We start from the raw sequence: 72089 nt of genomic DNA, 5'->3' as shown, positions 1-72089 counted from the left end.
TCCCTCTAGACACTGCTTTAAATGTTTCCTAGAGATTCTGGTACATTGTGTCTTCATTTTCACTGGTTTCAAAGAACATCTTTATTTCTGCCTTCATTTCATTATTTATCCAGTAGTCATTCAGGAGCAAGTTGTTCAGTTTACATGTAGTTGTGTGGTTTTGAGTGAGTTTCTTAACCCTGAGTTCCAATTTGATTGCACTGTGGTTTGAGAGACTGTTTGTTAGGATTTCCATTCTTTTGCATTTGCTGAAGAGTGTGTTGCTTCCAATAATGTGATCAATTTTAGAATAAGTAGGTTGTGCTGAGAAGAATGTATATTCTGTGGATATGGGGTAGAGAGTTCTGTAACTGTCTATTAGGTTTGCATGGTTCAGACCTGAGTATATTTAGATAATCATGCATCTATTTAGATAATCATGTATATCGTTGTTAATTTTCTGTCTCGTTGATCTAATATTGACGGTGGGGTGTTAACATCTCCCACCATTATTGTGTGGGAGCCTACATCTCTTTGTACGTCAGTAAGAGCTTGCTTTATGTATCTGGGTGCTCCTGTATTGGGTGCATGTGTATTTACAATAGTTAGCTCTTCTTGTTGCATTGATTCCTTTACCATTATGTACTGCCCTTCTTTGTCTCTTTTGATCTCTGTTGGTTATGTCTGTTTTATCAGAGACTAGGATTGCGACACTGCTTTTCTTTTTTTCTTTCCTTTTGCTTGGTAAATCTTCCTCCATCCCTTTATTTTGAGTCTATGTGTGTCTTTGCACATGAGATGGGTCTCCTGAATACAGCACACTGTTTATCCAGTTTGCCAGACTGTATCTTTTGATTGCGGCATTCAGCCCATTTACATTTAAGGTTAATATTGTTATGTGTGAATTTGATCCTGCCATTTTGATGCTAGCTGGATGTTTGGTTCATTGGTTGATCCATAGTGTCATAATGTAAATGATCTTCATAATGTCAATGTTTTTTATAAATTGATATGTTTTTATAGTGGCTGGTACTGGTTGTTCCTTTCCATGTTTAGTTCTTCCTTTAATATCTCTTGTAAGACAGGTCTGGTGCTGACAAAATCTCTCAGCATTTGCTTGTCCCTAAAGGATTTTATTTCTCCTTTGTTTATGAAGCTTAGTTTGGCTCAATATGAAATTCTGGGTTGAAACTTCTTTAAGGATGTTGAATATTGGCCCCCACTCTCTTCTGGCTTGTAGGGTTTCTGCTGAGAGATCTGCTGTGAGTCTGATGGGCTTCCCTTTGTGGGTAACTCAACCTTTGTCTCTGGATGCCCTTAGCATTTCTTCCTTCATTTCAACCCTGGCGAATCTGACGATTATGTGTCTTGGGGTGGCTCTTCTCAAGGAGTATCTTTGTGGTGTAGCCTGTATTTCCTGGATTTGAATGTTGGCCTGCCTTGCTAGGTTGGGGAAGTACTCCTGTATTATATCCTGAAGATTGTTTTTCAACTTAGTTTCATTCTCTCTGTCACCTTCAGGTACACCAATCAGACATAGAACTTTCCTGTATGAGGTGTCTCCCAGTCAAGATACACGGGGGTCATGGAGCCACTTCAGAGGGTAGTCTGTCCCTTATCAGAGCTCGATGACTGTGCTGGGAGAGCCGTTGCTCCCTTCAGAGCTGGCAGGCAGGGACATTTAAGTCGGCTGAACTGTATTCACAGCTGCCCCTTTTTCCAGGTGCTCTGTCGCAGGAAGGTGGGAGCTTTATTTATAAGTCCCTTATAAGCTGCTGCCCTTTTTCAGAGATGCTCTGCCCAGTGAGGAGGGAGTCTAGTGACACAGTCTGCCTGTAGTGGCCTTGCTGAGCAATGTGGGCTCCATGTAGTCACTGTGTAAACTTCCAGATGTAGTCGCTGTGTAAACTTCCAGGTGACATTTGAAATTTACCCTCTCAGCCATTTTGAAATGTGCAATATTCTATTATTAAGTATATTCTTGCCATGTTGTTTAATAAAACTAAAGTTTTTCTTCTGTCTGATTGATATTTTGTACTTTTTGACCATCATCTCCTTATTTCATCATTACATAACCACCATTCTACTCTCTGCTTCTATGAGTTTGATTGTTTTAGATTCCACCTACTGTGAAAACATGAGTATTTGTCTTACCTGGCTTATTTCACTTAGCATAATATTTTCTAATTGTAGCCATGTTGCCACAAGTTGCAGATTTTCTTCTTTTTAAGGCTGGATAGTATTCCATTGTATATGCATATACATTTTCTTTTTCTTTTTTTTCTTTTTTTTTTTTTTTTTGAGACCGAGTCTTGCTCTGTCCCCAGGCTGGAGTGCAGTGGCGCAATCTCGGCTCACTGCAACCTCCGCCTCATGGGTTCAAGCGATTCTTCCGCCTCAGCCTCCTGAGTAGCTGGGACTACAGGTGCGTGCCACCACACCTGGCTAATTTTTGTATTTTTAGTAGAGATGGGGTTTCATCATGGCGAGAATGGTCTTGATCTCTTGACCTCATGATCTGCCCGCCTCAGCCTCCCAAAGTGTTGGGATGATAGGCGTGAGCCACTGCTCCTAGCCCTACATTTTCTTTATACATTCACCTGTTGATGAACACATAGGTTGATTCCTTGGCTATTGGTTGGGTCACTTAGCTATTGTAAATACTGCTACAATGAACATGGGAGTGCAGGCATTTGAAAATCTGATTTCAAACATATTGTACAAAAAACCAGAGTGGAATTGTGAAATAATGCAGTCATTCTATTTTTAGATTTTTAAGGGAAACTTCATACAGTTTTCCATAAAGTCTGTACTAATTTACATTCCATGAACAGTGTGCAGGGGACCCCTTTCCTCCACATTCTCATCAACACTGTTGCCTTTTGTATTTTTGATAGTATTTGTTCTTACAGATGTCAGATGATAACTCATTCTGGTTTTAACTTGCATTCCCATAGTGATTAGTGAGGTTAAACATTTTTTTTTTCATCAGTCTTCTGGCCATTTGTATTTCTTCTTTTGAGAAATGTCTATGCAGGTCACTTGCTCATTTTTTATTTGGGTTTTTTATTTTCTTTCTATTGATTTTTTTGGAGCTACTTACTTATTTTGCATATTATCTTTTCATCAAATGTCTGGCTTGCAAAATATTTTTTCCCACACTCTATATGTTATCTTTATGCACTCTGAATTATTTTGGTGAAAGAATAATTAAAACTGAGCATAAGCTTTAGATTAATTGTTCCAGATGAATAGGTCTCTCTAAGCTTTCAGACTTATAAGATTACTATGGGGGCACACACAGTGTATTCGTCCGTTTTCACACTGATATAAAGAACTGTCAGAGACTGAGTCATTTCACCAAATTTACTCACAGTTCAGCATGGCTGGGGAGGGCTCAGAAAACTTAAAATCATGGCAGAAGGTAAAGAAGAAGCAAGGTACCTTCTTGACAAAAAGGCAGAAAGAAGACAATACAGGGGGACCTAGCACACACTTATAAAACCGTTATATCTCCTGAGAACTCACCATCATGAGAACAGCTTGGGGGACAGTGCCCCCATGATTGAATTACCTCCACTTAGTCTCCCTGTTGACCTGTGGGGATTATGGGGATTACAATTCAAGATGAGATTTTGGGTAGGGACACAGCCAAACCATATCAGTTAGTATCATATTACCTGGAAGTGTCTAAGATAGGAAACCCAGTTTGCCAGGATCAGAGTCAGATGTTTTCCTTCAACAAGAGTAACAACATGCAGATGGCTTTTCACTATCTGTATTTTTACCAATCCAGAGGCATCTCATCAATGAGTGCTATTTTTCAATGAGCAAATTGGCTTGAAAACACTGCTGATGTTTTACCTTTGTCAAGTTTCCAAAGAAGGAGAGCTATGCATTTTACTGAACCCAAGGTGCTCTTCTCCTGCAGAAGGGAATAGGTTTATTAAACTTTTACTCACACTGCTAAATTTTGGTAAATCCTGCCAGATTATACTCCAAAAAGTTTAAATCAGTTTACACTCAAGGAAGAGAAAATGAGAGTGTTACTTTTCTCACACTGTATATTTTAAATATACAATACAATGCATTATTATTTTTACTTGCATTATCTTTATGTGTAATTTTGAAAATATCTATGTTAATTTAAAATTTGTCAGTGAGTTAACTTGCTATATGACATCTTTTTCTCACTGATTTAGAGCAGTTTTATATATTAGGAAGATCATATTTTTGTTTGTTACATGTAATAGATACATTTCCTTATGCTTTGTCATTTCTCATGTCTTTTACCTTTTTAATAGTACGTTTGTTTAAGATGAAGGTGAAGATAGTTGTATTAGTCCCTCTTCACACTGCTGATAAAGACATACTTGAGACTGGGTAAATTATAAAGAAAAAGAGGTTTAGTAGACTGACAGATTACCTGGGGAGGCCTCACAAACATGGCAAAAGGTGAAAGACATGTCTGAAATGACAGCAGGCAAGAGAGAAAATGAAAACCAAGCTGAAGGGGTTTCTCTGTATAAAACCATCAGATGTCGTGAGACCCACTACCACCAGAATGGTGTGGCGGAAGCCTCCACCATGGCTCATTTTTCTCTCATCAGGTCCCTCCCACAACGCATGGGAATTATGGGAGCTACTATTCCAGATGAGATTTGGGTGGGGACACAGCCAAACCATATCAATAATTTTATGGTCAAATATGCCACTTTTTTCCTCATGACTTCTGAAACTTGCATTAAGATTGCAGTATGTTTGTCATCCAAGTTTCTAAATATATTTACCACATTTTCTATTGGAACGTTTATGTTTTATGTGGAGACTGTTCATTCTGTCTCAGTGATCCCTTTGAGGGTACTCATCGTACACTTTGTTATTGAAAGTTGATGAGGGCGCTGCCCTACTTCTCTTCCTGTCGCCAAGCTCACCTTGGGAGTCCCCTAAGGCAGGTCCTCCACTTAATTTAGAGCTTGCTAGCTTGTGCCTGAGAGATGAATCCCATCACAGCAGTTCCATAGCACTTTAATTAATTACTTTGTCAATTGCCGCAGGGACTGCTCTGGCTCCCGAGCTAGATTTCTTCTGATCCTGGGGAGTTTTCTGGTGTTCTATCTGGAAAAGTGTTTTCTTAGAAGTCCCTATAGAGTTGTCAGTTGCTCACCTCTGTGGGATTTCTTTTCTAATTAAATCCCATCTGTTTAATACAGTTAAAAAATATTTAATAATCCTTGCCCTCTGAAGTCATCTTCCCTGTTTTTCTGTGATTGCTTTCTCTGTCATTTCAATGGGCTTTAGATTGAAATGACAGATAAAGCAATCATAGAAAAACAGGAAAGATGATTCTTTGCTGTTTTCAATCAGGAAAGGGATAAATTAAAGCTTAGGTAGTCAACAAACATAAAAATGCATGATAGATTTTAAGTCTTATTACATGTGTTATAAAGCCTAAAATGACTGAATAATACATGATTTGATCAGTATTTAAAAAGTAATTTAATATATATAATTTTGATTAGATAAAAATATTTTGTTTTACTTTCAAAATTTACGTTTTAAAATAAACAATTGGCTGGGCATGGCGGCTCATACCTGCAATCCTAGTAATTTGGGAGGGGGAAGCAAGTGGATGACTTGAGCTTCTGGGCTTGGTGGCATGTGCCTGTGATCCCAATTACTGAGAAGGCTAAGAGGAAAGGATCACTTGAGCCTGGGATGTCGAGGCTGCAGTGAGACAAGATCATGTCACTACTCCTCAGCCTGGGTGACAGGGTGAGACCCTGTTCCCCACCAAATGTCATTAATTGGATCAAATATTTAATTTAGTTAATGCCAGTTTTGAGGGAAAAGGTGTAAACCTTAACATAATTAGCTAATCTAGGTGAAAAGAAGCTTACATTACTAATAATCTTTAAAAAGAATGCCAGTATATATTATTAAATAAAATTATTAAAATACTCTGCAGCTTGTGAATTAAAGCATAATTTATGGGGTTTGAAATAATAATTTGAAACTACTTTGAGATAAAACTCAGTTCTGAACTGTAAACTTAGGACTTATGACAGCAGTGACACTAGCTGACGTCATGGTGGCACAGGTAACTGGCAGGCCACGACAGAGGCACATTTTATAGAAGGTCCAGTAGGATCTCAGTGCCCTGGTTAACTTCATTGGGTATCAGCAACATAGCAGCCATGAGATGCTCATGAGTCGTTTGGGGAGAATTGGAAGATACTGCACTTTATCACAATATTAGTAGGTGCATCAACAGTGGCAATAGTGAAAGCGCCAGACAAGTGACAGGAATTATCAAAAGCCTCTTATTTGTTCACACGACTACATGAGCCATCTGCTGACTCACAAGAGTAGGTAAGATCTGAATTTAAGATCTGAATTTTTAGGCAACAGCTTAAATGCTCATTTGACTTCCTTGAGTCTATGTCACCTAGTATATATATTAGTCTGGAATTCTAGACCTATTAGGACTAGAGATATTCGTGGACATAGAAGATATTTAATTAATAGGACAGAATGAGCTCACCCAAAGTGAGCATGAATTTGGACAAAAAAAAAAAAAAAAAAAACCTAGTACACCACATTTAGAGTAATGCTTGTTAAATATGAAATTAAAACTGCAGATCACAAATGTTTATAAGGTGTCTACATAAATTTACTGAAATTACTATAATCTTATAATTTATTAAAACAAAATATAGTGTTCACTTTGAGTATGCAATTTTAAAAAATACTTTGCAGCACAGTTCAAATTGTGTGAAATCAGATATTCCCACATCAACTCTTGAGCTCTTCTGTTCCTGGGGGAAGGATGTTTACAGAGACTTGCACCAATATTGAATGGAATTAATGTAATCTAATAAATATGTATCATGTTCTCAGGAGGAATAAGATGTGCTTGTTTCTTTTTTGAGGAATATGACATTAGAAACGCAAGCTCAACATTGAAAGATTTACAGCCTAAATGGAGAGAATAATACATATATGATTAACCGTAAAAACAGAAGAAATGCAGCAAGAGCAAGTACAGATTACAAAAAAGCAAAGCTGAACCTTAGTCTCAGAACTTGTAAAAGCTTTACCAATGAGCTGGCGTTTTAGCTACTTCCTTAAAGAGGAATACGCTTTCAGCAAGTGGATAGAGATAATAGATAAGGGAAAATGAAGTCCAGGAGTTTGAGAGACATCCTCATGAGAGGGGGTGCCAGGAAGGGTTGGAGAGTGAGTGTTAAGTGTATGTGGTTGCGAGTTGTGGGCAAGGGGCTGGTTACAAGTGGCATTGGAGAGAGGGTGTGTTTTAGCCTCGCCTTGATTGCACTTTAAGGAATTTAAACGATTTCAGGTAGAGGAAACGCATGACAAATTGTTTATTGTATAGATCAGTGGTCCCCAATACCCAGGACACTATCAGGACCGGTTTGTTGCCTGTTAGGAACAGGGCCACATAGCAAGAGGTGAGCAGCAGGCGAGCAAGCAAAGTTTCAACTGTATTGACAGCCACTTTACTGCCTGAGCTCTACCTCCCATCAGATCAGCGGAGGTGTTAGATTCTCTTAGGAGCATGAATCCTATTGGGAACTGCTCACACAAGGGATCTAGCTTGCATGCCTCCTATGAGAATCTAATGCCTGATGATCTGTCACTGTCTTCCATCCCACCAGATGGGACCATCTAGTTGCAGGAAAACAAGCTCAGGCCTCCCACTGATTCTACTTTATGGTGAGTTGTATAATTATTTCATTATCTATTACAATGTAGTAATAATAGAAATAAAGTGTACAATAATGTAATGTGCTTGAATCATCCAAAAACCAACCCTCAACCCACTCTAGGTTTGTGGAAAAATTGTCTTCCACATAACGAGTCCATCGTGCCAAAAAAGTTGGGGTCCGCTGATACAGATAGCAAGCACCCTACTGCAAGTGAAAGTAAATGGAATATTTAAATATCCACATTACAAACAATGTTGGCACTCTGTAATGTTGCTGCATTTAACCTGAATTAGCATTTTAAAGGTGACCTTAGGGAAGTATTATTCATGATACCATTGTTTCCCTGTTTCTATTTTTAAGTGATTGTCAAAGTTTCTTTATGTATATATAAATAGCTTTTTATTAAAAAGTATTTTCTCATGTAACACTGAATATCTTAATGCAGTCAGTGTTTCTTCATTTAAATCATTGCTCATGAGATCTCTTTGGAGTTAGATAAATGAATCAAATTACACATATTTTTATGACTCTCCAAGTATATTTTTATATTTTTTCTAAGGACAGAGGACCAAGTCATTTTGCTAGTAATTTTTCACTATTTTTCTGCCAACATTTTCAACACAGGTTATTTTAAATGTATACATGTGTTTGCATTTGTGTAAAATATTTGCAAATATGGCAGGGATACAATGATATCTGACTATTTAAAACTTTTAAGTGATGAATTCAAGGATCTAGTTTATTGGGTATACTGAGGAACCTCTCTGCTAGGGCTTAGTTGCCTATTATACTGCACCTGCACAATAATATGTTAAATGAGTGAATGAATACAGTAACGATTCCCGTTTATTGTAAAACATTTAGAATATACAAATTGTTTCTTAAAACTAAAATCATTCATAGTTTTTCACCTATCGTGTCCTTCCAGTTATAGTCCTTACATACTTACAAAATGATTATTTCTTGTTTGTTTTTAAGCCTAGAAATCTAATGTGTACTTTTACAAGGTCATTAAATGCTATTCTACAACATGAATTTTTATGGCCTAATAAATATTCCACTGTAAGAATAATTTAAGTGCATTGATTTTATGATGGTAAAAGTTATTTATTGACACATTTTTTTACACATGGGTTCTCCGTCTGACACCCAGGCTGCAGTACAGTGGCATGGTCATAGCTTACTATTAGCCTTGAATTCCTGGACTCAAGCAAGCCTTTCAACACAACCTCCCCAATACCTGGGATTACACGTATGAGCCTCTGTGTCTGGCTTGATTTTTTTATTTTAAAAATTATTTCTTTAATAGAAATATGGCCTAAGAAGGGTAGATCATAGCTGTTTATTCTCCAGTGAGGAGCTTCAGTTAAGAAGATGCAAATATGTGAATGTTCATTCACGGTTTTATTCATTCATACATCTATTTATAAATATTGAAGTCTATGTGCCAGGCATTATGCTACCTGCCAAGGATTCCATAATGAATGCTTCAGCTGGAAGGCAGGAGTCCCAGATGACACTGATGTGTTTGAAATGAAGGGTTTTCCTTTTGTTGTCTTCTTATTTTTTCCATTAGGCACAAATCAAGGCAAAGGCGTGAGGGGCAAATAAAGTTCAAATATTTTCTTTGGAATTTATTATTTGCAAAGGAAACCATTTGTACTCACTGAGGAACTTGATATGCAATACTTCATTTTTCATGTCCTAGTGTGACAGCAAAACTATAATAACAGAACCATAAAGTACTTCCAAGAGAAGTATTTTTGTTCTGGCTTTATTATGGTCCTATTGCCTCCACAGCATAAAAAGAAAAGTGGGAAACTTTTATAAGAAACTTATTAAATTACCTGAGTAACTAAACAGAGTTAGGAAAGTGGATCATCTATAAAAGGTTTATTTCAAGAAAAACAGGGTTACTTCAATTAGGATAGAAAAAATATGTATTTAATCTAGAACACATTGTGTTCTCAGTGATTTGGGTGATTTAAACTATAATTTGAAAGGCTGTAAAGGGTAGCTGTACCATTTACAAGTTAAGAAACACAGCATAATCAAAACAGAATCAAATTTAACCATTGGACTCTATTTGAAGTTAAGGTCCAAGATTTCTTATAAGCAGTAATTTAATATGAAAATATATTTTTTGGCTCCGTCAGTTAAAATGGATACTAAAAGTACCACTTTTGCATCTGAAGTCAGCCTTCGTGTATTAGCTGTGTTCCGCATTTCATAGCAGGTCTTGTAAGTTAGTAAGTATAAAGTTCTTAGAACTGTGCTTCAGAAATTATTCTGTGTCCTATGAAAAGGTAGATGACTGTGTAACAGTGGTAAGTCAGTTACTTACTCCTCACATATTCCGTGTGAAGTACATACAGAAGGAAGAGCGGAAGCAGAGAGACTTACTCAAAGTCGCAAAGCTGGTAAGCAGCAGGTGCTAGAATGAGATCCCAGGCTCGTGTGATTTTAAAGCCTGGAATTCTTCCATCCAGAGAAGTTGTCTCTCAGTATACCATGATTGTCACCCTACTTGGTGACATTGAAGCTAGACTCTGACTGCCAGGTCATTTCAGCTGTGAAGAGGGGTCAGCATTATAGGCAGAAACAACAAAGTAAAGAGAGTCACAGAGGCGTGGTGTCTGTCATGGCTTGGAAGGTCATTTGTGCCTTTCAGCAAAGCAGCTGTCTCAGAGATTACCAATGGCTGGAAAATTTCCAAATTCCTCCCCGCTTTACATGGCTAGTGCCTTCTAGTTCTGTCAACTTTTTGACATTTTTGTCTTTTCCTGATAGGAACTGTAAAGTTATCTTTGATTTTTCCCCAGTACCTCCTATCTAGTCAGTTATAAAGCCTATTTAATAGTAGTTCAGAAAATATTTTCATTCTCCACACTCTTCATCATTACTTTTGCCAATTATAGCCTGAACAGTCATCAGGTCTTACACTGGCTCTGTTAAGTCTCCAAACTTCTCTGAGCTTACTGGCCACCTTGCTGACTGTTAGGTTTATAAATCAAACCTCTGATGACACCAGTCACCGTAAAAGCTACTATCTAAAAATGAAGATCAACTCTAAAGTGGCAGATGACACCCTTCCGGTATAGAGAGTGTACAATTCTTGCTTCTTTTACAGTGACTCATGCTAATTCTCCTCACAGCTATTCATTTCATGTTTTCGTTTTTCTTTAATTTTTCTGCACTCTCTTTTCTTTGAGTCACTTGAACTTGACCGATATGTAAATGTTTTCCATGGGCACAAAACTGGGAGGAGGCAAAGTTGGGGACAGTGATGCTTATACATGGCTCAGGTTCAAGCACAAATCCCTGTGTATCTTCACCTTGCCTTGATGGCCGTCAATAGCCAATTAAGATCATAGCTTTCTAATTTGTTGTTAAGTTACTCATTTATTTTTAAAACTGACATATACAATTGTATGTATTTATCATAGACACCAGGTACAGCAGGAGGTTTTGAAGTACATAGACATTATTGGATGATTACATCAAGATAATTTGTGTTAATATATTATCGAATGGCCATCAATCTTACAGCATCCTCCACACATCATATCATTGTATTTAGTTCTTACTTGACTAAGAATTTCTCATAAGCAGTGACTAAATCTAAATAATTTTATTAGTTTATCATTTCATTTCATAATATAATGGCTTGCACATCATAGGCAATAAATATTATTCAAATGAACAAGAAGAGGTGAATTACTTTTATTTTCTTTAAAGCAAAACATAAATTTATCTCAGGAATTAGCAGTAATTATTCCAATGCTTGGTCTTTAATATTATAAAATAAATCAAGCTAGACTTATTTTGTATTACCCTCAGTGTGATGTATTTTGCTTTTCAAAAATAACTTTCTTTAAAGAGTTTTGAATGAAAGGTTCTAAGTTCCAAAGTCCATTTCTGTCTTAACTATTCTCCAGAACCTCATACCTGTCACATCTGTGAGCCCAGAGTTGGCCTTACATGCTTTGCTTACTAAAGTCTTAGAATTTTTTAAAATTTGTGAATGTAACCTCCTATGCATTCTTATTTTACTCTATTTTTTACCAAAACTAGTTTAGGAAAATATTATTTAAAGTTAATCTGAGTAGATTCAATGATCTAATGAATGAAATAATAATTTAATTTAAGATAGAGAATATAGTTTTATTATCCAAACTGTTGTCATAACATAATATTACTTCATATTATATAGGGAGGAGGATGTTGATGATAACTGTAATTTTACAAGAAGTAAAGTCTATACCACATAGACTGACAACAGCAACAGGAAACAAAAACCATCAGTGAAAGAACAGTACAACCCATACTCCTAAACATATTTGGTATTAAGTTCCAAGGCCCTCTGGTAGGACAGTAACAATACACATCTAAAATTGTAAATACAACTTGCCTATGTAATATTTCTCACCTTTTTTTTTTTCCTTTTCAAGATTGATCCTTGCTATGTCACCCAGGCAGCAATTCAGTGGCCTTATCTCAGCTCACTGCAATCTCTGTCTCCTGGGTTCAAATGATTCTCTTGCCTCAACCTCCAGAGTAGCTGAGATTACAGGCATGCGCCACCACACCCAGCTAATTTTTGTATTTTTAGTAGAGATAAGTTTCACCATATTGGCCAGGCTGGTCTTGAACTCCTGACCTTGTGATTTACCCACCTCGGCTTCCCAAAGTGCTGGGATTATAGGCATGAATCACCGCACCGGCCCTTTCCTCACCCTTTTCAACAAATGGTAATAAATCATTACAACTTATCTTCTTTAAATCATATTTACACTTTAGAATTTAATTTCAGAAGAAACAGGAAGAATTTTAAATCCTTCTTAACTTTTCAGTCAGATCATTAACAAATGAAATACATATTAAAACCTTTATTGAATTGGACATGTATAACGTTCTAAGCATTGCACTAGGCGCTAGGCACAAAGTAAAGTGGACAACATAGCTTCTACCCATTGAGGAGAAATTAAAATAGAAAACTACAGTGCTACAAAATAAAAGATACAATAAAGATAGATACAATATGAGTGAGTCAGTATTATCAAATCATATGACTTCTGAAGGCAACAGAAACTGTAAAAGAATTTTATGCAATAAGCCATATCACCATATTGTTTGAACATATACTATGGGTTCATCATCAGTTTACCTCTTTTACTTAGAACTTAAAACATTTTGAAAGCATTTCTTTCTAAAATCTGGGCTTTCAGGTACTTATAATATCATTTACCTCAAAAAATCTTTAGAATACAGCTGCATTAATGATGTACAGCTAGTGTTCGACTTACGACCACGATTGGTTCCAACAGACCGGTCTTAACATGATTTGGTCGTAAGTTGAATAGGCTATATATACAGTACTGTGAAATGATGTTATAAAAATCTTTAAGTCATATTTTATGATAATTTTCATTATTGTTATATATTATAATTTTCTTTATGCCATTTGTATCATCTCTACACCATTTTGTTTCTTATTTTTACATTCGTCAGGTTTAAGTAAAACACTGCATTACCAGTACAACTGGTTTAATATTTGCAAAGAATACAAAATTACAAAATATAGGTGCATACAAAAATACAAAATACAGGTGTAAAAAATACCATAGGAAACATTTTCCCAATTGCAAAACATATCAAAATATATAAACGTGAGAAACATTTTATTGGCCGCAGGTGCTTGGCTGCAGATCATTGATGTCGTCATCTGAGGCAGCAGTTGGGGTTACCGGAGTTGGTTTTTTCATAAACATGGTGAGCTTTGTCTGAATTGTATGTTTCTTTTTTTCTTCATAAATTTCACGATACAGACGAAACACATCGTGCGCCATCCATTCAATCCTTGCAAATCGTTCGATGTTTGGGTCTACTGCTTCGAAATGTATAAGAACTTTATTCAGTAAAGATAAACAGTCTGATAATCCCTTAGCGGTGAACTTTCTGGCTCCTCCTCTTCTTTCTCTGCTTCTCTGCTTCTTCCACCACTCTTTCTTCTTCCAGTTTGATTAGCTCTTCATTTGTAAGTTCTCTGGATTCTTTCTCTAGCAACTCTTCGACATCTTCCATTTCACACTCCAAAGAAAGGTCTTTAGCGAGTTTTACTATTTTTTCCTAAATCGTTTCAAGTTCATGTTCACTGTCAAATCTGTCAAAGTCATTAACATAGCGCTTAACACAATTTTTCCAGATGCCATTCATGCACTTTGTCGTCACAGCCTCCCAGGCGGTAGCGATATTCTTGATACACATCAAAATGTTGTAGTGTCTCCAAAAATCTACAGCGGAGCAGTCGTGGCTAGGGATTGTGGTCGTAAAGTCAAATGGTTGTAAGTTGCATAGGTCGTAAGTCGATCAATACCTGTATGTGGAAGACAGGTGTGTGAGAATATTGTACCAAACGTGTGTGGGGGGGGGGCAGGGGGTGTGCGTATTTTTTTTTGAGATGGAGCCTCACTCTGTCGCCAGTGGCACAATCTTGGCTCACTACAACCTCCACCTCCCTGGTTCAAGCAATTCTCCTGCCTCAGCCTCGCGAGTAGCTGGGACTACAGGCACATGCCACCACGCCCAGCTAATTGTTGTATTTTTAGTAGAGATGGGGTTTCACCATGTTGACCAGGATGGTCTTGACCTCTTGATCTCGTGATCCACCCACCTCGGCCTCCCAAAGTGCTGGAATTACAGGCTTGAGCCACCACGCCCGACCTCACAATTAAGTATATTATAAGCAGCATTAAGATCCCCTCCAGAATGTGAATTCCCTTGAGACCCAACTTAAGAGATGCAAGAACCTTTCAGTCTTTGGGGTAAGATGAGTTCAAATGTTACTCTTGCAAAAGTGTTTTAGAGCAGGCTCATACTCGCTTGGAAGAGTTAATTCTGTGTATCACCTTTTGCTACCCCGTGTTCAATGACATCACATTGATAGCTCAGAACTGGCCATCATGGCGGTACTTACAAATCAGCAGATGCTTCAAGTAATATTTCTTTTTTCTTTTCCTTACCTCCAGAGATCCAGTTTACCTGCCTAGCACTGCTTAGGTGTGATGGCTGCCTAGAAATGTGGTAGTTGGATATGTTATCCCTCTAAATTTTTCTACTATTCTCTTATTAAACAGGTCCATTTTCTACTCAATTTCAGTGTCTTTTTCCCATTACTGTCATGACGCCCAATTCCTTGCACACAAGATTGATTTCATTAAATTTACTTTGATCCTTGAAATATATACAAGTTTAGATTCATCATCCCTATCCTATTTATCACTATTGTATTTATCCCCACACCTGAAATGTGACACTACTTGGGCGAATCAAATATTGAATACCTTAATAAAATTTCAGCAGTTACATCACAAGGAAAGCCAGCAATATAGCTGTATCATGTTATATTATTTTTACTTTTATTTCCTTTTAAAAAAGTCAAACTGGATTGTTCTGTGAATACTGGGTTAGTTTCAATAATCATTCTCCCTATTAGTGTTGAATTACCTAGAGCTAACGATTGCTATGCATATCTTTAATAACTCATGTGAAACATAGAATTAGTTGGTTTCTATTTGTGAATTGCATAATTTTAAGCAACTTAACTAGATATAAATGCTGGACGGCTACACTGGACACTATTTCACATCCAGTCACCAAATGATGAATGTCACAGTGTCTATATAATTTCCTCATAGCTTAGAATTCATAAATAACACTGTTCCAGGAAAAAATTAAGCTTTGTGCAGACACTTAGAATATTCTTGGCAAACATTTATGAAGAAGATGATTTGAGACCTTTCGAGAATTCCATGCTGGTCTTCGTTTCATTTTTATGCAAATTCAAAAATAAAATTATGCCAATATTCTTTTGAGTAACTACTGTGCTGTTGTCTAGAAACCGTACTTTTCATTTCTGGTTGGTGAAATGTCTCTTGCCAAAAGCAAAAGTAATTTGTGAAGTAGGATTCTGTTCCATACTCTGTGGACTCCTACAACGTCATCTCTACAAGGCTGAGCAGCTTTTAGGTTGTAAAGTGGCAGCAGCAGGAATGTGCGTGGTGGTGGTGGGCAGGTTGTATTTGCAACTGCCAACCACCACAACCACAAATTTCTGAAGTATCTGCCAGGCCCTGGGAATCCCATTTAAATATCCCTAGGTTGATACTTAAACAGTGTTATAAATTCTTTGAGGATTTTTCTCTAGTCTTCTGAAAATCTGATAATAATATAACAGAAAACTATACCTTACCCTAAGTTTAAGGAGTCCTTCATTACTTTTAGGCCACATGTCCCAAAATGAAGAATTATTACAATAGCTCTTCTCATATCTGTGCCAGAAATAATCACAAGTGCTTGAAATGATTTACTTTTTCTGATTTTTTTTTTTTTTTTTTTTTGAGACAGAGTTTCTCTCTTGTTGCTCAGGCTGGAGTGCAGTGGTGCGATCTCAGCTCACTGCATCCTCCACCGTTTGGGTTCAAGTGATTCTCATGCCTCAGGCTCCCAAGTAGCTGGAATTACAGGTGTCCACTCCCATGCCAAGCTAATTTACTGTGTTTTAAGTAGAGATGAGGTTTCATCATTTTGGCCAGCTGGCAGGCTGACCTCAGGTGATCCACCTGCCTTAGTATCCTAAAGTGCTGGGATATTTTTCTGAATCTTAAGCTGATTCAAGGTGAAATTTTCAAAGTATATTTTGTTCATGCCATCTCATTTTGAGAAATTTTCCAACATTATCATTTAACTCCAATACATTCTTTTACAAAGTAAACTGCAGCATTATCTAGGTCAATTATTCCCAAACACTTGCAGGTGACCAAAAACACATTGGGAACCTTTCAAAAAATTACAGACTGCCAAATCCCTCAGCTTTAAAAAAAGAGCAGAATACAGTTTTCATCTCTTTTTTTTTTTTCTTTCTAGATGGGATGACTGCTGGCATCCTACAAAATGAGAAATATTAAAATCTTAAATAATAAAAATAGCATTCTTGGCTTTTCCAGGGTTCCTTTAAAGAAGACTCAAGGAAGGAGGGGGAACCCTCTGGAACTGTATGTTACACAATATCCAGTAATTTATTCTTTGCAGAGATTTGTAGTTAAGGAAAGCTTTTACTTTACTTTTTCTGATTACAAAAGAAACACCCACCTTTAAGGAAAAGGAGGACATTTGCATAGATTTAAATTTTCTTCCTGCGAATGCACATTTATGTATCACTGAAGTGGTTTTAATAAATGTCCACACATTTTTTATACTCCTCCCTCAGGACATGGAGCTTAATTCACCTTGCCCTCAAGTGTGGGCTGGACTTAGTGATTCTCTTCTAATATGTAGAAGATGAAAAGAAAAAAACAGTAACCTTACAGTGAAGGAAACTGGTATACACTACTTATTCAAGTGGTCAAGGTTAATATCACCAGTAATAAGTCATGTTATCATGTAACCAGTGTTAGGATGCAATGAGGACTTTTCGCCTCTGTGGTGTTCTTACCCCACAAATTCATCAGCCTAGACTAACCATCAGGAAACGTCTCAAAGACTCAAGTTGAGAAACACTCAATAGAATATTTGACCAGTACTCTTAAAAATATGCCTAGGCCATTAAATACAGAAAAAGAGAGCAGGTGTGATGGCTCACACCTGTAATCTCAGCACTTTGGGAGACCGAAGTGAGCAGATCACTTGAACCCAGGAGGTCAAAACCTGCCTGGAAAACATGGTAAAAGCCATCTCTAAAATATCTCTAAAAATTTGTAAATTATCTGGGCATGGTGGCACTCACCTGTAGTCCCAGCTACTCAAGAGGTTGAGGAGGGAGGATCAATTGAGCCTGGGAAGTTGAGGCTGCAGTGAGCCATGTTTGTGCCACTGCACTTCAGCCTGGGTGACAGAGGAAGATCCTGCCTCAGAAAACAAACAAATAAAAAGGACAGAATGAAAAACTCGCTCATAGCTCTAGCTTAAAGGAGACTAATGAATCATGACAACTAAACGCAACCTTGGATCTTACAAGAAAAAAAAAAGGAAAAAACTGGAAAAGATACTTATATCTAAATAAAACCTGTTGTTTTTTTTAAAAAAATCTAAATAAATACTGTACCAACACCCAGTAAAAAAGAAAAACATATCACTTTGACAATATAGGAAAACATATTGAAAAATACATAAGTAGTACTTAGTGTATTCATATATAATTACTTTTAATAGGTAATTTTTTGTCATAAAAATGTATATTTTACATTGAGATTATAAAATAATTCTGTTTTGCAATTCATGTAAATCATAAATATTTTGTCTCATCTCAAACTATCAATAATATAATTTTAACCACTTATAAAAGTGGTTATTAATAAATTGGGACTTTACTATTTGTGTTTATGATATGGTTTGGCTGTGTCCCCACCCAAATCTAATCTTGAATTTCCACGTGTTGTGGGAAGGATCCTGTGGGAGGTAATTGAATTATGGCTTCAGGACTTTTCCATGCTGTGCTTGTGATAGTGAGCAAGTCTCATAAGATTTGATGGTTACCATAAGGGGCAGTTTTCCTGCACAAGCTCTTTGCTTGCTGCCATCCATGTAAAATGTGACTTACTCCTCCTTGCCTTCCACCATGATTGTGAGGCCTCCCCAGCCACATGCAACTGTAAATCCAGCTAAACCTGTTGATTTGTAAATCGCCCAGTCATGGGTGTGTCTTTATCAGCAGTGTGAAAATGGACTAACGCAGTCCATATATGTTTTTATTCCTGATTCATTACAGCTAGCATGTTTTGGAATTTTTTGTTAAAAGTTTTTACACATCCTGTATTATAAACTGTTTACAAATTATTTTATTGACATTTTCTTCATAATTTCAAGCTAATAGCTCCATCTCATATGCTTAAAAGACATCTGATGGAAACCATTGTGATTTTTCTGTTACTCATCTCTGAATGTAAGTATATAAGACAACAGGTTAAGTCAGGGGATTGCTCTGGGCCTCTCTCCCTGTTCACTTGCATACTAACAAAATTCTCTTTCTGGGATATACATTAGAAGAGAAATTCATGTAGAGATTAACCAATGTTCTACCATTGAGCAGGCCTGTACCAAATCAGATATGTTGAACTCAAAATCTCTTTTGTTTCCATTATTTCTCTGACTAAAGTTAAAATGTTCTTTTCTATACTCTGAATACACCTCTAATTTTGTGTGACACATGCTAAAAAAGCTAAACCAAAATGTGAGTGAGCTATAAGAAGCACTCATCTTCAGGGGCAAAGAAAAGTAGATATCTCAATTATATTGCAGTCCTCTCTCTTTTTAGATTTCCTTCAAATACTGTCTTAAAAAGATTAATTTGGCTCTCAGTCACATGCTCCCTCTAATTTTAGTATATTTAGCTTGTCATGTAATTGGGACATTGCTCGGAGCTATGGAATCTAGATGTTTTCTGGATAATTAGGGCAACAATAGCACTGAACATCAAGTATGCACAAGGACCCTGATTCATAGGGAATTTTCCTGAGACTAGAGGCAGGTAGATAACACAAGATGTTAAGAGTCCAGAAGAAAATACATCATGGATGAGATATCTGATGATAAACAGCTGTGAGTGGTTGGAGGAAGTAGGTGGGGAGGGGGTAAGGGCACATTTGTGAACGACCTTGGCCCTACTATAATATTTCTGATGCTTCAAGTGAAATGTCAGCATTTTCACACAAGGAGAGCTTTAGTATTGAGGTAATGTGGGGCTCCATATGGTAAGGTGTGACAGAAGATCTAAATGAATTTTTATCCAAGATGGCTACCTAATTGTTCCAACAACAATTGGTACATAATCATTATTTGTCCCCACTGAGTTGATATACGAAATTAATCAATTATCAAATTCTTTTTTTTTTCTTTTTGGGAGACCAGAGTTCTATTATTACTCAAGGAGTTTTACTGTTACTCAAATCAGTCTCCCTGAACAATTCAGGGAGCAGAATTTTTTTTTTTTATTTTACTTTAAGTTCTGGGGTACATGTGCAGGTCTTGCAGGATTGATGAATAGGTACACACATGCCATGGTGGTTTGCTGTCTCCATTCCCCCATCCCCTACATCAGGCATTTCTCCAAGTGTTATTTCTCCCCAACCTCCCCTACACCCACTGTCTCTCCCCTAACCCCCTACCCCCTGAACAGACCCCAGTGTGTGATGTTCCCCTCCCTGTGCTCATGTGTTCTCATTGTTCAACACTCACCTATGAGTGAAAATATTCGGTGTTTGGTTTTCTGTTCCTGTGTCAGTTTGCTGAGGATGATGGTTTCCAGATTCATCCATGTCCCTACAAAGGGCATGAACTCATCCTTTTTTATGGTTGCATAGCATTCCATGGCGTATATGTGCCACATTTTCGTTGTCCAGTCTATCATTGATGGGCATTTGGGTTGGTTCCAGATCTTTGCTATTGTAAACAGTGCCACAGTGAACATATCGTATGCATGTGTCTTTATAATAGAATGATTTATAAAACTGAGTATATACCCAGTAATGGGATCATTGGGTCAAATGGACTTTGTATTTCTGGATCCTTGAGGAATCACCACACTGCCTTCTGCAATGGTTGAACTAATTTACACTCCCACCAACAGCGTAAAAGTGTTTCTATTTCTCCACATACTCGCCAGCATCTGTTGTCTCTAGATTTTTTTAATGATCACCATTCTAACTGGCATGAAATGGTATCTCAATGTGGTTTTGATTTGCATTCCTCTAATGGCCAGCAATGATGAGAATTTTTTCATACATTTTTTGGCCTCATAAATGTGTTCTTTTGAAAAGTGTCTGTTCATATCCTTCACCCACATTTGAATGGATTTGTTTGTTTGTTTTCTTGTAATCTGTTTTAGTTCTTTATAGATAGTGGATATTAGCCCTTTGTCAGATGGGTAGATTGCAAATTTTTTTTTCCATTCTGTTGGTTGCTGGTTCACTCTAATGAATGTTTCTTTGCTGTGCAGAAGCTCTGGCATTTAATTAGTTCCTATTTGTCTATTTTGGCTTTTGTGTTCATTGCTTTTGGTGTTTTAATCATGAAGTCCTTGACTACCTATGTCCTGACTGGTATTGCCTAGGTTTTCTTCTAGGATTTTATGGTGTTTGGTCTTATGTTTAAATATTTAATCCATCTGGAGTTTTTAATTTTAGTGTAAGAGGTCAGGAAGGGGTCCAGTTTCTGCTTTCTGCACATGGCTAGCCAGTTTCCCCAACACCATTTATTAGACAAGGAATCCTTTCCTCACTGCTTGTTTTTGTCAGGTTTGTCAAAGATCAGATGGTTGTAGATGTGTGACATTGCCTCTGAGGCCTCTGTTCTGTTCCATTGGTCTATATCTCTGTTTTGGTACCAGTTCCATGCTGTTTTGATTACTGTAGCCTTGTAGTATAGTTTGAGGTTAGATAGCATTATGCCTCCAGCTTTGCTCTTTTTGCTTAGGAATGTCTTGGCCATCCTGGCTCTCTTTTGGTTCCATATGAAGTTTAAAGTGATGTTTTCCAGTTCTGCAAAGGTCAGTGGTAGCTTGATGGGGATAGTGTTGAATCTATAAATTTTGGGGGCAGTATAGCCAGTTTCACAATATTGATTCTTCCTAACCATGAGCATGGAATGTTTTTCCACCTGTTTGTGTCCTCTCATTTCATTGAGCAGTGGTTTGTAGTTCTCCTTGAGGAGGTCCTTTACATCCTTTGTTAGTTGTATTCCCAGGTATTTTATTCCCTTTGTAGCAATTGTGAGTGGGAGTTCGCTCATGATTTGGCTCTCTGTTTGTCTTTTATTGGTGTATGGAAATGCTTGTGATTTCTACACATTGATTTTGTATCCTGAGACTTTGCTGAAGTTGCTTATCATCTTGAGATTTTGGGCTGATACTATGGGCCTTCTAAATATACAATCATGTCGTCTGCAAATAGAGACAATTTGACGTCCTATTTTCCTAATCGAATACCATTTTTTTTTTTTTGGCCTGATTGCTCTGGTTGGAACTTCCAATACTATATTGAATAGGAGTGGTGAGAGAGGGCATCCTTGTTTAGTGCCAGTTTTCAAAGGGAATGCTACCAGTTTTTACCTGTTCAGTATGATATTGGCTGTGGGTTTCTCGTAATTATCTTTTATTACTTTGAGATACATTCCATGGATACCTAGTTTATTGAGAGTTTTTAGCATAAAGGGCCACTGAATTTTGTTGAAGGCCTTCTCTGCATCTACTGAAATAATCATGTGTTTTTTTTTCTCTGGTTCTGTTTATGTGATGGATTATATTTATAGATTTGCATGTGTTGAACCAGCCTTGCATCCCTGGGATGAGTCCTACTTGATCGTGATGGATAAGCTTTTTGATGTGCTGTTGCATTTGCTTTGCCAGTATTTTATTGAAGATTTTTGCGTCTATGTTCATCATGGATATTGGCCTGAATTTTTCTTTTTTTGTTGAGTCTCTGCTAGGTTTTGGTTCAGGTTTTTATGATGTTGGTCTCACAAAATGAGTTAGGAAGGATTCCCTCTTTTTGTATTGTTTGGAATAATTATCAAATTTTAATAGTATTTAGCTCTGTCTCTGGTTGCTGGACTGTCTGTGCACACTGCAGTAACTACTATACAGTTCTGTGTTTTGAATACCTTTCTTTTTCTAAAAGCTTTATGTTTTTGCATTTTAATACTTTTTCTCAAGGAATTTAAAATTCGTTAGCTTAGTTTCTCTCTAGATTAGATACATAGATACATAGAGATAGATCCTTGCTGTGATTGTATAAATTTGTACAATAATTCTGAGATAATTTATGTTTTATATCTAGAAACCTGGTTGGTGTTAGGTCTCTTTTATGACCTCACATAGCATTTTAATATGTTCATTATATAGATATTTTACATTGTTTAGTAGTTGTACTTGAGATCATTTGATTCTTTTAATTGCTGCTGTAAAATAAATATTTAATTTCATCCTCTAAGTATTATGGATATACAAATAACACATGGTGAGATTGGGAAGAATTTTTAAATGTAGCCAAACACTGTCTAGAAAATATGTATGAAAATGCAGAAATTGAAATTAAATAAGAATAATTACAAAATTCTAAAATTATTATATCAAAAAATAGTTATTAAAACAAAAACTCATTATTTATCACTGAGTGCTACATTTTATTCATACATGTTCATGGAGATATAACTTACCTGTCCAGGTTTCACTGACACATAATTAAAGTCATAATTTCTATACTCAGATTTTGAGGCACATACTTGAAATGCTTAATTTTTAGGAAGTTCAGGCTTATGTACTAGGATAATTTTTCCTCAGCATTCTGTTAGCATGGTAACTTATTCACACATTGTAAGAGCCTGGGTAGAGAGCTCTGGGATCACCTGCATTCTCATTCCCTTATTGTTCTGAGGTTCTTATACCAACTCAACGCTGCATTCCCTCATTCCCCTCCCACATCTGTCCTGCAAAGCCTTCCGCAGTCTGCTCTGTGCTCTGAAAGTGAGTTTGCTTCCTAAGTTGCCCACTTCCCCAGCATAAGCTAATCAGGCCTGGGAAGCGTAAGGTCCTATGGTTGTGACAACATTCGTGAGTTTGGATTTTGTCATCATTTACTAGGAGGAGAGCTCTGGCAGTGAAAGTTTTTAGCGATGCTTTTCAGTCCTCTTCTTATGTTGAGTCTCCGCCTGTATCCCTAATTGGTTTGTTATCAGCAGAACTAGCCTTTGTGCCTTGGTCATGATCATCCAGAGGTGCCTCATAGTTATGTTGCTGCCGCTACTAATTCTTAGGAGTCGGCTACTCAGTTCATCTTAATGTAGCCATTTTCCTCAAGGCCAGGATGTCCCTCAGGACAGATTGTGTCAATAGGAATATACTTGCACAAACTGAGACTCCCCTTTGAAGGACCAGATCCTGGTGCTGAGACTGAGCTTCCAGCTCAAACATTCCCTATTCATCATCTAAGGAGCTTCTCATTCCAGTTGTTCTTCAGTATAATCTGTTTTTGATTGTAGTCCCTTCTGTTAATCAGGAATGTGTTCATAGCTTTGAACGTCAAAGGGTCAATTTCTTAGACTGTTCCAAACACGTCATTACACCATTATGTGAATTCGAAAGTGCAAATAGATACGTTAGTTACTTCAGTGCCCTACAGAATCTTTCACTTGTACCTTGACAATCTATTATCTTTTACATTCTACCATATAAGAGAAGGTGAGGTCCTTTCTTACATTTGGAGAATTAAAAGATTTATTCAATTAATTCTAATTAAACAAAATGTAATCCACCTTACCTTCTGTTTTTTATCCTGAAAAACATGTTTATAACTTTTAATAATGGCAGTTTGTCTAGCCTCAAAATTGTATTATGTAGTTTTCGTTAGTGGCCTTGGATTATCCACTGATGAAAAATATTTTAGGATAAAAATAAAATATTTTATCGTACAAATCAAGCTAAAAATGATTTCTTTATCATTTGCAGTTTTCTTCAAAAGATATGTGTGCTGTAAGAATGGCATTAGAGTATTTATGGCTGAGGAACTTTTAACATCAAATCTCGATTTCTCAGAAATGGTTTAATGATTAAATATTTCTTCAAGGTGATGGGTAAAAGTTATCTGCCCATTTGGACTATTCAGGGTTAGGCCTTCCATTTAATTGGATTGTGTCCTTTATCACGTCACTTTATATAGGTTCCTTCCTCTTTACCTTTTCCCTCTCTCTATTCTTTCCTTCCAACTCTCGCCTTCTTTTTTACTCATCCCACCAAGCCTCCTCCTCTCTCCCTGTTTTCTCTGCTCTTCCGCTATTCCTTCTCTTTTCTGCATCTCTCCCTCCTCCCTATTTGGCTCATTTTTTCTTTTCTTCTGTTGATTTCATCTTTATTTACTTTCTTCTACTGCCTCTCTTCCTTCCTCTTCTCCGTCTATTCTCTTTTTCTTTTCCTTTCCTCTTTGACTCTTTCTTTGCTTTCTAAATTTCTGAATACTAGAAATTATCTTTTGTACAAGTCTGTTTTTCAAAGATAGAAGTAAATCAGTGCTTCTTAAATTAACTCAGTAAAAATTAACATAATTTTAACATACACTATGTTAAGTGAGCATGAATATTAAAAGTACATTTTAAGCATATATTTATTTTTAAAATTATCTGCGTATCCTTAGAAGCACATAGACTCATCCATTAATTACAGAGTTTCTTTCTACTTAGAGGGAGGATTTTCTCTTTTCAAGATGCTGCTCAAAGCACCATGGAAATACGCATTACAAAACAAAACAAAACAATAACCATGGTCCCTTAATAAAGCAATGTATCACCTAGTGAGGATGGAGTTGAATAAATGTGTCTCGATGCTTAAACATAGTATTACGTCCAGACTCTCAGTGTGTTTGATTGTGTATTTACATATTCTGCACGTGTTCCAGAAGAAAATTACGGAAATACGATTTATGTACAGCAGCATCATCAATCTGTTATAATCATTTTACACTCTGCAGAAAGGAAAGACAATTTGTTGCTTATCTGTGCAGCTCCTAGTGTTAGCCCACTATCTATACATACTAAATTATTTCATAACAGTGAATAATATCTTCGTATGTGAACCGTCAAGCTTGTATAAGATTTGCATTGTATAATTACAGCACAAGATCTTTCCATTATGAATTTTACATTATACAGAGAACGAAATTTAGGGCTACCTCTGACTAAAGGGTTGATACTTCGTTACTTTGTAATCAACAAAGGAATAGATTATATTCATACACACACACATCCACATGCTCACAAGTGAGTGTATATGTGCGAGACAAATATATATTTTTCTGTGAGCTCATTATGAGCACTTTTCATTGTTTTTTCCCTTTGATTCTCAGAATTTAAGTCTGTGAACAAAGACGGCCCCCTTTAAATTGGTCTCCGAGGCACGGTTGTCAGGTCTGCTAGTAAGCAGCTCCATTCTTCCTGCAGATGGAAGCACTTTCAGTGTCAAACAGGTCACCCTCCTTTGGAGACCAGCAGAAGCTGCAGCAGAGTCTACAGATGGTCTCACATCAAAGAGCTCAGCATTTAATTAGAGTGGTCTTCAAAACAGTACAGCCCTGATTTTCCAGTGTCTATACTGGTCACCAACTCACAATTTAGAATGTTTTATACATTTTAAACAAGGAAATGTGGTTAGTTTATGTCAAAGTCTGTTATATTTCTAAATTTCTTTTTAAAAATCAATAACTGAATGCATGAAATAAGTAAAAAGGAATAGTTACCTGAGAAAAATTTACCTTGCATTCTCTTTTTGGCTCTTTGACATAATTAAAGGTCACAATCAAGCATTTATCACCCAGACGTTGTTATCAACTGCTCATTAGTATGGGTGGTCATTTTTGAACTAAATGGGAGACAAGGAAAAGTCCACTCAGAAGGCATTAATTCTTCTGATTTGTACTTAAATGGCTATCCATCCTCTAAGGAATCTTAGTATGTGTATTATATCTGGGAAGAGTGAGGCATATTTATTCCAGTGTCAAAAAATGCCATCAAAATCAGTAAATACAGAGTTGGGTGTTTCTCTTTTTTTATTCATAAAATACTAGCATGCCTGTGATCAGGGTAATTATGCTTGGTTGACCTTAGGAGAAATTTGTGACTAAATCATCATGTTTCTTCTATTTAAATTATTTTGTTCTGCTGTCATGTTTGTATTTATGCTTCAAGACTTTGATTCACCACAGTTCAAACATTATTTTATAATATTTATTATCTTTTTTTCCATATTAACGCTTCCTACTACCATGACTCCCAGTTTTCCCCAAACCAAAATTTTTATTATGTAAAATTCAGCAGCCTTTATTCCCTGCTGGTAGAGTTTTTTATGTGATCTGGGAAGTGAACTATACTGAAAATATATCTAAGGATGGTGAATGAGAAGGAAAAAGCCACGTGGTTCATCTTAATCATCTAATTTCCTTTAGAAACTGGAGAGGCAGAGTGGAAGAACCCTAGAAAATAAAATTGTTAGGGCTAAATGAAATGAATTGGGAAGCATTATTTAATTTATTTGCATCATTTTTCTGGTATCTAAAATGATGAAAATAATGCTTAATTTGCAGTTATTGAGATTAGGTGATACACCACATGTAAAGTAGCAGTCATGGTATTCAAACTTTCCTAAGTCATCTAAGTTGTATTTCTTGCCTTCCTTCACTAGCCTTGGAGGACTTTTCCTAGTTCAAATGATATCTCATCAAAAACTGAAATGTGAATCTTGTCACATGTGTTGTACAAGGTTTCTCTAAATGTGGAAGCACCTTGTGGGTAGAAACAGTATACAGTACGATATATTGTGTCTGGTAGCTGTAAAGTAAATGTTTTTTGAGCTGAGTTAGTTATGTTGTTTATACATTCAAGAACATGAAAAGTGTGCAGTATATATGTAGTGGAAACCAGTAAGTCTTTCTTAGTACTTACTTTAACAAACTATTCATTGTTTTGCACTTAATGAGTATACTAAAGAATTATCAAGCTAGGACGGTTGTTTGGTTTAACTGTCAACCAGTTACCTTGTATAATAGAACTGAGCAACGTAACTGTACTTTACATACGTATTATATATGTAATCAGTGAATGTGTCGTTATTTACTGACGGTCTCTTTTGTTTGTTTCATTACACACTCCTAAAGTGCTGTGCTTCCTGTAACAGACCCTGTGCTCTGGACTCTCAACACCCTGAGGCAGAGGCTGTGCCTACATGTTTTTTTAAATTGAATTCCAAGTGTACTATCACTAGAACTTTGATGAATATGCCAACTAGAATAATCTACAAAAGCTGAAATCACTTTTTGCTAAGCCTTGACTTTAAGTTACCACGTAATACTTGAATGTACAATGCTTTAATACTACTAAATTAAATATATTTTTTTTTCTTAAAAGTAAATATGGACATTTCCTTAAATTTTCTATAGTCCTTAAGTCAGCAGTTTTTCAATTGGGCTGATGAAAAATACTTTATTAAAAAATAATGATTATAAATTTAAAAGAAAAATGAAGCTCTTTTTTATATTTAAGCAAATATTTTCTTTACTTGGTCCAATAAGATTACTGTTTTTTACTTTTTTAAGTTAATGTTTAATGGGCTTTATCTGAGTAAAGTCATGGTCTTATTGTTGACATCATTTTAAATTTTAAAAAAATGTACTTTTTTTTTTTCTTTGAGACAGTCTTGCACTGTCACCCAGGCTGGAGTGCAATGGCATGATCTCAGGGCACTGCAACCTCTGCCTCCCTGGTTCACGGGATTCTCCTGCCTCAGCCTCCCAAGTAGCTGAGATTACAGGCATCCACCACCATGCCTGCTTTGTATTTTTTTAAGTAGAGACGGGATTTCACTCTGTTAGATGGGTCTCGAACTCCCAATGTTGGGGTTCAGGGTAGACCTCAGCTTCCCTGAGAGGACGTTTCACCAGGTTCTTGGTCTATCACTCTCTCAAGAATGAGAGAGGAGACCACCGCACAGTGCACTCGTGAAATAAATAGCAGACCCCCAAAGTGTTGCACAAACGTGATTTATTTAGGCAGAGAAAGAAAAAGGAGAAGGAGAGAAAAAGAAGCAGCTAGCGCTCACACTGAATGAGAGAAAGAAAAGCTGCTCTCACACTGAGCGGGAAGGGTTCCCAGAGGGAGAAACCAGAGAAGGAAAACTCCCCTCATACTGAGTGAGAGAATCCAGAAAGATGGAATCCAAGAGAAGAAAGAGCTTCCATGACGGTGGAAGGGGACCCCAGAGAGGAAATCCAGGAGGGGAAAGAGAGCTCCCACTATGTGAGAGGGGATTCTAGAGAGCTGGAAATCCGGCCTGGGCAAAGGAGCTGGGGAATTTATCCTGGGAGAAATTCCAACCTCCCCAAGGTCCTCTGGCCAATGAAAGGAGTTCCTTTAAACTTCCGCTGGGGTGATTCACTCTTAGTTTCTTCCCGCGCCCATGATATTTAAACATAAACTGTTAAATCTCCCGGATGGAGAGAGATGGAAGTGGGCATGGTGCTGGGATGTTCTTGCCATTAAAACTACGCCCCCTTGTGGACCCAGGAAAGAGAACACATTCCCTCACCTCATGATCCACCTGCGTTGGCCTTCCAAAGTGCTGGGATTACTGGCATGAGCCACTTCATGTGTATGTTTTATATGTATATTTAAAAAAAATCTTCCAGTGTCCAGCTACAGAGGAGACTGGCACTGTTAACATTTTTCTGAATTCTGTTCCTTGACAGACCCTAGGCATCTGACTCCATTGCCCATTTATCTTGCTGAGGGACATGAAATATAGTAACAGCAATTCTCCTATCCAAGCCACCATCAAACAGCTGCTCACCATTTTGTAGACACCCCTGCATTTTCTGAATCATTTTCTTGGATCTTCATTTCACCCTTTAACTTGGGCACCCATAGAAGCAATTTCTCAACGTAATACTACTCCACTACTTATAAGTTGGGGTCCTCTGACTTGTACCCTCATTCTTCTCCTTTCCTTCCTTGACCATCCTGCTCTGGGAATGGAGAGGCAGCTAAGTGATGGCTTGTGGTTGTGGGCTCAGTTTTGAATAGTTTGCTCCCAATTATTGATAGTTCAATTTGGTCTGTTGGATTCTAAGTATCTCCTTGCCTTATATTTTGAGACATAGTAAAAATAAGCACCAAGGAAAAGTTTTCCCAACATTTTATGAAAATGTGATTACAAAATTTCTGGATGAAAGTGTGATATATTTTTCTTTCTCCTGTGAAATATGATTAGCAAGGACTTTTTCTCCCATGCCTCTTATTCATTTAAGAGGTCCATTTTATTATCCACGAATTATTTCCTCATTAATTTTAATTTTTAAAATAAATATAAATCTTTTCACATTTTAATCATATTCATATCGATGTTTGGACTAAATTTTGTTTTCAGGCTTTTTTTCACAAACGTTCCTGTTTTATTTTTGAAAGTCTCTCATGGGTATGCTCCCTTTCTTTATTTTTTGATTATTTCTTTTCTATATTTTAAATATTTGCCAGACACCTGAGAGTCACTTTCTCTCACAAGTACTTGTTATATGAAGAAGACTGCCTTCTAATTTTTTACTATTGCTTTCTGCCAAAGAATATGATAGCACAGTTGTTACTGCATCCCCGTTGTCCATAGAAATTGACTGAAAACCTATTTCAAGATCTGGTACACAAGAGAAAGAAAGTCCGTAAAAATCCTCATGGTTAATGTATTACTTAATTAACTCATTCATTCTTTTCAGTTCATTCAAAACATACTTCCTGAGTGTCCACTGTTTACCAAACAGATAAAAGTTCTCCTTGCTGACAGGGAACATGTATACAGTAGAAATAAAATGAATGAAAATTCAAAATCATTGTTATAATGTAGATTCCAGAACTCAGTCTTACTGAATGATATCCTATCCAGTGACATAATTAAGCAGCCATAAGATGTTACAGTGTAAACGTCCTTTAATAGAATAATGTAATCATTTGTCTATTTTCATTGCTCTTCCAAAAAAATGTTAGGCAGTGAGAAAAACTAAAATGTGGATTTTTGAAAGTTATATCATTATTTAATTTTTACATTTTTTTGGTATAAATACTTCTTAAATAACAGATCTTTTATGAGAAAATTTAAAAATAAATTGTGCAAAGAGGAAAAAAAAATTATCCACACAGGTGCTAGGCTGGCTTGAACTCAATTTTAATACCATCTGGGAAATGAGATCAGGGACCAAGGGGAAAAAAGAGAGCTTTTTCTTTTCCCTTTTTGAACAGCATGTGAGAGGATTTAGGTCAATATGTAAATGTTTGTGTACGTGAATAGGAAGCAGTATGAGCTGGTTCAGAACATCAAACTGCATCAGAGATGGAAGAATTATTATTATAAAGACTGTGGCATGGAAAAGAGAAATGTGATGATATCAGATGTTATTTTTCTACACAGTTTTGTAGCATCCTAGCAGTTACTTTATCAAGAACATACCATTTTTCTATCCTGATATTTGTCTCAGGATTTTTTCCCCTTATATCTAGTTACCTAATGCTAAATAGGACCACAAATTGATTCTGTCTCCAAATAATCTTTTAATCTGCTAGTATATTCAGTAATTGATTAAATATGATTAATTCTGAGCAAAAGAAATTTGAAGTATTCTAGTATTCAAAAGAGAGGACACTGCCTCTTACTCATAAATTTGAGCCTTAGTGTACTGAAGAGTAATTTATGCAGCAGAAGATAATGTTTGTAGTGTTTGGCACACAGTGCTAAAAAGTAAGTGCTTCTTCCCTTGGGTTATCCCTTGGGTATGGGTCTCAGGTATTTTTATAATGAATGGATGCATATATGTGGAAATTCTTGCTTACACCTGACACAGTCTTGAAGCAGACTCTTACATAAATAGTACAAAATGAATGACTACATGCAGAGCCCCTTTGAAGAACTGTGCTTGGTGCTCAATACTCAGTGAAATGTACTGGAAGGAGTCATCAATCTTTCCTGGTAGATAAAGTAATTGCACTGGTGTTCCACAGTTTCTAGAAGCTGCTGCTATGCCTATGACTTCTGTTCTCAGTTGGGCATAGGCATACACTAAAATTGTATTTTAGGTGGTTCCTAAAATAAAGACTAACTCAAAAGTGTCTAGTCTCCATTACTCCTTGATTTCTCTGGGCTTATTTAAGTGATTCCTTCTTCTCTGTTACTTTGTCCCTACATTAAAATCCTGCTCTTCATAGCATACAAATATCTAAGTTTTTCTCCTCTCCAAACTAAAATTTTCTTTGTTAAAGAAAATGTAGTACATATCAATGTTTGTAACATCAGGTCTAGAACATTGTAGGCACTGAGTAGATACATGATAAAAAAAAAAAAGTAAATGTTGCCTTGATATCTATCTTCAAATGAAATATATTGCTTTCATGGAAAGCAAGTATCTGTTGACCAGTGAAAGGCATCTCTACAGAGCAAAACTAAAGAGCCTTTGACAAGTGACTGAACTAAGGTTGAAAATTTAACTACAATCTTATTTGTTAGGATGTATCTGTTTAAAACATTTTACCTCCTGAATCTAGCATGGCAATAAATATTTTTGAATTAAAATTATATATAATATCAGAAAACAACTTGGTTTATAGAATGTGTTCACCACTATTAGTGTCTTCCTTTAACCCTTTAAAAAGAGGTAAAAGCTACTTGAGACAATACTTCTAAAAATGTCCTTTAATTGGTTAAATAAACCCTTTAAAATGTACCCTATTCTGCCCTTAATTATATTCGCATTTTTCTTTTGTTTTTGCAGTATCAATTTTTTAAATGACTGATTACCACATTACATTTACTCCTTGGGCTTTATTTGGGCACTTGAGACAAAATGCAGTTTTTCATAATATCAGAGAAATGTACCAGGAGATTAACCATATTGTTCCCATGTTGAAGTCACCATATTCTGTTTTCTCTGGTGAAAGATAGTGCTCCTCTTTTATTCTAATGGGCGTTTGTTTGTTATTTTCCATAAATATAATGCTGTCTAAACAAGGTATTTATTAGCAACTATTTTTTTCCGTAAATCACATGGGATTCAAAATTTTGGTTTGCATTTGTATCCTCAATTGAATATATTAGAGACACTACATTCTTTTAACTATGTTATATTCTGCATATGGAAAGTTTGATATCCAAGAGGTAAATTATTTAAATCAAATTCTACAGTAAGTCGCAATAATGGAGTGAGGCCTAAGAAAGTTCCTCGTTTGAGGCTGGGGGAGTGGCTTACGACTGTAATCCCAGCACTTTGGGAGGCTGAGGCCAGCCTGACCAACAGTGAGAAACCTCATCTCTAGTAAAATTAGCCAGGTGTGATGGCACACACCTGTGATCCCAGCTACCTGGGAGACTGAAGCAGGAGAAAGGCTTGAACCCAGGAGGCAGAGATGTTAGTGAGCCAAGATCATACCACTGCACTGCAGCCTGGGCAACAAGTGCAAAACTCCATCTAAAAAAAAAAAAAAGTTATTCATTTGAGACCTGTAATTATTACATTGACAATTTCTCTTAAAATTTTAAAAGGATTATTAGCAGAATAAAAATTGCTTATTTTTCTGCTTACCATATTCAAGAATGTTTGTAAATGCTATATTCTTAGGAATTTAATCAACTCTCCTCACATCCTTTTGATATTACTAATCATATTTTAAAACAAAACAGAAGCAGCAAGGAATTAGTCTCCTAGTCCAAGTTCACAAAAACTAGAAAGTATCATAGCTAGAATTTGGACCCACTCGTTCTTCTCTAGAGCCAGAGGTCTCAGGGCCACGCTGGCACAATTCTTGAAAGTTGAGCAGTATACAACCTGCACAGCTGTACACGAACCACCTTTTTGTTTTGAACTACTGCACTATAATGCCTCTTGGGTGCAATTGGCACTCATTTATTTTTCCAGAAGAAAATTAAGACATCTGTGTATTTGTAACTATACAAATATATCAGTTAAGGCTAATTTTAGTAGAGATGGGGTTTTTCCACTTTGGTCAGGCTGGTTTCCAACTCCCGACCGCAGTTTAAAATGTACGGAGCATTTAAAAATATCTTCACACGAACTCAAAATCATTTAGCTCAATAACACTTTTTGAAACTGAGTACAGCTTGTAATGATGTCTAAAATAGAATCACCTTTTGACATGGTTATCTCTAAACACTTTAAAATAGAATATGCACACAGACCCATACCTTCTGGATAATGACTTTCAGGCTTTGTTACCAGGTGCATGGCCAGGTGGTGGTGTGGTCCTGACTACAAGCAGGATACATTAGCCAACACAAATGTGCTGAGTAATGCATTGCAGTCTACAGATGAACATGGACTGCCCTGATACCCAATGTATCTTGCGAAATTGACTTCAAAGAAATATTAAATAAAATACGCATGTGAGTGATAAAATACTCTTCTCAAGCCATATGCTTTAGAGTAATTTGAAGTAATGCTCTATTAGAGAAAAATTGTTTCTAATAAAATAGTATAAAATCTTGTTTCTTCTTACTAAACCTGTAAAGCTTTTCACTTTCCACCTATATAAAATTATGTGGAAGAGAACATTGTTATACCTGGGTTAATTCTGCTGAACCAAGAAAATCCAAAATTAATTTTATATTTTAAAAGGTCTTTAAAAATTTATGACAGCTTTTTAGTGTTCAACATCCTTAATAGGAAATCTTTTAATTTTTTATCTAGACATTAGTTTCACAGAAACAAGGCATGTTTGTATAGTTTACTCTTAAGTTCTCAGCAACTAGAATAGGTATAGTGACACATTGTAGGTTCTCAATAGAAATCTGTTGAATAAGTTGACATCTTTTTAAATAAAACTTAGTACTGGCGAGACACTGTGGCTCATGCTTGTAATTCCAGCATTTGGGGAGGCTAAGGTGGGTAGATCATTTTAAGGTCAGGAGTTTGAGACCAGCCTGGCCAACATGGTGAAACCCTGTCTCTACTTAATATAGGAGAATTAGCCAGGTGTCGTGACACATGCCTGTTATTCCAGCTACTCGGGAGGCTGAGGCAGAATTGCTTGTACCTGGGAGGTAGAGGTTGCAATGAGCCAAGATCGTGCCAATGCATTCTAGCCTGGGTGACAGAGGGAAACTATGCCTCAAAAACAAAACAAAACAAAAACTTAGTACTATATTGTAAATTTTCCAAAATCCTTAAAAACCCTTACAAGTTATAGTTTTTAATATATTTATATGCATCTGTAGTCAGATACATAATTATTTTACAATGTTTCACATTTTTGGACATTTAGTTTTGTGTTTTCTCTTAGGATAAATTATACAACATAGAACATTCTTGTTCAATTACATGTGTTGTATTGATTTTTTTTGAAAACAAATTTGACAGGTGACATTGCTGGTTCAAAGCACATAGCAGTTTTAATATAATGCCTGTTGAATCAGAAGTATTTTATCAGTTTAAACACTTGTCAGGGACATAAAGCTGCCTCATTTCCCAACATTCCCTGTAACACTTGGTATTAAGATTTTTTAAATGTTTTTTAATGTGATAGATAAAAGCACATTTCATTGACATTCGAGCAAGTACCTCAGCATTATTATTTAATTTTAAAATGCCAGTGGGGATTGTTGATGAAGGCAGATTAAGTTCCTGGGTCACATTCTTATCTCACTCAGAGTTTCCGAATTTTTATTTATGGTTATTCTAATAGGCCTGATTATACTAAACGTAAGGCAAGTATTATATACATTTGGCCATCAGTTTGCCCCCTCCAAAATCTCTAGCTGGTAAAGAATATCTTGTCTGTTGAAAGGTGACATTTAGAGACACAAATAATTATTTCTGTTATATTTTCTATTTACAAAGGGAAGGCTATGAGATGTAATATTTTAGATCATTAAGTTGATAATCAAGTACTTTATATGCCCAGAAGTGTTACTAAGTTTTTAAAAGAAACAAAAGAGCAACAAAAAATGAGGACTTGGATGCCCAGGTATTTTTAGCAAACAGTCATTGCTCTATAACTAAATATTTTGAAAAATCTTTCACCTAATAAGACTCCCATGATTTAAAAGAAGTGAAACATAATAATGTAAATTTTATTTTTCGTCAACATTGCAATTTGGCTGATGACCTTGCCTTGCATTTCATTGCCTTTTGACTGACCTTCCCTATGTTGGAGCGGTCCCTCTCTCTATGAGTCTTGCCAAGCGACAGGGCTCTGCCTCCATTATGGAAGCAGAAGCATCCATATGCTTTATTTTTTCTCATCTACTTCCATGAGAGCAGGAAACGGGCATATGGAAGGAGTCCAGTCTTGACCTTCCTACCCAAGATCAGAATCTCTCACAGGTGGGTAATGAGTCATAGTAAAGAATTCCTCCTGGTTGCATTGATGGTGTCAGCAGGAGTTATCTCCCAGGGATGGCAGTGGCAGTAACCTCAGACCTTACCGTACTGTTACTGAGGCATGTTTATGGCTTGGTTCTGATGGCCTAGCTCTGTAAGTCACAGGTCAGAAAACCAAACCTGTTTATCCTGAAAAATTTTTGGGCTGCTCTATGAGATACCTTATCGTATACCTTCAAGTAATTTCCTTTTCACCTTTAGCCTGAATCGTTTTTTGTTGCTGCTGCTAATAATCCTGACTGAAACAGAATTTCTAATCTAAAATTAAAATAATTAATCACTACAAATATAATAGTTGATGGAAGGTGTATGTCTCTGATGAGCACTTTCATCAAATACAAGGTTAATTGCCCAAAAAGAACTCTAGTAAGTAGGGTAGTGAAAATAGGGTAGCATGCTAAAAAGATTAATTACAATGATAGTTGGAGGTCATAACTAAAATGACTCAGGATTTGTAGTTTGAATAATAAAAATCATTTTGAAGCCTTGATAGCCATTATACTCACTTGTATGTGTTTATTCGTAGGAGGCTGGAGATGGAAGTTATCAACATCACTTTATTTCTATAAAATATATTTTTACTTTTATATTTCAGTGAGTTTACCGCTAGGTTAGTTGTCAGAATCTCTTAAACTGATATTTGTACTGACAGTACATAGCTATATGGTGTATCAGAACTCATTCTGGACTGTTTAATGTTTCTTCCTTTGTCTAAAATATGAACTGTGGCATTTTATCTGTTTGATTTTGCCTGCATTTTACACAGGTATGTTTTGCTGCAGTTTGAGCCCCAGATTTGTACCACCCCACTACTGCAGAGAAGTTAGTACTTTTCATGTCAGTTATTTTGATGAGATGACATTGGTTTCCAAATATTCCTCCTCTCTGGTGAATAAATTAACATGGAATAACCAACAGAGATCCCTATATCAGGGATTCTGTGCAATAATTCTACAAAATCAAAGATTTTCTTAGAGATTATTTTGCATCCTATAAAAATAACCTGTGTTGCAAGTGATAAGTTATTTATAGCAGCCTTTCAGAAGATAAGAAAGATAAGTTCCCTCATGTTTGTTGACAAAGTTTTCAATTTGTCAAAGTATTCATTCGAGACTGCAGGAGAGGAATTCTTACTGATACGCAATAAGCTCTCAGAACAGATCTTAATTTCTGTAACAAACCAGATTTACGTGGTTACTATTTTTAATTGAAGTTTCTTATAGATTACATCCTAAATCTATTTTTTATTTAAAATGTAATAATAAGTTAATATTCTTTACTTACATATGCTCTATCAGGAGCTGTACCAAGTATTTAATATATATATTAGTTTATTTTTAAAAATCGGTGATACAAAAATTAAGGTCATATAGAAAGAAGACCGTTGAAATAAAGGAAATTGTACAAGTTTTAAAAATCAGTGCCCTAGCATTATATTCTGTGGCTTTCCTCAAAGTAAACTGAAAATTTTAAGAGGTTATGGGAAAAGTTATGGTTGTACATTGTCAAAGGTCAGACATTGCAATTGACATATATGTAACATGAGACACATATCTTACGAATGAACCGCCAGCATTTATGGCTACAATCAACAACCATCCTGGACACCACTACCAAATGCTTCTTAAATATAACTTTATTTTCCTCTCATGTTCAAAAGTGTCCATTATCTGCTCAAGTTGTCTCTTTAGCCTTATACCTAAAGCTATTCATGTTCGATTTCAACCTGCTTTTCATTATCCATCTACCATTGTCTCAACATGTACCCTATATTCCAGCCAAAATACTTTGTCCTTTCTTAAAATGGCCTGTGTCACTTGAATTGGGTGAATTTGCTATCCTTCATTTTCCCCTTAATGATGATCTATTCTAAAATGTAAAATAAAATCTTTTTATCTTTCCAAATGAAATGGACCTCTTCTTCCCTGAAACTTCATATTATAGGTTTTTGTTTTTTTTTTTGGTAGAGGGGAGGCTGTCATAGTACTAAGCTTAGTTATTTATGTGGTTAATCATACTAAGTTTTAAACTCATCTTTAATCTCATCTTTAATTCTAGGCCATAGCTTGAATAGCTTATGAGGCTATTTTCAACCTGGTGACCAATAATTCAAGTTAGTATTTGAACACCAACAATAAAATGCAACTCTGTTAAAGCCAAGGCCACAAGAACTTTCACAGCGTTCTCTCTATATAATCATGTGTCGAATTTGTTACTGTGTCAAATATTAATTTTCAAGGTTTTTTAACATGTTTTTCTCATGTATCAGGAAAGGAAGATATAATCAACCAACATATATCTTAGGAAAAAACAACAATGATTTTTCTTTGCTTTGTTACTCTCCACAACACACATAGTCTTTCCCGTTCTAAACTTCTGGAAATCTTTTTCTCAAGCTCTGGGTCACATGCTTCTTACTTTCTTCCTCGCCCCCTGTTTTCCTGATCTTCACTCTGAAGCCCAAAGAAACCATGTTGCAATAGCACACACCTCATCAAAACTTGGAGAGGGAAAGAAATAGACTATGGCAACTGAAAATCTTCTCTAGAAGATGAAGAGGTTACCCTAGGAATCTCCTTATATCAATGAATATGGTTCTGTCCAGTAAACATTAAGACACTCTTAGAACATTCAGTTGCCTTTTAAATACATAACTAGGAAGAAAAAAGCTTTAGGAACAAAAGGGGATCAAAGATAGATTTTAAAAAATATGTAAACCATATTAACACTAGGGTAGCATAACGGCTCCTATTAGAACTTTGTTCTTTTGAAATGATTTTACAAGCTTTGAACATAAAAGCAATGTTAATATATTTAAAAATTGCTAATTAGGATCATCAGAAGATGCTAAGGTATGAATGTTTGTATGCACTCAAAATCGTGTACTGAAACCTGATCACCAATGTGATGCTATTGAGAGGTGGGGACTTCAGAAAGTGATTAGATCACGAAAGTGGAACGCCAATGAATGGAATTAGTGCCCTCATAAAAGAGGCCCTGAGGAAGCTTGTTTGTTCCTTTCACCAGGTAGGGACATAGCCAAAGGTACGATCTAGGAATCAGGAAATGGGCCCTTGCGGGATGCCAAACCTGCTAGCACCTTGATCTTGGTCTTCTCTAGACTCAAGAATTGTGAGAAGTAAATTTCTGTTGTTGAGCACCTTCCCAGTCTATGATATTTTGTTATAGAAGCCTGGACAAACTAAGATGGTGATATTTGTCACTGCTGAATGAGTTTTCACTCTGTTGTTTTGGATACATAGTCTTCTCTAGAAACCAAAATGATACGATATTTGTGAGCATTCACATTTGAAGAGCTCCAGCAAGTATAAATCCAAGTCCCCAAACTAATGCCTACTCTCCCTTCCCTGAGACATACAGCCAGCCTGTTGTGCATTCATTTGGACAACGCAGCCCACAGGTCTAAATTTCATTCTTACCCTTCACAGTCAGTTGCAAATCCCTTGGCTCTCCAGTGGATCTAAAGGTAGCACACTGGCAGCTATTGGTCTTCTCCAGGACAGACCAGAAAAAGGAATTTGCACAAAACCCAAAGTAAGCTAAAGTCAATTAAAAAAGAAACAAAACAAAAGCTCAAGGGTCCTTGGTACCTGGAGCATGATCTGGCAGAGCAGGGGCTTCTCAGTGAGTATAGTCTCTTGGACCAACAGTGTTCTCAACCCATGGAACTCAGTGCTGCTTGTCAGTAATGGGTAATCTAGTATATGAACAGTTAGTATTTTAGAATCAAAAATTGGCTTTTACATGCTTATTTCTCCAGTTAAAATTGTGTTTAAAATAATAAACCTTTTATTTCCATAGTGCATCTATATGAATAATTCTGTAAATTAGTTTATGTAACATTTATTCTACAGTATTCCTTGACTCCCCCATTGTTACAATTATGCAGGAATAAAATATAGCTCCGCACATTCTAGCTGTGTCTTTCAAACTGAAGAACAACTTTGATCAGCGTTTGTGACCTTTGCCAATTTGCTTAACATATCTGTGCCTCAGTTACCTCATCTAAATATTAGAGCATTTTCTTTTACCTATAAATATTACCACTAGAAAATGGGTAGAGTACTACAAAACGTCTATAAATTATATTCAACACTAAGCAGAAGTTTATTGGACTAGAAGACGTTAAATATCAAGGTAGAAAAAGAAATATAGAATCAAATTTAATGTTAGAAATAGTCTCATTCACGCTTATGAAACTGCTTTTGTTAAACTGCAGGCCATGTTTTCTCTGCGGCAAGAGCTTCTCTGAATAAGACACTGGTAGTTGGCATGTAAGTAACTAAAGATATGTAATAGAATTATTATTTTGGGTACACATATTTCATACATTCTTCTCTGGACTTAAGTACTAAACAGAACACTTTACCTGTCAACAGCCAGAATTAATTTATACAGTTGAAACCCATTTATCTTCTGTTGACAACAAATATTTAACTAACAGCCTCTTAGTTTGACCTAGGAGAAGTCATCTATTTATTGTTTTCTACTTTCATGTTTTTTTCTCTATTCTTTTCTTGCCCTTTAACCAGGTATCAAATTGAGTTTTATTTAAATTTTTCTGTTCATTTTTTAGATTTTCTTTGCATTATTTTATATGGGTTTTCCTATTATTTATAATATGCATCACTAACATAAGGACAGTCCTCTTAGAGTTAATAGTGCACTACTTCAAGTAAAATACAGAAAACTTACAAAGTTAATTAGCATGTGTCTCCTATCACTATCCTGTAGGCTGTAGTTGTTATATATAACACATCTATAAACATCGTAAAACACACAATATAATATTTTAAATTATATGATTCATAAAGCAATTTTAAAAGGCTAAATTTATTATCTTGTGCAGATCAGCGTTTTTATTAACATTGATTTCCCTTCAGCTAAAGAAAGAATGTCCTTTAGCATTTTTTTGTAGTACAGGTCTTTCTGGCAGTAACCATACTTAGCTTTGTTTTATCTGAAATCTTGTTATCTTCATTCTTGAATTTATTTTTCAAACATAGAATTTTAATTTGTCAGGTTTTCTACATTTAGCAATTTAAGATGTTATGCTACTGTCTGGTAATGCTGAGAGTCTCAGGAGGTCTGCTTCTGATAATCTAATTACACATGTATTTGGCTACTTGATATCTTCTAACATGTGCTTGAGGCCCTTTTCATTTTTTAAAACTTATTTTTCTCAGTGTTTCTCCCTTTGGATTATTTCTATTGAACAAAATATCTTCAGGTTGGCTTATTTCCTGTCATGGTCTTTTGGCTAAGTAATTTAGTTAATTTTTCTGAAGTTAAATTTTTCAGTTCTAAAATTAAGGTTCTCCAGAAAAACAGACAGGTATATAGAGATGCACGCACATGCATGCACAGACACACACACACACACACACACACACACACACAAACACACACGACTCTCGAACCATAAGGGCGTTAAGGAAGATAATCCCCGCACAAGCAAAAAAATCCCCTTATAAATTAACCCCCTGAAACTTAACTACTATGTAGCCCACTGTTGACCAGAAGCATTACTGATGCATAGCCAATTCACACATATATTTTATGTTATATGTATTGTATACTGTCTTCTTGCATTAAGCTAGAAAAAAGCATTATTAAGAAAGTTGTAAGGAAGAGAAAATACATTTACAGTACTACACTGCATTTATTAATACCTAAATGTACATCTTCTGTTTAAAAGATGAATTATCTGTCTAAAATGGTGGAAAACCACAGTTACAGACCACAGTCAAGGATATATATCAAGTAATTCAACTTCCTTAATGTCATGACTTTTGTTCCCTTCTTGGGAACACTTCCAGTATCACTAGTGGCACTTGATATGAGTCTTGTGCTGTTATTTAAGGCTGATGATATTACACTAAACATGAGGAAAAATAAGCAAAAACTGAGAGATAACTTTTTGCTATGATATGCAATTTACTGGAGAGACAAAGTTCTCAGGAGAAATGTTTAGCTTTACAGGACATTTTAAGCAGATACTCCCAAAATTTGAGTTCATGGCAATAGCAACAGGAGATGGCTATAAAATTATTACAGTAATATAGTATCTACTACAGCCAATTTAATGTGCTTATAATTTAATACTGCATCTTTTATTTACATTGCTCTTGACTGAAAATGGCACTACAGGTGATCTATAAGTGTTTGTGTGGATAATTTTTAAATAAAGAACTTATATATATTTTACAGTAGTAAATGATAAGACAAAACGGGTATCTACATATACTTTATGCATTAATGGCATAACTTTTTCTTAATTTTTTGATATTTCAATGCTATGAAGATTGTGTTTTCTCAAAAACTGTCACAGATTTTTAAAAAATTTCTGATCAACTCATTGAAAAAAAAAAAAACTATGTATGTCTTAGACCCACGTGTTTCAAACCTGTATCATTCAGTGGTCAACTGTATAAATATTCTGGTAATAAATGAAAAAAGGAATGTATTTTTATTCACTAAGTACAAGATTAATTAGAAAACCTGGTAGAATATACAAAAACACAGTTAGAACTAGTGTTTAGTAATGTTGTGGGATATAAGATCAAGCATCAAAAATCACTTGTATCTTTTTATGTTAGGAGAGAACAAATGAAAATTAAAATTAACAAAATAATAATTTGCTATAGTAGCAAAAATTAAATACTTAGAAATATATGTGACAAAATATTTGCAGGACTATACACTGAAAACTACAAAATAGTATTGAAATAAAGAAGATCTTTGTGAAAGATAGACCATGCTATTGGGTTGGAGGACTTAATGGTATTAAGATGTCAATTCTGGGCCGGGTGCAGTGGCTCACACCTGTAATCTCAGCACTTTGGGAGGCTAAGGTGGATGGATCATGAGGTCAAGAAATTGAGACCATCCTGGCCAACAAGGAGAAACCCTATCTCTACTAAAAATACAAAAATTTGCTGGGCATGGTGGCTCATACCTGTAATCCCAGCTACTCGGGAGGCTGAGGCAGGAGAATCACTTGAACCCTGGAGGCTGAGGTTGCAGTGATCTGAGATCATGTCACTGCACTCCAGCTTGGTGACAGAGCAAGACTCCGTCTCAAAAAAATAAAAGAAAAAAGTCTCTCTAAATTGATACATACCTTCAAGATAACCCCAATCAAAATCTTACCTTTTTTTTTTTTGTAGAAATTTACATGTTTCTGAAATTCCTGTGGACATTCAGATCACCCAGAATTACCAAATCAACTTTTTTTGTTTTGTTTTTAGATGTGAATACATGAGCTTTCTTTTCATTTACTTATTTTCCAGCTTTATTGTGGTATAACTGACAAATTGTGTAAATTTAATGTGTATGATATGATGATTTGATACATGTAAATTTTGTAAAATAATCAGAGCCAGGTTATTTAATGCATTCATCACTTAACATATTTACTATTCTGTATTTGCATGGATATTGAGAACATTTAAGATCTATTAGTGTAGCAGGAGCGGCGGGGAACAAACCGCTCGAACACCGAACTGTGGAAAGAAGTGGCTTTTTATTCGGCCCTGAGCTGCAAGGGGGTCTACAGCTTCATTCACGGAGCTCCCTGACCTGCAGTTTCTCTCTCCTTTTATAGGCTTACAATGATAGAGGAGAAACTGAGGCAGAATTATGTCATTGTCCTTTTGCTGGACATCTGACCTTACCATCTTTGGGCTTCATTGATTTGTTAATTCATATGCAACGCAAGCAGTGACCAGCAAGGGAGGGGGGCGTACAGAGATAAGACAAAAGCAACAAGCTGTTAGTTGGGATAGGTGTTGCCAGAAGGGAGCCTGGTCTGTGGAGATGTGAGGGCATGAACCAGTGCCGGGCGCCAGCCAGCAGAGATAGCATTCATTTGCAGTTCTTTCAAGGTTAATGGATAGCAGAGACACTGGGGACTAAAGAGGGCATCATTTTCCCAGCTCTTTAGTATTTTATTTCATATATGCTTTTCTTCTTCACCCTCCTCCTTCCCATCTGGAAGCCAGTGGGAGGGGGGAGGTGAAATTGAAGGAGGTGAGGGGGCATGCCCTCTCATTAGCAATTTACATTTAAACAATTCAGTATTTTTAAATATAGTCAGAAGGTTTTATATTAGATCTCAAGATGTTATAAATGAAATTTTGTTCATTTTGACCAATATATTCCCATTTGCCTCACCTTTCAGGCATTTGCAACCACCATTTTAATCTCTGCTTATACATTTAACTTTTTAGATTTCACATATAAAAAGGATCATACAGTATTTGTGTCTCTCTCTCTCTGACTTATTTTTTACAGTTGAATAATATTCCATTATGTGCATGGTGTGTGTATATATATGAAATTTATCCCATTTTTAAAAATTTATTCATCGCTTGACAGACACTTAGATTGTTTTCATGTTTTGGAATTGTAAATAATGAGCAAAGGAATGCAGTTTACTTTTCAAGATGCTGACAGTGATTTCGTTTTATTTAGACATACACCCTGAAGAGGAAGAACTAGATTCGTTCTGTTTTTAAGTTTTTATGAGGAACCTGTATACTGTTTTTCACATTATCAATTTTCATTCTCATCAACAGCATAGCAGGGTTCTCTTTTACCATGGATTTGCCAACAGTTTTCTGTGTCTTTGATAATAGCCATCATAACAGGCATGAGGTGATTCCTTATTGTGGTTTTTATTTGCATTTTCCTGACAATTGGTTATATCAACAATCTTTTCATGTACTGCTTAGCCATTTGTATATCTTTGGAAAATTTCCTGTGTAGGTCCTTTGCCCATTTTTTAATCAAAGTATATTTGCTTTGGTATTGTCTGTTTTGTTTTGTTACTGAGTTGTATGAGTTCCTTACATATTTTAGATATTAACCTCTTGTGAGATGCATAGCTTTGCAAATTTTTTTTCCATTTTATAGATTGCCTTTTCATTTTGTATACTATTTCTTTTGCTGTGCAGAAGCTTCTTAGGTTGATATAGCTCTGTTTATTATTTTTGCTTTTTTTAAGTGGGCTGCTGTCACATTCAAAATAATCATTGTCAAGACCAATATTGAGAAACTTTTCCCCTATGCTTTCTTTTAAGAGTTTTATAATTTCATGTGTACATTTAAATCTTAAATCAATTTCATTTTTTGTGAGTGGCATAACACAGGAGTCCAAATTCATTATTTTGCTTGTAAATATTCAGTTGCCCCAACATTTATTGAAGAACTTGTGTACCCCATAAATTAAACACCTGTACCCACAAAAATTAAAAAATAAAAATATTTATTGAAGAGAATATCCTTTTTTCATTGTATATTCTTGGCAAATATTACTTGACCATATATACATGAGTTTATTTCAGGTCACTCAATTCTGTTCCACTAGTATATGCATCAGTTCTTAGGTCAGTACCATATTGTTTTGATTACTATAGTTTTGTAATACAGTTTTAATCAGGAAACATAATGCTGTTGGCTTTATTCTTAACATTGCTTTGGCTATTTGAAGACTTTTGTGCTTTTATACAAATTACGGAATTGGTGTTTCTATTTCCATAAAAAATGCCATTGGAATCTTGTTAGGGATTGCATTGAATAGATTGCTTTGGGAGGCATGGATATTTATTAATATTAATTCATCCAATCCATTAACATAGAAGAGGCTTCTGTTTGTTTTTTCAACTTTTATCAGTGTCTTATAATTTTTAGTATAGAGCTCTAAAAACTCTATAACCTCCTTGGTTAAATTGATTTCTCAATATGTTATTGTTTCTAAATTATTGTAACTGGGATTAGTTTCTTGATGTCACTTTCAGTTAACTTGTTAGTGTATAAAAACGCTAGTGATTTTTTTATGTTGATTTTTTTTTAATTCCTGCAGCTTTACTAGATTCATTTACTAGTTTTCACAGTTTTTTGGTGGAATTTTTAGGATTATCTATAAGTAACATAAGATCATTGGTAAACAGTAGTCCCAGATACTTGGGAGGCCGAGGCAGAAGAATCGCTTTAACCCAGGAGGCGGAGGTTGCAGTGAGCCAAAAGCATGCTACTGCACTTCAGCCTGGATAACAGAGCAAGACCCCATCTCAAAAAATAAATGCTTTCCACATTAAATGTAAACAATCATACACTGCTTTTAATAATATAAAATGGCACAATCATTTTGAAAAACAAATTGGCAATTTTATTAATTTTTACATAAACTATCATATAACCCAGGCATTAAAATTCTAATTTCTTAAGAAAATGAAAGCATGTGTCCATGAAAACACTTGTACATGAATACTTATTGAAGTTTGATTTATAATAATTAAAATGTAGGAATATCCTAAATATTCATCAACAGGCAAATAGATAATCTAACTGTAGGATATCTATACAATGGAATATTATTTAGTGCTGAAAATGAATGAAAAACAATGACAGTGATGACTCTCAAAAGAATTACACTGGGGTTTTGAAGAAAAAATATGCTGAATGAAAAAAATTCAAAAGAAAGTTGCAGGTTGATTAATATTTTTATTGTCTTTATCATTTTGATGATTTCATGGCTGTACACATCTACTTAAAATAGTACACCTTAAAGATATCAATTTTATATTTTCCCATTATAGCTCAATAAAACTCTTTCAAAAATCATGATTCTGGGTTTGATGGACTAAGACCCTGCCAAATGACCTCACCTGGCCATAATACCTATAGTAACTACTTGTAGGCAGTAAGAGTAGAACAGTAAAATACAAATCTGGCAGGAAGTTCACCCCGTAATCTTTCTATCCTGTGAAAACCCCGTAATCTTTCTATCCTGTGAAACAGCAACATGAAACAGGAAATCTATGAATGTTTAAAAAAAAAAAAAAAGGAGAAATATAGGATGGAAAAAACTCAGGGAGAGTATCTCTAAAATCTTTCTATCTCCATCCCTGACTGACTGCTGAAAGAGGAGTGGATGGAACACTGAAAGCCACTTAGCCAAAATTAAAATATTTAGGCTTATACTGAAGATGCCACACTCATAATCCTTGAGAATGTACAAAACATATAGCCCATGTTAGAATGCCCATTCATTGGAAGGAGGGTAGACAGAGAACTTGACTCCTGTTTCTTTACCATTTAGCCTGGGGCTAAGCACAGCTTCCTGGGTTGGGTATGTTTGTCACATTGGAGGAAAAGGAGTTAGTACCTATAGGAAAACTGTGGTGCTTATGTTTGAAGAACTAGAAAAGAGAAGCCAGGGGATCATAAACACTGAAGGAATGTGGGATCGCTAAAGTGATTGAGTCCAAAGCAGGTCTCTAAACAGTATATCCATATATCTGACTGAACTACACATGTTCAAAACAGAATCAAAGGAGCCTAGATTAGAACAAAAGGTAAGACCTGGGAATGGTGGTGCTGCACAAGAAACAGGGTTTGCTGTTCAAGCTACTCCAGAAAACTACCCGATATCACGGAAAAGCAACAGTTATCACAGGAAAATAACAGACTCCCAAAACTCCACAGTTGGTCCAAATTATCTGACATAGAAAACATCAAAAAAAAAAAAAAAAGGAAAACATTTTCTAGTAAAGGTATCAACTAAGTCTGACATAGACATGAAACCAACATTGAAACCAACATACTCTGATAGCTAATTGCATGTGTTAACTCAGCTAGGCCACATCTGGGATGCCCAAATATCTGATTAGACACATTTCCTCTCCCCGCCTCCTGGGAGGGTTAACAAGGGTGTATCTGGAAAGGATCACCATTTGTATTGAACTGAGTAAAGGAAATGGCGCTCTTGAAGATGGCTTACTGTGGGACTTCTCACTCTTCATAGTCAAGTAAGCCAGCACCTTTTAATACATCTCCATACACACACACACACACACACACACACACACACGACCCTTCAACACTATGGATTTGAACTGAATACACATGCAAAGATTTTTTTTCAACAAATACATTGGAAAATTTTTGTACATTTGTGACAGTTTGAGAAACCTCACACTTGAGCTGTGGAGTCTAGAAAACCCCCCCCCAAAAAAATTAAGAAAAAATTAAGTATATCATGAATGCATAAAATATATGTAGATATTTCTCTGTTTTATCATTTACTACCATAAAACACACATAAATCTATTATTCAAAATTTACCCCTATACACACTTACAGACCATATATGGTGACATTTGCATTCAAGAGGAACGTAAACAGATGTAAAGATACAGTATTAAATCATAGCTGCCTTAATCAACTGAAGTACGTACTATTTGACTGTAATAATTTCATAGCCACCTTGTGTTGCTGTTGCCCTGAGCTCAAGTGTTGGGAGAATCTGCTTAAGATGCCCTGTGAAGCTAAACGCTTCTGCTGAGCAGTTTGTCTCTTAAGTAAATTGCATATCACAGTAAAAAGTCACCTCTCATGGCTATTGCCTGTTTTTATCATGATGACTGTAATACCATTAACCTTAAATGACACCCTGGGACGCATATGAAATACTACTAATAATGCTGGAAGTGCTCCCAAGAAGCAGAGAAAACTCACAACATTAAAAAATAAGTTGAATTACTCTAGATTGGGGTCTGCAGCTAGAGTTTCCCACTAGTTTAGACAGAAATTCATCTTGTAAACAAATTACGTAAACTTAGATGCAATAAATACAGTACAGTATTGTATTTTCTCTTCCTTATGGCTTTCTTAATATTGTTTTCTTTTCTCTAGCTTACTTAGCATAAGAATACAGTATACAATACACGAAACATAGAAAATATGTGTTCTTCAACCATGATATCAGTAAGGCTTCTATGTAAAATTCATAATGCATTGTACAGATTTGTTCTTTGGAATGTTGCTTTTCTTTATAGCTAACTTTCTCAAATGTGGACCCAGTGCTCATTTTCAGTAGGTGAACCAAATGTATATTAATCTTTTTGTACGTTAATGTTCTTTATGGCTGCACTTTCACAAATATTTTATAGCCATCTCTGCTTCTGGGAGACTTTCAAGAACATAATCTGAAACCAAAATGAATCATAATGGGATTATCATCTTCTATTATGATTTAATGTTAAATAGAGACATCTAATTGTATCCTCTTAGTTAATTGCATTTATTATTTTTTTTAATTTATCATGAGCTTCTCCATACTTAATAGTCACCTTGTGTCCTAGAAAAATTAATGTTTATTTTGCTTCTCAAGGAAACAATTAAGGTAGTAGAAGAAAATAATCCCCAAATTTTCTTTAGAGGCTTAAAAAACAGTGTTCCCTCCTGAATACAAAACAGCATCCATATTCCTTCAAGTACATTCCGTAGTTTCTTCTCCTATTAGTTTTACTTCAATCCAGCTGTGTGGTTCTGTGGAATGTTAGTAAAATACCCTCTTTCAAAGAGAGTGTGACTAACTGCATCTGAAGCCTGAAGTGGTGAATGTAGTCCTATGAGAAACACGTGGCTCCTTCTCTGGCACTCTTCTGATTAACCCTTTACATACCCATGTCTCCCCACTTCATAAAATAACAGTATTACCTTACATTCCTACAATTACCTTACCAAGCATTGTTATATGCCTGTCTCATTAAATCCAAAAATAATCCGAGAGAAAGGTATTACTACTTTCATTGTTACATGACTAAATTAAAATGTGAGGAGGTGTTTAGCTTCCCTAAGGTAAAGTAGGCAACTGGTGAATAGCCACACAGGTGCTAGAGGCCTATGTCCTCATGTGATTCTCACGAAGACCAACTAACTTGGTGGTGGTATGGGGACATTTTGAGCAGGGCTATGCTTTACTTTCTACACCCACATTTATTTGACATTTTCCTTTTTGCAAAGGCAATTAAATAAATACAGAAGAAGTCAAAGTCAACCCCATATTCAAATTATACTTGTATATTTTAATCAGTTTAAGAAAACATACAGCCAATTTATAAATATAAAATGTCAATCAGATGTTTATAGAGTCATGATACTAGAAAATTTATAATTTGTATAAACTGAAGATGCAAGAAGGCATCTCATCACCAACTCACAGCTGACATTATGTCATTTAACACATTTTCTCCATTTTGGCTTGTCAAATTGTCAGAAATATATCAATGCCTGTAACTTCAATAAGCGTAAGAAATTGTGTAATAATTTGTTAGCAGGGGACAGGAAAGAAAGCAAGTAAGCAGAATAGTATGTGAATGTGGCCACTTTAATATATGTTTCCAAAATTACCTAGATTTCAATTATATATTAAACTAAATGTTGCTTAACAATGAAGTGGATACATCTTAAAAATCTAATATACACAAATAGTAAAATATTACTTGACATAAATATATAAATGGTAATAGTATTAGGCACCGTCAAACAAGACTCTAAAATTACACATGGAGAATCTTTACCTTCTCTCCTTTGGTATCAAGATTTTCTGAAGAATTTGTATTGATTTCCTCTGTAAGTGACTGTCCTTGTGCAATATTAAGGCATTCATTGACAAATCTCAAAGTAAGTCTTGAGAGGCACAGCCCCTAAATACATATCTCAGTGTAATTTTCCAATTAAAAAATGTGTTGAGTATTTCAGCCTCAGGCAGAAGCATAAACCTTTATCATTGTGTCCTTTACCATATTAATATAATGCTATGCCATTTTAACTGAAAAGATAGTAGATATGGTTGAAAAGAGACAGGTGAAAGACAAAAAGTGGAAGAGTTAGGAAGCAGGTGGTATATCAGCCTCACCAGTGGTGTTAAACACGATGCTTCCTTTATTACGCACTGTAGGTGGTTCCCTGTTCCTTCTTGATTTTCAAGGAGCCTACTGCATCAGCTAGGTAGTGTTGGCTGCCATGATTGGGCATAACTGTAAGTAGCAACTAAATTATAAACAGGTAAAATAACAGTATTGTAATGCAGGGGCATGGATGAAGCTGGAAATGGTCATTCTCAGCAAAGTAATATGGGAACAGAAAAACAAACACTGCATGTTCTCACTCATAAGTGGGAGTTGAGCAATGGGAACACCTAGACACAGGGAGGGGAACATCACTCATTGGGACCAGTCGGGGGATGGGGGGCTAGGGGAGGGATAGCATTAGGGAAATACCTAATGTAGATGACGGGTTGATGGGTACAGCAAACCACCATGGCACATGTATAGCTAATTAACAAACCTTCACATTCTACACATGTATACCAGAACTTAAAGTATACTTTTTAAAAAGTCCAAAATAGCACAAAGATGATACTAGAAAGCAGACATTGGCAAGGAGAAGAGAGAGAGAGCTGTCATTCACTCATGACTACATTTGTCCATGTTATCTGCTGATGTCTGTGTAGTGTGATAGCCAGTAGGTGCTGTTTGTTCCCAGCCCAGTTTCCTTTCCTAGGCTAGTGAGGTCTTGGGAGCACTCCAGCTGCTGTGAGCTTGTCTGCTCGTGGTTCACTGCTTTATTTTTCTAGGTGAATTCACTCAGCTGACTAGAGGCATGTAGCTCAGAGTTTGCTGTGGTGTTCTGCATATCCTTTCGGGATATACCTTAGCCAGTGTTCTGCATATCCCTTGGGGATATACCTTAGCCCTCATTGAGGGACTAATTAGTGGGTACTTTCCCTTCGCAATTCCCTGTGAGATCAGTTGAAATAGACTTAATTTTCTTGCTTCCTCCACCCCATTCTTCATTTGCTTCCTTACAGGTTTATCTAAGAGCACTCCCTCAATCCAACATTATCTGCACAAGAATCTGTCACAGGCTCTGCTTCTCGGGAACTTGTCTTATGACAGTGACCTATGACAGCCCTCGTTACATACAATAGGGCCAAACAATTCTTCATAATGGCAGGTCATTAACTAGAAGTCTAAATAGAGAGTTTGCAAAAATTTCAATTCCAAATAAATTCTGGAGATCTTTTGGACAACATCATGACTGTATTTAATAGTAATATTTATAGACTTGAAAAATGTTATAGACTTGAAAAATTAACAGTAATGTTCATAGAGATCTTAAATGTTCTCACAATAGAGTAATTCTATGAGGTGATGGATATGGTAATTAACTTCATTTAATCATTCCACAACATTGTAAAATGTTGTATACCATAAACATACACAGTTTCCATTTGTTTAAAAAAATAAAGAGAAAAAAAGAGCTTGTATAAACTCCAAGTGTGTTTGGGCCAGTTGTACCTAGAACCTAGAAATGCATTGTTTAGTAGAAATGGGGTTTCACCTTTTTTGATCAGGCTGGTTTCAAACTCTGGATTCTTTGTCGTAGTTCATATATTACTTAGAGCAACTGTTTAGGTTGGTTTTATTATTACCACAATTTTATATATTACAGTAGTAATACAAGGGGTATCCAAAGTTAAAAAGAGTAGGCAATGTGTTCAAAGTCATGCCATTTCTAAGTGATGGGGCTGGAATCCAGTACCAGTCAGTCTGATTAGAGACAAGGTACTTGTGACTGAAATGTCAACTTTTTGTTCCTGGTAAAGCTTTTTCAGGAGAAGAGTCCCAAGCACTATGTTTTTTTGTTTTGGTTTGGTTTGGATTTTTCAATGTTTTACCCACACTTCCTGGTACAATGTAGTCAACAGCTGAAGAGGACTCTTCAAGTAGAGGGAACTGTGACTGAAATCGTACTGCCATTTTTGACTTCATCTTCTCCTGAGAATGCCTGCCCAGCAACTTCCCTCATGCCAAATTGATCTTAAAAGTTTAGGCACAGTAGATAAGATTCTAGTGGAGAAAATCTGGATTTAGAGTTCATTAGGCCTGGAGATATTCTAGACCCTGCAGCATTCGGAAGGACTGAAAAGTGACAAAAATAGCCTTAAGAAAGGGGCATTTTAACCTTTCGCAGGTGAGGTTCAGAGAAACTAAACGTTTGCTCTGGATCCTGGAGTTAGTGAGTGACAAATCCTTTTCATAATCCTCATGTCTAATTTACAACCATTATATTATTGGAATAATGTAGTATGTTTTGGTGACAGTATGTACTGACTTGCTTCCTTGGGCATAATGAGATACAGCCAGGAGAAAGGGGGATATTGATTCTATGGCCTTTTCAATAAGTCAAGATTTTAAGGTACTTAATAGTAGTCCATACTACGTTAAAATTCCTATGCTCTACTGACATTTTCTCTTCAAGGAATCATCAGCACAGAGCTGTTACTAGTTCTCATTCAATAAAACCTATTTCTCTTCACCAAGACTCCACAGTTTTTGTTTCTGTTTTTGAGACAGAGTCTCACTCTGTCGCCAGGTGCCAGGCTGGAGTGCAGTGGCACAATCTCGGCTCACTGCAGCCTCCGCCTCCTTGTGTTCAAGCAATTCTCCTGCCTCAGCCTCCCGAGTAGCTGGGACTACGGGCGCATGCCACCAAACTCAGCTAATTTTTGTATTTTTAGTAGAGATGGGGTTTCACCATGTTGGCCAGGATGGTCTCGATCTCTTGACCCCGTGATCTGCCCTTCCCGGCCTCCAAAGTGTGGGGATTACAGGCTTGAGCCACTGCGCCTGACCCCCCAGTTTTTAAAAGAAATGTTCCTTGGACTCTATGTACTTATTAATAACAGTTCCTAAACATGTGGGAATAGCTGGAGGCGAGAACAACGGTAGAGGAAAAATATATGTTTGTTTATTTATTCATTCATTCATTCAGTTCTTTTTGGTTTCTAATAACAGGTGCCCTAACAGATTTCAGACCCTTACTGTCTGGAAGCACAGTTCTTGTGATGTTGTCCTGACACCTAGTGGGAGAATGAAAAAGTAAAACATTTTTAAAGAAGCATGTCTACCATGATAGTTTATTTAGTATACTTTATGCTTTGAAACAAAGCATTGTTTGACATTAAAAAAAAGTAGATAAACACAAACCTACATATATGTAATGCACTCACTTCCATAAATTATCTCTGTATGTTACAGTTTTCAAGTGCTGACTCTTTTTCTTCTGATCTATAAAATGTGTCCCATACTAGATATAGTACTCTGAATATTACAGACAACATATATAAAATATATTTCAGCCAAAGACTACCTCCACTTTCTGCTTATAAACTGAAGAGTCGTCATTTTTGTCTATTCCTTTTATTCATATTAGAGACCCAGCAAAGGATAATCTCCATGCATTTTTCTTGGTCCAGTCTTCTCCTGTACGTGCTATATCAATAACCTATTCTGCTTTCTGGCTTTTCCATATCAGGATTTAAATATACCAACTCTCTACCATCATAAAACACCGAAAAAATTGAAAACAACAGCTATCAAAACAACAGCAGCAGGAAAGCAACAACCAGTCAGCCAAAACCTTCAACTGGCCGGTCCAACCTCTTGTCTTTTCCCCTCCTTTTCCCTTTGTCATCAAGCTTCTTAAAAGAAGACCCATACTTCTCCACATTCTCTATTCACATGGTTTTAATAACCCACATCAGTCCATATTTAGATAAGTCTCCACATAAACTGCTTTTATCCCCAACTTTCACCCTTGGCTTCTTAGATAATCAGTGGACACATTTTAATACTTATCTTGCATAACCACTGGGCAGTATTCGAAATTCTCAGTCGTTCTGTGTTTCCCCAGACATTCTTTAGTTTTCTAGAAGCTGTACTGTTCAGATGTGACTCCTGCTTGCCTCAACACTCATTCTCAGCCTTCCTCACTTGGTTGTATTCCTTTACCCAACCCTTAAATGTTTTAGTTCCTTAGGTATCTCATTGTGTCCATTTTTCTGTGCTGAGATCATTGCATTTGATAACTCCAGTTTGTATCAACATATGCTGATGACCTTAAATTCCCATTTTCTGTCTAGACTTATATTTTCATATCCTGAGATCTACTCTTTCAGTAATCCAATTATTTAATGACAACATCCCTTGTTTTATGGAAGTCATTTCCCTAAGCTCACACTAGATTAGGGACTCCTTTGTTTGCTCTTCAGTAGCACCATTTAAAACCATTATTATAGTGACTTCTGTAATCATATTTTATGAGTTGTTTTTTTTTTTTTCTGAGATGGAGTTTTGCTCTTGTTGCCCAGGCTGAAGGGCAATGCCGTGATCTCAGCTCACTGCAACCTCTGCCACCTGGTTTCAAGCAGTTGTCCTGCCTCAACCTGCTGAATAGCTGGGATTACAGGCATGCGCCACCACACCCAGCCAATTTGTATTTTTAGTACAGATGGGGTTTCTCCATGTTGGTTAGGCTAGCCTTGAACTGCCAACCTCAGGTGATTTGCCCACCTTGGCCTCCCAAAGTGCTGGGATTACCGGTATGAGCCACTGTGTCTGGCTTTCATGGTTTTAATATAATTTGTTTTTCCTTTTAAACCTTACCTTTTAAACATCATCACAATCTCTTGTACAGTAAGTCCTTACTTAATGTTGTCAATAGGTTCTTGGAAACTGTGATTTTAAGCAAAATAATTTACAGCAGTTTCTTAAATAACTTCATTTCCTTCAAGTCATTTTGTCATAATTTTGATAAGAAAGATGGTTTTGTTATACATAATTTCTCTTATAGCCAGTTTCTAAAAACCAGTTGACGATGTTAAGTGAGAACTTTACGCATAGGATTCAAAGAATATGAAGGCAGATAGAGTAAGATGTGAATTTTCTTTTGCTACTCCTCTACTTTCAGACACACACATACATACATGCAAGCACCTACACACAGATACACACAAGGACAGCCTCTCTCTTAGAGGTAAAGTTTGCCATACACTTTGTTTTCTTGTATTAATTTCTGTGCCTTTCCATAATACATGTCATTACATGTTAACATAGCTTGTTTCAACTATGACATCTGTTGCTTCCTCTTGAGTAATTTTTACTTTTTAAAACATGTATTACACATTCCTTGCCAAATTAAATACTTCCTCCCAAAAATTGCACCCGCTGTCAGTCATATGCACTAAGTTTAGTGAAACCTGTCAGACCTGCAGAACTATAAATAGGAAAGTACACATTAAGTTAACAGCTACTGTTTTCAAAGATGCGTAGCTTACCTGCAAAGAGTATACAGGTAATATTTAAGTATAATCAATATGCCAATGCTTTATATTAAAAGAGTAATGGCTTTACCAATGCATTTTCATATAATTTGATTTTAATAAAATTTCAGGGAAATACATAAGATGTCAGTCATGTGTAATTGTTCAAGAAACAACTGAGGATAAATAATATTTATTTCATTTTCTTTTTGAGAGAATGTCATCTCTGATAAAAATAAATCATATGCTGATATCAGTACTGCTTTAAATGTTATTGAATGAATATGCTATATAGTAGTTGATTTCAGAAGTTTTAAAACTATCTGCTGCTTTACGAGAGTATACTATAGACATGCCATTTTCATAGGTATATGGAATATTTAGACCACATAACAGATATTAAATACATCCAAGTTTCTAACTTTTTCTTTCCCTTCCTATTCCTCAAAAAAAAAAAAACATGAATTTGTATTAAGTGAATAAAAATATCACAAGTAAAGAATTTTTAAGTTACAGAACTCTGTATTAGCTGGCAACATACAATAGGAAATGCAACATTACACTTAGCTTATTATTGTAAATTTTATAAAACATGATATATATGCCATATAGTGTAAACCAAGATATAATAAAATACAATGTTTAGATTTTAAATCCCTGGTGTACCTTGGGCAAATTACATAACTTCTTTAAGTCTCAGTGCAGCGAGTAGAATTCTAAGATGGCCCCTCAAGTTTCCCAGCCCCTGCTGCACATACAGCTTCCCCGCTTAAAGACTAATCTCACTTTGCTGCGAAGGGATTTTCCAGATTACTTGAGGTTCTCAGGTCAGCTTAAATTAGGCATAATATTTGAGTGGCCCTGCCATAACCACATAACCCTTAAACAGCAGAGAGCTTACTCTGGCTGATAACAAGAGGACGTGAGAGATTCTAATAAAAGGATAATTTGAGATGCCATTGCTAGCTTGAAGAGGGATGGGGCTATGTGGCAAGGAATGCAGATGGTCTGTAGGAGCTGATAGAGCCAGGAGCTGTCAGGCAGCAAGGAGAAAAGAACTTCTGTCATCCAGCCACAAGGAACTGAATTCCTACAACCAAAAAAATGACCTTGGAATCAGATTTTTCACTAAAGTCTTTGGATAAGAACTCAGTCAACTAATACCCTAAACAGAGAAACTAGTCATTATACAACCAGACCTCTAACATATAAAACTGTGAGTTAATAAATGTGTGTTTTAAACTGCAAAATAACCTATTCATCTGTGCATCTGTGACTCTCTATGATCATTGAAAAAAGATGTCTTAGATAACTATCCGGAGAGAGATACATATGTAGAGAGAGATAGAAAGGGGATCTGTTTCTATTAATACTTATTTAAATTATTTTCTTTTTTTCCAGCATTCTGGTACATAAATCTCTGTGTATATGTTAGAATCATACTTTTATAAAAACTATGCAAAACATAGATGAAGCTTGAATTTTAATTGATGCTATCAATTTACTTGAAGTTTATTTTGCCATTATGAATATTTTAAAAATATTCTAAGTAATAAATATTATAGACTTAATTTGTAGTCTCCAGTTACTAACAAGGCTGAGAATACTATCATATTTTTAAATATTATTTGCATTTAATTGTAATTACTTTCCATTCTTTTACGAAGGTATTTTTTTCACAATAAAAAGTAATCTTTATATATTCTTTATCAACATATTTTGCAATTCATTTACAGATTATAAGCCTACTGCTTACCAGACACTGTTGTTTGTACTTGAGATTTTGTGGTGAATATTACAAATGAGTTCATTTCTTTCATTCATGCTTTTTTTAAAATTATACTTTAAGTTCTGGGGTATATGTGTAGAAGGTGCAGGTTTGTTACATAAGTATACATGCGCCATGGTGGTTTGCTGCACCCATCAACCCATCATTTACATTAGGTATTTCTCCTAAAGCTATCCCTCCCCCAGGCCCCGCCGCTCAACAGGCCCCGGTGTGTGATGCTCCCCTCCCTGTATCCGTGTGTTCTCATTATTCAGCTTCCACTGATGGGTGAGAACATGGAGTGACTGGTTTTCTTGTGTCAGTTTGCTGAGAATGATGGTTTCCAGCTTCATCCATGCCCCTGCAAAGGACATGAACTTATCCTTTTTTATGGTTACATAGTATTCCATGGTATATATGTGCCACATTTTCTTTATCCAGTCTGTCATTGATGGGCATTTGGGTTGGTTCCAAGTCTTAGCTATTGTGAACAGTGCAGCAGAAAACAACTGTGTACATGTGTCTTTATAGTAGAATGATTTATAATCCTTTTGGTATATACCCAGTAATGGAATTGCTGGGTCAAATGGTATTTCTAGGTTTAGATCCTTGAGGAATCGCCACACTGTCTTCCACAATGGGTGAACTAATGTACACTCCCACCAACTGTGTAAAAATGTTCATATTTCTCCACATCCTTTCCAGCATCTGTTGTTTCCTGACTTTTTAATGATCACCATACTAACTGGTGTGAGATGGTATCTCAATGCATTTTGATTTGCATTTCCCTGATGATCAGTGATATTGAGCATTTTTTTGTATGTTTGTTGGTTGCATAAATGACTTTTGAGAAATGTGTGTTCATATCTTTGCCCACTTTTTGATGGGGTTAGTTGTTTCTTGTGAATTTTAAGTGCTTTGTAGATTCTGGATCTTAGCGCTTTGTCAGATGGATAGATTGCAAAAATTTTCTGTCATTCTGTAGGTTGTCTGCTCACTCTGATGACAGTTTCTTTTAGTGTGCAGAAGCTCTTTAGTTTAATTAATTCCCATTTGTCTACTTTGGCTTTTGTTGCCATTGCTTTTGGTGTTTTAGTCATGAAGTGTTTGCAAAGACTTCATTTGTACTTCTTAAATTTATTCTAGAGGGATGTAAAACACTATGCTTTGATAACCCTGATAGTAGTAGCTGCTATGAAGAAAAGAAAACAGTATTATACAAGAGATATTGATTGGTTAGAAAGGCCTTTTGAAGAAGAGATATTTTAGCTCAGAATTAAATTATAAGCAAGCACCAGACAGGTAAAATCTGGGGGAACACTTTGCAGGCAGACAGGACAGTGTGGAAAGAAAAAGGAGCTCAGGTCTAAGATCTGAACACTTAGAGGTGGAACCCAAGAGGAGGAAACCCAGAAAAGGGACTGAGAAGGAAGAGCCAGACAAACTTAGAGAACCAGGATTATGACCCAGAAGCCACCGGGAGGAAAAATGACCTTCATTGTTTTAGAGAACTAAAAAAAAGGATGTTGGAGGTGGAATGTGAGAAAATTACTCATATCTGTAATTCCAGCATTCTGAGAGGCCAAGGTGGGACAATTGCTTGATGCCAGGAATTTGAAACCAGCATAGCCAGACCCCTATCTCTACCAAAAAAAAAAAAAAATGCCAGACACTGTGGTAATCCCAACTACTTGGGCTGCTGAGGCAGAAGAATCCTTGTGCTGAGAAGTTCAAGGCTGCAGTGAGCTATTGATCATGTCTCTGCACTCTGGGTGACAGAGCAAACAACAACAACAAAAGAATATTTTTGTGGTTGACCAGAATGGAAATACATTGCATTGGGAAGTAGAGTGAATTGTGATGGTGAGAAAGGACACAGTGACTATAGAGATCACATGCCATAAAGGGAAACAGGAAGTAAGGTGGTAGCTGTGGTTCGCTGAGGGGTATTGGAACATATTTAAGTGGAAACATCCGCTATAAAGGGATGTAATGATGTTGTAGAAGAGAAAAGGAATAACGACAAGAACTATGTTTTTGGGATAACAAGAGGAATAGATATATGGGGCACAATAAAAATACTTGTAGACTTTGAGAGAATGAGAATGTTGTTCTCTGCCTCTGTTTCTCAATGAAATCCATAAGACGATCCATCAGCATAATGGCAGTAACTGTGGGCAGTGTGGGAAAGAATCACAATATAGGAGAAGAAAAGAAAACCTGTAAAACTGCTATTTTCCAAGAAGAGGAATTAAAAACACCTGGAAAATACTCCAGGCAATGCAAAGGACCAATTTAAGATTTACCATTATTACAAAATGCCCTTTTCCCCTCACACTTAAAAATTTTCCTTTGGTTGAGTACAGACTTAAGTTAAAACTGTTCTATCTTGCAGCTTTAATTATAATCATTTTCCCACTCTTCTAGTGAGAAACCTCATGTAAATCTGATTTTCATTCTTTTGGAGACAACCTTTCTTCTAATCTCTTAATTTTACTTCTCTGCAGCTTTTAATATTTTCTTTGTGCTTTCAAAATATGTCCAGATGTAAATTTATCACCAAAATTCATCTTGTGTCACTTAGCTTGATAGAAGATAGCTATCTGTCTTCAGCTCTAGATAATTTTCTTTTAATATTTCTAACTTTCAGTTTTATTTCTTTACTCCATGGCTTGAGAAGTTCTGATTCCTCTTCTAAGTAGCCTAATACTTTTACTAATACTGCTTCCTTTCCCCTTTTGCATAGTATTTTGGGAGAATTCCTTGACTCATACTTTCAGCACACTACTGCATTTAGCCCAACGACCTTTTGTGTGCTAACCTTCCCATTTCAGACTTGTTTCAATGATTCTGGAAAGCACCATCATCCTCTGCAGCCCAGAGTATGTTCTCAGTGCTTTAACCTTTGGGGAAACACCATGTCAGCCAGTCCTTTGCACAGATGGGGACAGGAAAAATGGTTTCATGGCTCAACTGATGCAGCTGCAGTTCTCTACTTGATTTCCTGATGCTCAAACTTCTAACTCGGCTCCTTACATCTACTGACTCAGTGCTCAGGGATTTTACAGGACCATGACCACATTTGCAGATGTTTTCTTCCATGTGTTTTGGATTCGTGGTTTCTTTTGTCATTCTTTCTTAGGTGCTTTTTTGTTGTTAGGAATTTCTCAAAAGTTTTGGTTGGCTGCTGGCACTTTTTCTGCTCTTCTATAATGTCATCTGTTTATTATGTCAGGGCTATATGGGACAGTGCAAAGTACCACATAGCCGCCACATAGCAAATGGAAAACATATACCTAGAGTGCATTCTTGATCTTGTCTGTCATTCAGCATCAGAATTGCCAATTATCTTGTCATTGCTAAACAGCTCCATAATAGCAATGAATGTATCTAGTTTATTACTGTAAATGCTCTATCCCTTTTGCTAGCATTATGCCTGGGTTGGATATAGTAAGTACTATAATAATCAAAATATTAACAGTTTTTAATAAAAATATATTAATGTAAATCATAGATATGCTATCACTATTAGTATTATAAATGTTAAGCTTTCAATAATGCTCGTGAAATTTAGTTGCATTCAAATTCCAGATAAGTTTATGGCACAGAGTAGTCACGCACCTTGTCTATGTTTTTATTATTATTATTATTATTAAAAATATAAGAGTACATTTGGTATCTGCTATGAGGTTTTATTTGTTTTTCTTCTCTTGACTCCTTGACAAATAGAATTGTATTATTTGGGAAAGGGTCCACCAGAGCAGTCTAGAAATTTTGGAAGCTTATATTTGAACAATGGCAACATGTAACTCTCTGAACTGCATATGACGGCAGTACCCAAGATAGATTCTGATTAGCTGAGAAGGTCACTGCATTTTACCCTAGTAAGTGTGCTTTGGAGGAAACTCTTCTATCTAGTAAAAATAGTGTCAACATATTCAAACAATACAATGGCTATCTAGGGCATGGAGTTCCCCAAAAGTGTGAATTTGGTGAAATTATATTTTTATCTTACCCTTTGATTAGGGAAAATTTAGGATATGTTGCCATATATAAGTAGATGAAGAAAACATACTCAAAACAGTTAGAAGAGCACAAACAAGAACCATAAATACTGGTGCACAAAACTAAAGCAGGAATTAATTAAGCTAATACAAAAAGTGGGATAGTAATATCGTACTTACTAGCGTTGGATCATCCTTAGTAAATATTTACCTCTAGTAAATATTTCAAATAAGATATATCATTCTGTGATGAAATTTAAAATAGCTATACATTTGTAATAAACCAACATTACAACAATTATATAGACTTTAAATACCAAAATATAACTTATCTCAACAGAGTCAGCAAGTAGAACCCCCCCACAGCCATTTCATATACCTATGAAAATGGTGTGTCTATAGTATACTCTGGTAAAGTGCTAGATATTTTAAAACTTCTGAAATTAACAACTGTGTACATACTGACTCAGTAATATCTTACACAGTTTTAAGGTTAGCAAATAGTTTACTTTTATCATCAAAGATGATGATCTCTCCCAAAGAAAATTTTTTTAAAGATGATTTGACCTCAGTTGTTTCTTGAACTATTACACATGACTGACATGTATTTCCCTGAAATTTTTTAGAAATCAAATATATGAAAATGTATTTGTAAAACAATTACTCTTCTATTACAAAGCATTGTCATATTGATTATTACTTACCTATCGTCTATACATTTTCCGTAGGTTAGCTAGGCATCTTTGGAAACAGTGGCTGTTAATGTGCTCTTTGCTGGCATTTATGTTTCTGTAGGCCTGACATGTTTCAATAGACTTTATGAATATACCTAGCAGCTGGTAGGGGTAGGTCATTCATATGTTTGTCAATCTGATAGCCTCTATCAAAATGTTCTTCAAAATTTCCCAGGTGGTCTATGAAGATTCTCAAGATGGTGTTTATAAATATATGTACAAGTGAATAGGTTAGATTATTTTAATTGTCCTAAAATAAGAATTGTTCTTTTAACCCTTTAAATCATATTTCTTGTCTGTAGACACCAGGTGGCAGAATCACTTCTTTCTTAAAATTATTTTGAGATAATTGCTGATTCACATGCAATTGTTAAGAAATAAGTCAGAAAGATCTTGTGCAGTCTTTATACTGCTTCTTCAACGTTAACATGGTACCTTGCTTTCTTTGGTATCTTGCAAATATCACAACCAGGAGGCTGACATTGATATAATTCACTCTTCTTATTCAGACTTTGCCAGTTTTACTTGTACATGAGTGTGTGTTTGTGGGAGTGGAGGTTATACAGTGGTCTTCAAAAAGTTCATGGAAAATGTGTATTATGAAAAAAACGATGAATGAATTTGGACCAAAATAAACTTCTATTACCTTATTATCACATTTCTAAATAGGATCTAGTTTAAGGCACTAAGAAGGATAACAGATCAGTTTGAAAAGAGTCTTTGTCAGAGCAACATGGATTTGTTAATATTGGAGCAAAAACAAACATTAAATTTATAGTGAATCTTGGGTAGCAGAATGGTGAAATCATTGATACTTTACAACAAGTTTATGGGAACAGTGCCCCAAAGAAGTCAGTAGTTTATGAATTATAATTTGTTTTTTAAAAGGACAATATAATGTTGAAGATAAAGTCCATAGAGGCAGAACATCTGCATCAATATGTGAGAAAAAATATTCATTTTGTTTCTGCTCTAATAGAAGAAGCCTGACAACAACACAAACAATAGACACCATAGACATCTCAACTGGTTGAGCTTACACAATTCTGACTGAGAAATTAAAGAGCAAACTTTCCACTTCATGAGTGCAAAACTGTTGTATCAAGATGAAATGCAGACAAGCGGAGTTTTGAATTGAAATTTAGATTTTTTTCCCATTTATTTTATTGCATTTTAGGTTTTGCGGTACATGTGAAGAACATGCAAGATTGTTGCATAGGTACACACGTGGCAGTGTGATTTGCTGCCTTAACCAAGTGGAATCCAGATTCCGAAACATTTCTTTGCAGAGTTGTAACAGGAGATAAAATACGGCTTTACCAATACTATCCTGAAGACAAAGCACAATATTTGTCTTGTCTCAAAGCAAAAGCAGACCAAAAGTCATGGAAGCGGCTTTTGGGGATGCTCTAGGCATTTTGCTTTTGACTTTCTGAATGGCCAATGATGGCTAACATCTACTGGTTAGTGTTTTGAGAATGTTAGCCAAAACTTTAGCAGAAAAACATCCAGGAAACCTTCACCAGAATATCTTTCTCCACTATACCAATGTTCCTGCCCAGTCCTGTGATCAAACAAGGGACATTTTGTGAGAGTTTTCATAGAAAAGCATTAGATATTCATCTGACAGTCCTGATTTGGCTCTGTCTGACTTGTGTTTGTTTTTTAATCTTAGGAAATATTTAAAGGTCACCCATTTCTCTTCAGTTAATAATGTAAAATAGAGCTCATTGATGTGGTTAAATTCCCAGGACCCTCAATTCTTCATAGGGATTGACTAAATGGCTGGTATCATCACTTACAAATGCATCTTGAACTTCATAGAACTTATGTGGATAAATAAAATTTATATTTTATGTTTTTATTTTTAAATTCTATTTATTCCATGAGCTTTTTGGAGTCCCCTCATACTACATTTCATGCAGTATTATCACATGTGTGGGTTTGTGCATTCACCACAGTCAAGGTACAGAACTGTTCCATCACAAGGGTCCCTTAGGTTGCCCTTTCATGGCCACACCCATGTTTTTTCCCCAACACCCCCACTGCCCTTAACCCCTGACTCACTAATCTGTCACCTAGTCTATAGATTTGGCTTCTTAAAATGTTATTTGAATGGAAGCATGCAGCATACGATCTTTCAGATCAGCTTCTTTTTGCTCAGTGCAATTCTCTGAAGATGTAGCTAAGTAGTTACATGTATAAATAGTTCATTTTCTCCTTTCTAAGTTGTGTTTCATGGTAAGGATGTATCACAGTTTGTATAACCATTCCTCTGCTGAGACGTTTCCAGTTTTGGGATATCATGAATAAAGCTTCCATGAAAATTTATGTACAGGTTTTTACATGAACATTATTTTGGGGTACATATCCAAGTGTGCAAATGCTCAGTTTTATGTTTACATATTTAGATTTATAAGAAATTGGAAATCTCTTTTCCAAAATGGCTGTGCCATTTTACATTCCCACTAGCAATGTATGAGTGATCTAGCTTCTCAACATCCTCACCAGTATTTGTGTTGTCACTACTTTTTAAATTTTAACTGTTCTAATAAATGCATATGCTATATAACTGTGGTTTTAATCTGCGTTTCCTTAATGAATAATAATATTGAATATCTTTATATGTACTTATTTGCCATCTCCATATTCTCATCAGTGAAGTGGCTGTTCATATCTTTTGCTCAGTTTCTGCTAAATTATTTGCGTTTTTACTTGAGTTTTTGTATATTCTAAATGCTACTCCTTTCTCCAATATGTGTTTTGAAAGTACGTTCTCTCAGTCTATAGTTAGCTTTATTTTCATCATCTTAACAAAATGAAACATCCTCTGCTTTCACAGAGCAAAGATTTTTAATTATGATAAGGTCTAAAATTTCAATTTTTCCTTTTATGCATCAAGCTTTTGGTATTGTCTAAGAATTTTTGCTTATCCCTGAATCTCTGAAATTATGTCCCATTCTTCTACAACTTTGCGTTTTAATCTATTTTTTTAGTTTTTTTTTTTTTTTTTTTGGTGGTGGTTTAACATAATATGTGAGGTATAGACTAATATTAGTTTGGTTTGCCAATGGTTCTCTAACCTATCCAACATCATTTGTTGATAAGATTATATTTTCTCTATTGAATTTTTTTTGACCTTTTTCAAAAATGTGCACAAAAAATATGTTTGGGTAATTTGAAATATCTGAAGAACTATCTGTACTTTGAATCTTTTAATGCCTATTTCTCACCTGTAGCCACTAGGTGGCGAGATTGGCTTTTATAAGTGTGTAAATTACCAACAAAAGGCCCCTGAAGTTTTCAGTGTATCCTTAGTGAAATTTTACACTCAAAGCTTTAATGTATTATTGTTATTAAAAACAAAATTTTAAAAAGGAGCTCTAATATTTAGATATAAGTACAGTGTTAGTTTATTTTAGAATATGAGAATCCTCATTCAGTTTTAATAGTGAAGTTAGAAAATGAGACAGAAATTAGACAAATGTTAAATATTAAGGTAGTATACATGTGAGTCCTCATGAGTCACTTTTCAAGAACTATATATTTTTAGAATTCACTGAAAAAATATAAAATTACTTGATGAATCTTTTAACAAAATAATATGTATTTTTTTACATCTTTTCATAAGGGCATGCCCATATTTACATATTATAGGTCTTGATTTAAAAAAAAAAAAAACACACACTTTCAGTGAGAAAGATGTTTATTAACTTTGAAGGCAAAGGTATGAAGAACAAAGTTTTGTCAAGTAAATAAAGTGAAAAGAAATCTGTTGGGAAACATTTGTATTTTGCCATAGCTCTGTTAGATGTCTACAATTTTTTGCTAAAATATTTGAATTCATTTCAGTAGTGTTAATTATTATTAGATACAATTATGTTAGTAAAATGAATATGTGCATCGGAATGTGCTTCCAGTTTGTCATTTACCTAAAAGAAGTGTGAGAGTGCTAATTGCCTGATGACACTGAGTACTGTAAAGAACAAAACCTGGTTAGTTTAAAATAGAAAAAAAAAAAATCCACAAGTTTCTTTAATAGTCCTTGTAGCTTTCCTATATATATGCTAATGATTAACATTTTTACATTTTTTCTAGAAAAAACTACTTATTTATCATGGGAACTTATCTAATGAGCTATGGAGAGAAAGGGGAGGGAGAGACAGGTGTTCTGATGTATTTTTCACATAATCTAGAAATATGTAAGCTATGCTACATATATACAGAAGTATAATTATAGTTTTATAGTTATAATTTTTTAAATTGCCAGAGTTTAGGCTATATGGAAAATAAAAAGTATTTGTTTAAATGCTAACACTATATTTAATTTTCTCCTCATCATTTAACTTTTAGATACGTCAATTTATTAAGTCAGCAATTGCTACAAAGCACTTTCTTCACTCAGCTTCATAACTACCATTTGATCATTAAGTTTTTAAAAGATCAATGTATAGCAATGAGGCACCATGGAAAATCTGGGCTTAAGACAGTTTCAGGATGTAGATCTTTCATTTTAACTTACTATGTAATCACTTTACATTTTTAAAAATTTTATTATATACCAGGCACTGTTATAAACTCTTGAGATACATGGATAGATGATAGATAATTGATTGACAGCTGTATATCTTAAGTGTTTATAATAGCTGTCTGTCATCTTTCTATCAACCATCTGTTTCTCTGTCTGTCTATGTCTTCTTCTTAATAATGACCCTACACTGCAGGTAATAGTACTCACATTTTATAGAACAGAAACCATGGCTCTGCAGGGTTAAGTCACTGGCCTGGGATAGCAAAGCTGGACAGTAGCAGATGGAGTATTTGAATACATCTTACTCTGAAGCCTACTTTACCTCAACTTCATCCTTTTACTACTCTGGTCTAGCTCCATCTATCTCCTCTGTAAAATGGGAAAATATAGGAACATGAATTCTAACACACTTCTGATTCTAAAATAATCCCCTCTGGTGTTGTGAGGGAAGATTTTTCAGCTCTTTCAGAGGTGGCTTTAGTTCCCCAAGGTATTTGTTTTACCAAGCAACATTCGCCAAGGTCAAGGAAAACATTCAAAAATTTCCAGATAAAAATAATAGACGTGAATATTTGTATAACACTAGCAATATCCTCTTATAATCTATGATAGTATTTAATATTTTTACTGATTAAATAAAGCTTTCTTTTTCTTTTTCTGGGATAAGAACTACTCCAAGAACATGACAATTAGCAGAAAATGAGAGGTGAAGTAGTGTGATGAAATGGAAGGGAACATTCCATTAGTAATTGTAGAGAAAGGAAAAGTAAGCTGCTCTTGCTCATACTGTGGATCCAGTAGAAAGTACCAGACTCAATAAACAAATAACTGACTAGAAATATAACCAAGAACATAGATTCCAAGAGATACATTCTGTAATCCAAGATTCTGTTACATGATTTGATTCCATAATAAAACAAGCACTTACAATTCTACATGATGTTTATGTTATTTTATACTTTGCATAAATATACTTACTGTATTCTTTCTCATTTTTATTTCAAGCAACTAAAGAATTGTTTGTCTTGTCAAGTTGGAGGTCTCAGTTAATGTAAAGTTAATAAAAGCAAATCTTTGTCCTGTCCCCACAATAGTGTAGAAGGCAAGAATTTTTATTCTGAATTGTCATATATATGTGATTTGTTTATTCTTAAAAAAATATGAATATATAGTGAATTAGTAATAACGAGATGAGATTCCACTCTGAGCTTTCCAACCACTAGATGGAGAACATGCTTTATGAAATAGTATATGAGAATGAGGAAATCAAGCCAACTTAACTTTGCTGTCTGAGCAAAATTTGTTAATTTGGGTCATATATTAGACTTCTCTGTTTTAGTGGTCATTGTGGTTCAATTTTAAGTTAGGGCATAATTTGCACAATAACTAAAGTTGAAATTAATACTCAGAAGCAAACCATACTCTATTTAGAACTAAAATCCATTAAGTTGTCTGCATTACAGGAAGAAGCTGACCAATGAAGATAAAGGCAATTTGTTATATTGGAACAGCTGAACTGGTGAAAAAATTAATATAGCATCCAGCAATAGAAGGATGGGATTAAACTCCAATAAAGTCACTTTGTTTTCATTTTAACTCTTAAGAGCATTATTCAAACTATTTCAAATGGCACTTGGATTAACACTATAATGGAAATTTTTTAGATTTAGGAAACTTGAAATAATGGTTTCACATTTCTTAATTTCTAGCTTTTAAGCAAATTCTTCTAGATGTTAACATCAGTGATCTATATGGATGGTAACATACCCATTTTAAATATGGTTACTCATCTTTACAACTAGTCAAAATTAGGCAGGAAAACATTACCTTACGACAGGCAGTATTATGACAGAAATTTTAGAAATTACATAAAATTATGTCAACAAATGGCAATAAGTTGATATATCAAAATACAGATAACTTTGAAGATTTAATTCTGCTCCTCTTACTCAAGTATTTATCTTGAGGGGTCATATTGGCAACTAATTGATACAGGACCAAAAAAAAAAGAAGAATCTCTATGAATAGATGGGCAGTGATTGAGATTTGGTGCCAGGGAAATTGCTAAATTTTGGGTCAGTTTTTCCAGTGTTATTGTCCAAGAATGGGAAAGTAACTCTTGCCAAGAAAATTAAGTGTTCTACAAGCATGACACCATATGTATATGGCACAGTCGAGTTGATTGCCATGATTATCTCTCCAGTAAATGCCATCAATAGCCTCTAGATTAAAAAACAGTTGAAACATTCAAGACCAGAAGTACAAAAATAAAGCCTTCATAAATTAAATTACATTGAAATGATGTTTTATTATTTTAATTTATGTTGATTTTATATTATCTCTCAGGAAGATGGCCACTCTGTATTTGCCAAGTGGAATAACATATACAAAAGCCCAAGGGTATGAGGGTAAATGTTTTCCAAATGCCAAAGTTCTATAAGAGGATAGTGTTTCGTATTTTCTTCTGTTGTTAGACTAGAGAATGATTTCACGATTAGCAATTTATCAGAATCCTCTGGAAATTTTTTAAATGTTTATTTTCTTATACAGATACCTTGGGTAGAACTATAAATATTACAATTTAATAAATCCTATAGGTTTCTCAGTATTCTCAGGCCTGGAAACCTTACATTAGGCCACATACTTCTTCCAAGTAGGGTTCAGACTTCTTCCATTGTAGCATCTGTGCCCAAAGCAAGATTCTAGTCCAAAGTAGAATCTTAGTAAGAGTTCAGTAGACAGATGAATAGGGGTAGTCTCAGCTGTAATAGCAGGTGATATCGTTGTAATTGCATGAGTAATTATTGTTCTTATTCTTCATTTTCTCATTGCTGTATCCCCAGTGCCTTTTACTTGCCCTATAATAGTCTAAAAGCTAATGAGTACTTGTTTAATGAATAAGTAAACATTCAGAATGACCTAAAAATGCAAATGTTTCTACCTGAGAATCAACACATAGACCTTTTCAAATCCACAATCAAGCTTTATTTATTCAAGGTGCCATGTTTGTCACTTATAGGGATGGCTTGAAGCCATGTGAGCCCTTTCCCTCCTAACGCATTTATCCTCATCAAGATTCCCCGAAATGCTGAATGGTCCTTGATTGCCAGAATTTGACAGACATTGGATTGAAGTAACCCGTACTAAAAGTACTGTTAGTAATTCAAGAAATAAAATTGTAAAATTGGATTTCAGTCTCTTAGTTTTATTCCTATGTACACTTACTTCCTGTTAGGATATGCTGAAATAATGCAATACCTACAACATTTGCTTGCAGCAGAAAAATAGGTGACATATTGGAATTTTTTTCCCCTCATCTGTACAGTGCTGTCTGTAATTTCATAAGGTGACTAATGGCTCAAATATAGAAAAGTCAAGTTTCATTGGATTATTTTGTTACAGAGTCAAACACTTCATGACTGAAAACTTTTATTCCACTTACTTGTTTTACTGTTATTCAAAATTAAACTCAGAAGAAAAGAAACTTACCTCTCAAGTCAAGGATGAATCTTGATCCCATTTGAAGTGGTATTTGTTGACAATGTACAAAAAGTTTGATTATTTGTTTATATAGTACTATCTAAATGATGCTTCATTTGAAATAAGCAGCTCCACAGCCCCACTTTGGAAACACACACCAAGTTCATAAAGACTGGATATGAAAGTTTCAGAAATATAGGGAACTTAACAATTAGGGATATCCCATTCATGTCTGTAATAAGGATTTTTAGAGAAGAGATAGTTAGAGACATGGATAGATAGAGAGTCCATAAGATGTCAAAAATCAGTAAAATGTCAGAGAACCAGAACACCTCCTTTTCATTCTTTGGTGACTATATTGAAGGCTTTGTTAAATCATCACTTTAAATGTGTGGGGAGGTAGGATTCTGATTCAGATTTTCCCATTCCCGTTTCTCTCTTTCATAAAAGTCCCTGTCATGTTTTGGAAGCCTCATATTCTTCCATATTATGCCTCAGATATTATGGTTTAGTATGACTGATAAAATTCCCCAAAAGCACATAAATGTTTTCAGTTTCACATTATCTGTAGATTGCACCGTTTTTATTCCAAAGGTCCTATGCTCAAACCTTTAATTGACCAGCTCAATCTACAAAGCTCTGTGTGGATACCACCTCTTCTGGGGTTTCTCAAACTCACTCTAGTTGACATGTAATACTTTCTCACATGTTCTTTTAGCTTCATATGCATACTTATACAACAATGGTTCTCAGCCTTGCTGAATCATGAAAGGATATCTGGCCCCTATATAAAAATATTCTCCATTAATTGGACTAGTTTACTGCCTTAGCATTGGGATCTTAAAAGCTTCTCAAGTGATGTTAATACACAGCCAAGGTTGAGAACCATTGTTTCATGGTTTTATCTTACTGTATTGAAGTTTTCTATTTGTATGTTTGAGCCTTCTGTGATCAAGAATTAGCCATGTTGGCTGGCTCTCACCTGTAATTCCATCACTTTGAGAGGCCAAGGGGGGTGCAGACCATCTGAGGTCAGGAGTTCCAGACCAGCCTGGCCAATATGGTGAAACCCCGTCTCTATGAAAAACATAAAAATCAGCTGGGTGTGGTGGCAGGCGCTTGTATTTACAGCTGCTCGGGAAGCTGAGACAGGAGAATCCCTTCAACCCAGGAGGTGGAGGTTGCAGTGAGCCAAGATTACACCCCTGCATTCCAGCTTGAGCAGCAAAGAGCAAAATTCTGTCTAAAAAAAAAAAAAAAAAAAAAAAGAAAGAAAAAAGAATTATGTTATCCTTATTTGATTTTCCTTAGATTCCAATACAGGATTACTGCCAAATAGCATATGCATACCCAAAACAGTTGATGACATAAATTGAATTAATGAGAGAGCCTAGACTCAGACTTCAGGAAGTCATGAGGTATTCTTTTAAGCAGTTGAATGTGAATAAAAAGAAATAGTGGTTGAGGGCTATATGGTAGATAGGTTGTTCCTTAAATTATAACACAGTTACATTTATATGCAGAAAACAAGTGAGGGAGAAATCAATGAAAATGGAAAGCCCGTAAGAAGAGTATAGTTATTTACGTAGAAAGGAAGAAGACAAAAATATAGATTCATACACATTTAAACTCATAAAGGAGGTAAAAACATGGCCTAGTTAAAATTTCTTTACCATTTTTTATGCTAAGAATATACAAAATTCACTGAAAAATTAAAAGTTAGAAAAACAACTTCCTTAAATTTGAAAGACAAGGTTACCAGTCACTCCACTAACCCAATGCAATGCAGTGCAGCATTTCTGAGAAGAGACAATATCTCTATCATTTACTTTTCCTAGTACAAGCCAGTCCCACGAAGTATAAGAATTTACAACAGCACTTATAAAATTAAAATTCAAACAAGTGTGAACCAAAAACTTAAGGAATGAA

This window comes from Sapajus apella, unplaced genomic scaffold, assembly GCF_009761245.1.
Source record: "Sapajus apella isolate SASKATOON/1434 unplaced genomic scaffold, GSC_monkey_1.0 scaffold19, whole genome shotgun sequence".
NCBI lineage: Eukaryota > Metazoa > Chordata > Mammalia > Primates > Cebidae > Sapajus > Sapajus apella.
The sequence above is the reverse complement of the archived record's forward strand: the minus strand, read 5'-3'. Positions refer to the sequence as shown.